This window comes from Numenius arquata, chromosome 13 (assembly GCF_964106895.1).
Source record: "Numenius arquata chromosome 13, bNumArq3.hap1.1, whole genome shotgun sequence".
NCBI classification, from domain to species: domain Eukaryota; kingdom Metazoa; phylum Chordata; class Aves; order Charadriiformes; family Scolopacidae; genus Numenius; species Numenius arquata.
This window is the reverse complement of record NC_133588.1, coordinates 15,258,462-15,330,550: the sequence shown is the minus strand read 5'-3', so window position 1 is coordinate 15,330,550 and position 72,089 is coordinate 15,258,462. Positions and strand designations below refer to the sequence as shown.

The 72,089-nt window shown below is 39.3% G+C and overlaps 1 protein-coding gene across 1 annotated transcript; it reads left to right on the top strand.

The window, feature by feature from the left end:
* Positions 1 to 34,398: 34,398 nt before the first annotated feature.
* DYNLRB2 (dynein light chain roadblock-type 2) lies at positions 34,399 to 64,279 on the top strand. Its single transcript, XM_074158197.1, has 4 exons — positions 34,399 to 34,482; positions 58,263 to 58,338; positions 62,136 to 62,303; positions 64,236 to 64,279. Exons 1-4 carry the CDS (start codon positions 34,399 to 34,401, stop codon positions 64,277 to 64,279), a joined length of 372 nt encoding a protein of 123 aa, XP_074014298.1.
* Positions 64,280 to 72,089: the final 7,810 nt, after the last annotated feature.

The window sequence follows — 72,089 nt, the reverse complement described above, 5'->3', positions numbered from 1 at the left end:
AGAACAACAATGAAATCAAGGGAAAAGACAGAAGGTAACCCCTTGCAACCAGAGGATTAGATGACCATCTCAAGTGTTTTTTCAGATCTCCCCACAATCGCCTAACAGGCTGCCACAACTTAGACTCAATTAGATAAGTATCACCGAAGCTTTAATTTAAGCTCATCTGTGACCCAAGATTAGACCACCAGATAAACAATAAATCAAAGGATACCCTTTCCTTGTGTAACTCAGAAGTATAAAACAAGACACTAACAACAACAAAAAGCAAGGACTAGTGGGAAAGAGCCTATATAGAAAATGAACATAATGGGTTACAAAAAGAAAAAAAGAGAATTATCTTAAACATCATTTACTGTAAGTGTTGTTAAATACTTAAAATATTTTTTAATCCAAAGAAAATTCACCTGAAAAGGGTACGGTATGAATATTACTCTTAGTTTTACACTTGCAAATGAAAAAGAACATGGGGAACAAAGAAATAATAGAAGACATTAAAACAGAAGTATAAAACCTCTTCAACTTAGAGAGTTGTGTTATTTTATGCCACTCATGGTGTTTTCCCCTACAGGGAATACTGCTTTAGAGGACCACAATACACTATATGGCATAACTCTGAGCTTAAGGTTAATGGGGAATTAATCATCTTCCAGTGAAAAGCTCTTTAAAAAAAGAAATACAAGAGAGATTTCTCTTCTTACTCAGTTTGATAATAGGCAAATTGAGTTGCTACTGGATAATTATTAGTAAGCGTATTTTAAAAAGGTTTTTCTAAATTTGTGTCATAGAATATTTAAAGAAAATGAGACATTTTCAAAGGAATTCTCTTGGCCTTGTAACCAACGCAGCCCACACCAACATGAGCTGATACTCAGCTCTACACCTGCCCTGCACACCCTCCCGAGTTACTCATCTCCGCCACAGAAAGGGGCCTTGTAAACACACCACCGAGAGCTGAAGACAAGCATGGATAAACCCAGAAGCCCTGCCCAAGCCCCAGAACACACCCCAGCCAGATCCTACCAGGGAATCACAATGAAGCAATTTCTGCCAGAGGTTCTCGCTGCTTCCCTGTTTTTTTTTAAGGGTTTGTTGGGTTTGTCATAGTCCCCCCTTTCTGATAGGCATCCAAACAAAGCCATCGTCCTACCCAATTACGCAGGCATTTCCATTGCTTCATCAACTGGATGATCTCAGCACCTTCAACCCCAATGTTATTCTCACAGCTCCCAAATAGCAAAAGAATATCATGATGCCATCCCGCAGCTGGGAAACGCAGACCAAAGGGCAGCTCAGCACCCTGAGCACATTTCAAAGCTAACTGTACTTGAATTTTCTAATTAAGTTCAGTTCACAGCCCTTCAACTAAAGTCACGTGGGGCTTCAAATGAGAAGGAGGTGTAACAGGGACATGACTTGAGAGCCCATCAGTAACACCCATCAGAGAAGGGTGCAGGCACTGAGAATTAGCATCTTCAATAGCTGTTCACTGCTCATGACTTAGGAATAGCACCTACAATGAAACAGTGAGAGCAAGGAAATTCATAGTTCAAGAATTTGCCTGGCTGTTTGGCTATCCTGAACATCTCCCAGTGCCATTAACTGGCTTTACTAAAGAATTCAGATGCCACCTTTCACTGAGTTGTTCAGAGATCGGAATTCCTGAAGATTTCACTGGCTACATCTTGTTTCTCGCACACAATGCACAAGTGTACTTAGTGGACATACCCTAACACTGTCCTATACAACTAAGCATCATCCTCATTTATTCTTTCCCCACAAACCTGATCAGACCGTTTTATTTCCATGGGAAACATAGATGCTCTCCATTACACTACTTTGAGAAGCTGGTAAATTCATGGGTGTCAGCAGAATCACAGCTGTTTAACACTTCCATAAAGAATAAGACAATGAGCCCTAGAAGGTGCTCAGCACATTGCAGGATCACTTCTGAGTACGATATTCTAGTGAACATTGAAAAAAAAAAATACTTTTTAATTACAGTAAGCTACATAGGAAAAAATATTTATAGAAGATTTCCTACAAGAGTGAATTTTATCCATGTACAGGAGCTGTACTAACCCCACAGATGGTAGATTTACACAGTGGATAAATTTGGCCTTTCTTGCATATATGCTTGACAGTGAAAGAAAATTGCACCAACTCCAGTAAGTTGCACGGTTTGTCCTAATCTATGTTTTATTCTTTCACATACACCTCAATTTGAGGGGAAAAGAAATAGATATCAGATGTGACAAGTGTATGTTTTTTTCCCCTGATATCTGACTGTTCATTTTGCCTTGGAAGGGCTGGAGCACCTTTCAAAAGTTTTAGCCCTCTGTTTCTGAGGAACTTATCCTTGTGGCATGTCTGTCAGTTTTCACAGCGCTCAAGCAAGTCTTTGCAATTTTCACATAATGGCAGTTGTTGACAGGTTGTTAGGGCTGACAGTGAATATGTTTGAAAAACTGTCAAGCTGGTGAAAAAAAATTAGAGGGAGAGAGAGGGAGCCTCCTTACATTTGTAACAGCATGTTAAACTGTAAATGCATTCTTAGAATGCACAGGCCCACTTCCAGTCGTGTTACCTGCTCCACAATGACAGCATATGGGAATATATGATCCTTAAAAATTAATGTCACATTGTCGCTTTATAGGTCACAGCCACATTACTACAAAACTCTGTTTACCTTTAGAATTTATTTCTGCCCTCACCTGCTGGCTGCTCTGGGCCATATCCAGCACCAGCCTGCGGCTGTCGGCCGCCCAGCACAGCGCCACAGTAGATGCCCGGGAAGGCACCTGTAATGAGAGCAGCGGTGCTCAGCATCCCTCTGTGGCCCCCCCATGCCACTCCCAGGGCTGTACTCACCCGAAGTCTGCTGCAGCACTGCCGCCAGCACCATGCTGGTTTGCTTGGTGTACCAGTCGTACTGTGGGAGATGTGGGATGGGATGAGTTTTGCAGGGTCTCAGCCTGCCCACCCCTTTATTTCACCTTTAATGCTCAATAATAGCTGTTTCAGGCAAAGAAATTGCTAGAAAGATGATGCTACTGCTGCTAGTTTTTAATTAGCTTAACGCTGCTTTTGCCAGAGGTATTATTGGCCCTTGAGAGCCAACGGTGATGCATACCTGCCTTCTGCCCAAATGCCTTCTCCAGAGGTGGGTATGGAAAAAGGAAGAAGGTTGTAGAGAGGTAGGGATTGGTCTCCTCTCCCAAGTAACAAGCAATAGGCAAGAGGAAATGGCCTGAAGTTGCACCAGTGAAGGTTTAGATTGAACATTAGGAAAAATTTCTACACCAAAAGGGTTACTAAGCATCGGAATAGGCTGCCCAAGGAAATGTTTGAGTCACCATCCCCAGAGGTATTTAAAAGCTGGGTAGAAATGGTGCTAAGGGATGTGGCTTAGTGGAAGATTTGGCAGTGCTGGGTTAACAGTTAGACTTTATGATCTTAAAGCTCTCTTCCAACCAAAATGATTCAATGGTCTTCCAAAGCTCCTCAGCTGAAGAAAGGTGAGTGACCAACAGCAGCTGTGGCCAAGGCCCAGCCTTGAATGCTCTTCCACAGACACCAGTATCAGGCTTATCGACAGTCGCTTCATTAAAAACTGTGAGAGTGTCTTCAGAAACAAATCAGTATGGATGGCAACATCTTTATTTACGTTGAACAGCAGTATACTCCAAAATGGTCCCTTCAACAACACAGGCCAACACGTAGAGAAGCATCATCAATGTGACAGAAGATAAATTATTTTGTCTCAATATATTAAGACAGATTCTGCCCATTTTGGTGATCCTGCCATAGTGGTGTCACCATCTGATATTACGGAGGAAGTTCTTCTCTTGAATGTTTGCACTATGCAAAAATGATTTTTCTTCTTTAAGAAACGAGTTTTAGAATTCTACTTATTTCTGTGAAGAATTAACTTATCTTGGTCTGTCATCCAAACCCTCCTTCATATAAGAGATTGCTTAAAATAATTTTTATTCAGATTTTAAAGACTTGTTCTTGCAGTCTTTTTATAGCAATGCTTTGGTTAGCATTTCAAGGGGAAGACTGTGGATCCTGAGTGTCCACAGTATGAGGCAGGTCTACTTTGTCTAATATTAGACACAGACTAAAATAACTGGGAGAAATAAAGGGCAGGTTAGCATAATCACAGCCATGAAGTTATTATATCCATGATAAAAGTACCATATACAATATTCACAACAAGAAAACTGGTCTAAAATTTCTCTTGAGTAGGAATTTGATAAGGTCAACTATGTAGAGGCAGTGTTCCAGTAGACAGTAATTAAGTTAGCAATAACACGTCCAGCAGAAAAATAAAATTGTTAAAAAGAGGGAAAGAACTGGACCGGATATATCAGTGAAGGAAGAGAATTGCAAAGGTGATGTGGAAGAACTCATGGATGATGCATCTTCCGGGGTTACATGCAGCATCGGAAAATAAATACGTTGGGACTTGGAAAGATATAAAAAAAACCAAAAAAGATAAATATAGAAGGCAACCAAAACAGAACATTAAAGAAGATTAAAAACAAATCACGTAAGAACATCTAGACAACGTGACCAGGAAATACCAAGCTCTGTACTACCGAGATGAAGAAGGGTCCATGAGGTTGAGTGTGGGTTGGAATCCCAGATTGAGCTTAAAACTTGATGTGTCACAGAAGACTTCTTTCAGCTCCTGCTGGAGTCAAGAGAAGAACTCCCATTTATTTCAAGAGAAGCAGGATTAGGTCCTAATCCTTCTGCCTCACTATCCAGTAAAGTGAGGATAATAATTGTATTGACAGGTAATTCTGTCTCACAGGAGTATTCTGAGGATTACGTAGCGTCTGCACTGTGCTGTGAAATGCTAAGTGCTAAATATGATTATACAGGGATTTCCATCCAAAGATCTCAAAGCACTTTCCAAACATTAATAATTGAAGCTGTATAATACCCTTAGGACTGCACACGTAAAGAAGGCAAACAAGATTCAGGGCTCAGCAAAGCGGGCAAGGATTATTAGACTTATTTTATAGTGAATAAACCACACCACAGTGAGATTAAGTGACTTGCCCAAAGTAACAGAACAAATCAGTGTCACATCAGAAAATGAGTCTAGGAGGGCAGACTCCTTCACACTTCGCACAGGAAAGAAAAGATGCACATGGAATGAGAGGGTCAATCAGCCTTTGGAGGGAGTTGGATGGATCAGGCCACAGCAGAGAAGTGGAACACTCAGAAGCCTGAAGAGAGCACAAGAAAAACAACAACATGAAACTTCACTTTTTTGGAGAGTGGCAGGTTTTGTTCATTTTTAGGTACACAAGGAAGAACCAACAGAAGACAATGCCTTAAAGCAGCAAAAAGTATAGTTTATTAGCAGGAGGTATAGCCACTGCTAAGAACAACATCAATTCTTTGCCTCACAGATTCAACAAAGAAGATAGAGAACACATGTCAAGACTCAGATTAATTTCCCAGGGGAAGAACAAACACAGAAGGAAATTAAAATCATGTTAGAACAAGGAATCAAGAAATCAGGATGACTGAAGACTGGGTAAAACTTACGGATGGAACAGACTCCTCTCAATTTCTGGAATAAAAGGCTAAGTATTTACAGGATCCTTCAAGATCATTTTGGTATCAGACAGTAACACAACCTAATCTGACACCGAAACAGACCTGAGACTCACGATGGCTCAGACAGGTTCAGCAAATCATGGCAGTCTTGACATATAAAAACATACATGCAATCAAAGACAGCTTTTGAGAACATTTAAGAATTCAACTTTGTACATGCTGACAAAAGAAAGATCTTGTCTAGCAAGCATGACTGAATACCAAAAAATACAACTCCAACCAAAAATATTCTGTGATTCTGTGAAGTGAATTTGCTTTGACTGCATTACAGGAGCGACCAGGGCTGAGCAACCACCTTACAAAGTCTTGATACTTTAGTACATTAAAAGTGACCTTCACCTGACAGCCAGAGAGATGCCGGTACAGCGCTGCAATATTCAGATGAGGCATCGCAACAGATGCTGAACATGAAAGTTCCTTGTCAGGACCAGCATTTGGAGACAAAATTATTTCTCTCACAGCGTGTGTACGTACAAACTTCTCACAGGCTGCTGAGCTGGAGGGAATGCAAGACCAGAACTAAAGGAAGCAATAAACGGAGCTCAGTCAGTGGTTACCTCAACATTGCTAATTCTCATTCCATAGCAAGACCGAAAAGAAAGAAGAATGTTTTCACCTCCTCAGTGCCACAAGAAGTGGTTTGCACAGAGATGAGCACCAGACCAAGATGTGTTTTAGCTACTAGAAAGGCTTAAAGGAAATACTATAAATCTATATAAGCACAGATTGCTTTTATAAACAAAGAGGAAATGAAGAAACAATAATGACAGTAAACTCCAGAGGAATACAGAAGTGTTACATAGTTAGGTATCTACACAGTTGCACACAAAATCATGGAAAAATATTTCAAGCATTTGCTGAAAAAAATTATACTGAATTAAAACTGCTAACTAATGGAAAAGCGGGACTCCACTTCAAAAATATTTTCTTGGCTTTATTTCATTTGTTTTTAGATTTCAGCAACAGAAAAAGCATTTCCTTGGTAGTTTCATTGCAGGAAATGAGCCTTGAATCAAATACAGGAAAGCAGCACCTGAGAAAGCGTAAAGTGTTGTCTTTTACTCTGACTCCAGTCTCTTCTGTGCCTTCAGCTTTGCTTCTGCTAAATCTTTTTCTTCTATGTCATGCCATATAACGCTGGGCACTTCACTTGAAAAGATAATATCTAGTAGTTACTTAAAGAATGCTATGAGTATACACAGTTAATACTGACCAAAAGGATAAACTCCAGAGCAGTACTTTCTCCTCTTTAATGGAATTAAATCAGAGCTGAGCAATAGGATTTGACACAGACAGGAGCTTCACAACCAGATTTCTTACAAATACACTATAAACATTTTTAGTTTAAAATGAATCTGAAATTTAGATGATTTTCTGTTTTCCTGCTTAAAAACCTTTTAGGGTCATTGTGAAAGATACTAGAGACCTATGGAAAACATTTTGAAACTACTCTGAAGACAGTCTCAGATGTTTGAGGATCTGAATCAATTTCCCTTTAAGTCAGTGCGAATGTTCCCATTCATTTTCAAGGAATCATTGTGAAAAACACAGATAGTAGTGAAGTTTATATAAGGATGAAATCTCCTTTTAATCCTGATTTCCTGAATTTCCACAATTCCAACTGAGTTAACTGGAGCTTTGCCACTGACTTCATTAGCAATAGGATCAGGATCAAGATTATCCAATATAAAATTATTATTTATAACTCAGTTCTTTTGTTTCCTAAATAAAATTGAACATCTCCATCACCCAGATTCTTGTTTGAATGCAGTCTGTTTGGTAAGAAGCTGATGACCTCTCCGACATAGAAAGGCTGTTCTTACTCTAAATAGGCTGCTGTAAATTCAGTTTTGATAAAATCTGACTCCCTGCAAGTAAAGAAACACACCAGGTATCAAGCCTTCGTTCTTACACTTCTTACTGCCATGTGAGATTTGCCAGATTAGGGAATTTCACCATCATCAAGACCATGGAATTTTATCCATTATCCTTTCCTATATCTAATGCAAATAACATGTACTATTCTTTTTGTACATTAAAAACACAATGAACCAAACAACCAGAGGAGAATAAATCAAAACAGTCTCTAATTTGTAATGGATTTCTATCTTTGGGAAAAAATTACACAGGATTGGACTTCAGTGTTTTAAAACTTACAGAATTTTCTGTATTTTTTCACGATACTTTGGAAATTACATCATTTAAGCTACAGACTGTATTATCCTCATATTGAAGAAAGTTTAAGTACTACTAGAATAGAACTAGAATATCTGACTTTAGATTGGATAATTCCTGCTATTTAGACTAGAAGCAAGAAATTGGCTCAGTTAACTGTAAATGCTTGTATTAAGAAGTGACTAACAAAAGCAGTGCAGTCACCTTCCCAGTACATTTGTTCCCTGGTATTTATGCAGTGTCATGTTTGGCATAGCTAAGTAGTTTATGTCCCAAGAAGCAGCACAAACATTGTGTTCCACACACAGATCCCTAGCTCTGATAGCCTAAGACAATAGCATTAGGGAAGTTACTAAAAATTATAAATAAGCAGCTTTTTTCCCATTCTAAAATAAGCGAATTTTTTTACTATTCATTGCCATTAACAAGGAACTTGTGATCTAATAAATGTCACAATCAGTTTCATTTAATTAAAATAATAAATATTATACAGTAATGCAGATTGACATTTATATCTTCATTTACGTGAAGTTGGATTTATGGTCAATGCTTTATTTGATGGAGGCCACAAATAATGGCTATTAAACTGCCACAGGATGGACACAAGATCACATTAATGAAATTAGACAAGGCAAGGCACTGATATATGGAGCCCTCCTGCTAGAAAATAAAGTCAGTCATGTCCAAAGCAGATGTTTTCTTTGGCTCCAATTGAAGTTTGCTAAATTTTTAGTGGGCAGTTTAACTTCGCATACACAAAGGTGGAAAGGAACAGAACTCCCATGACAGTGCCTTTCAAGATGTATTGCAATTAATGCAGCACATAAGCTCTGCTTCCCTTGTCAAACACATTCACGCAAGAATGATTCTTAGGTGCAAAGAAATGTCTAATATAATACCAATTATTAAATTTCAGTTAAGAAACGCGAAATAAGGTTTTTGTGCTTATTGGTGGAATAAATGCCTCCTCTCTCAACTTTGATAATTAAACATACATCTAGGAAACTAACTACAGAGATTCAAGTTCTTCTTGATTTTTTTTTTTTTTAAATGCATCAAGAGTTTTGGAATATTGGTGTAAGGTTATTACAGGGCAAGCAGAAGGGATTGGGGGAAAAGACACTTCCACAAGGGAGGACTTTCCTCTTACCTCCACAGCTGCACCCTTAGCAGTTTCTCTAGCCCATCCTGGAACATGATGCACTGGGCGATAGTTCATTGCTTCCCACTCCAAAGTTTTCCATAAAAGACAGTACTGCAGTATCTATCCTCACAGTGCTCACTTAAATCAGGCTGGTCCCTAGCTCTGCTGCAGTGAATAAATAATCTCAAGTAGCAGAACATTGTGAAAAAATGAAACAAACTTGCCTCATGGGCAAATTATCTAACTGGATGCCGTGTGTGAAGTTCAGATAAACATTCAGTTACATGGAACAGCATCTCAGAGTTTGATATTTATCTTTGTGGATTTATTTTCACCTCAGGATCTTCATGTGCCATGCTAATATGATGCCACACAGGTTCAGGAGAGAAAAAAAAAGTAGTAAATCAGGCACGGTCATTTTGGGAGGCAACGCAGACAATAAAGTGCCAAAACAATGAGAGTCATTATATTTTCTGCTTCTGAATTAGACAAATAGCTTTTAAAGCTATGCCTTTAAAGAATGGCTCGGCTTGGTCATTTATGCTAAAACTTAAGCATTACACGCCTAAGGGTCTGGTCTAAATAACAATACCTTCATTAATCAATTTATAACAGCTGAGATCCTATTTCTGGCTCTAGAGAGGAATGCAATATAGTCAGCTGAAATTTGGCCTCACATTCCTCAGGCTCAGGTGAAAACACCACTGCAAATAATTTAGACATCTCTGGACAATTTATTCAATAAATTGTCCAGCTTCTTGATCTATTTATCATAGGGGATGGAGCTCATTTAACTAACATCTTTACCTGCCTTATTCTAGAATAATTTCTGCATTCTGCTTCAAATTCTCCCTTGAAACAAAATTAATTTCCTTATACAGATAAATCTATGCTTACATTTCTTGAGAAACCAGCCACAGATAAATCCAAGGCCTTAGGCACTTCTACTTCCACACCACAATAACCATGCAGTGATGAAATATTGTTGGCTCAACTTGGGACTTTTAGCCCTTGTGGGATGCAATACCAGATCTGAAAACGACAATCCCTTCCCAAGAGTCCTACCCCATGGGCTAAATGTACAGCCTACGCTATGCCCCTTGTCCTGCACAATTTGTACTACCCAAACGAGCTTGAGGTGCCCTCAGTCCCCTTCTCAGATCAAACCTGTATGCAGTGCCCGCTTCAACAGCGGATACAGCATCTTTTCCCTGTTACCAGGACTTTCTAGGGTCGTCTCCCACGTTAGTCCTCCATACTGCAAGGCTGAATTGAACAATTTTCATTGACGTGCACTTCTGCGTTACATACATTGCACTAGAATCCTAGGAACGTGGGGCAAATATGAAAGCCAAAAAGGCCTGGGATCTACATTTGAAAGCAGGAGAAAAGCAGCTGGAAAACCTAGTCATACTGAACTTAACAGCTGAAGGACTGAGCCCTTCATTTTGGTCAGCTTTCTAAGTTAATTTGTGCTGCTACATCTTTCACGTTACAGGTAACCTTCATTAAAAGGAAACAAGTTTCCCCTGATGCACAAAACTGGTATCACATTTCAACAGTAAGCAATGCGTAATCATCAAGTGTAAAGCAGACACCTCACAATATACTGTTACTTTATGCATACAAATAATTTTGATGAAATTAAAAAAAAAAAGCATAGCAGCTTCAGCAAGGGAAGAGCCCCAGACACCTGCAAACGCTGTTCTTTTGTTCCTACCCATCTCTCACCCGACATTCTGCTAAGCCAGCCCTTCAGGAAAGGGCTTCACAACATTAAGTGTTCTATCAGCTCATGCAGATGAGTCATTAAAAAAATCGAAGGTTTCTTGTCAGAAAGCCAAGCATCACTCATCCTTTACAGTTAGTGACTTCTGGAAAAATAATAAAATCCTTGTCTGCACAAGGTTTCTGTACCTGTGACCTTAGTCATAAATATGCATACACAAACCCAAATCACAGCCCTGCTGAAATCAGAAGTTTTGCCATCATCGTGCTGAGTCTACCCAGTTTCTACTCAGTCATATTACAAATCAGGCTACCAAAAAGACAGGGTTGCTTTAAACAAACCCGATTACCTTTACAAGCTACACTGCTTTCCGCTTTCCTCATTTACCATGTGAAAGTTCGGGCAACATTCCTCCTGTCAGACTGCTCAGCATGAATTATAGATACGTCATTTTTTAACTGTCAACAAAGTAACTGTAAGAGGTACACTTGGTGTATATACACTTTTCAATATCTACAGCAAACTGTTTATTTGGCATTACAGAGAGCTCATATTTTCTAACTAGCAAAGAAATTACTGAGACGTACATGTTCAACCATAGAAATAATTTTACTTACACCTTATTATCCTTATGTAATCTTTAATTATCTCCTCTCCTACTCCCTAACTTCAGTGACAATTTGCTCAATGATGTGTCAAGGAGATGGAGAAAACAAAACAAATAAGGTCATATCTGGGCAATAACACCCTGGTGTTTATTTACTGAGGGCCAAAGCCTCAGCGGCTGCAAATGGTGCAACTCCTGTGCAGATCCATGAGCTCTGCTGATTTACACCAGCCGTGAAGCACAACCGCTGAGAAACAGATTACATTTCTGTAATCTTAAATATAAACCAGGCGATATTTCAGATACAAAGAGTAAAGACCTTACGGAAGAGCTGAAACCATATTGATAGGGTGACAAATACTCCCATGCACAGAAGAGGACAAGTTTTTGAGCGGTGTAAATGGCCACATTTCCCCTGGAGCTCAGCTCAGGACCACCCAGTGGTTGTGTTGCTGCGGTCTCTGCTACTTCTTTCGTAACAATTAGTCTCACTTCTCCTATCTTCCCTTTAATAGTCCATTCAGATAGTGCTTCAGCATCGCTCTTCTGTCAGCAGCGCATTTGATGCTTTGGCAGACTCATCCCTCCATTCCACTCTCCACTGCCATTCCCTCTCCACCACCACACACTGGAAGTTCCCATCCTCCCAGTTGTGCCAACCTGACTGTTTCCATGACCACGCTCTACATCTTGGAGAGAATCATTTCACATCCCTGAAGAAAATATAATGACTGTTGCGAGACTTAGAACCCGACCACACAAAAAGCCGAGCAGAAAAGGCAGAGCAGACAGTGGGAACAGAAATCAGGAGTGATGGTGGGAAAGGAGGATCTGAAACCAGATCTGCTGTAAGACGATTATTCAACCACCAGAAACAAATCACCTTATTTCTTTGGGTTATGGATGGGCCTCAAATTTTTGAGGTTTCCATCATGGTTTATTCCAAGAGCTACCTGATACTTAAAGGGTAAACACTTCCTTCTTAGATGAGGATTCACAGTGGACACTTTCAACATTTACAGATAAGTAATTGCTGATTAATTATGTATGTGCCATGGTATAACAATTTGACAGTGGCCAAGAAGCGGCTGGTGGCTGAGCTGGGATCAAGACACCCACGTTCCTAACCAGATGACAGCAAACATGCCGAAAACTATCCCAGCTGCCTGTGCAATGGCCAGCACTTACCCCTCGTGCTCTGGAAAGAGTTCACTTGTGTGTGGTCAGGCTGCCACATCACCCTCCTAGTTTGGAAGGATCTTTTGAGTTCTCTCCAGTGTTACTGGTGATGGGACCACTGGTGGGCACATAGCACAGTGATTTAGGAGATTCATGTATTTGTTCTGAGCAAGGCAAGAGGCCCCTTTAAAAAAACAGCCACTCGCTTCCCACGCATGAGAGTTTTTGTTGTTGATAGCACCACTAGAGTTGAAAAACTGATAGGAGACACTGGAGAAAATTAGGACAGGGTGGGGTGGAAAAAAAAGAGAAAAAAAATGAAGGAATAGACAGCTCTAAGAATGAGGATACCATTACTATAACTTGACAGACCATTAAGTGAAGGTCAGTATCCAATTTAAATATATGAACAAATTAACAGAATACACCATGTTCAGCTCCACGTTAAGAAGCATTAATGAGAATGAGGATAGCTCACAGTTCAGTTTACTTAGCCCTTTAAATAAACACGGGCTATTGGAAATGTTATACAACAGTGCAAGCAGCGTAAGTGTAGCTCCAACTCCTGTCATTCCTGCAGATGAGTTACAAATCTACAAGAACTTGTCTGCTCCATGCTTGCAGCCACTGCTAAACTTAAATTAGTAACTATGTAGGCCTCTTCCAAGGCATATCAGAGACCAGCTGTGCAAGGACCTGTCACCTTCTTGTCAGTGAAAGTTTTCTGTCCAAAGAACTTTCGTCATCCCCCATTCCTCAAGTAGCTGGATGTCACTTGAAGAGACAGCTGAAGTCACTTGCAATGAATGGTCTCAAATCAGAGCTCACTGCCCTTGTCACAGAAAGTCTCACCCCGCAGCTAAAACTGTCACTGATCATGTTTAGATATGTACGCTGAGGTATCAGATTAGAAAAGAGTATGCACGAGATGGGAGTTTAAAAGAGGCCAAGTTGCAAGGAAAATCTTAATAGGGAGAATCGAGGGCTTGAAGGGTTAGCCCTTTTCCAAACCCAATTTATATTTCCCATCAAATCCAATAAAAAATATCTAGCTTCTAAAAACGGCATGCTTCCAACCAACATATTCAAGAAGAAGCTAAAACTTTAAGTACTTTGGCCAGAGAGCATGAAGATTGCTAGGATATTATGGCATCTCTGCAGCAAGTTACTTCATTAATAGGAAAATACCCAAAAGGCATATTCTGACCTCAAGATTAATGCTCAAAATGGTGGATGCATGTGCTATAGTTAAAGAAAGAAATTTATTAAATCGGCATATTCTTAAGAAACTGTTGAGAATATGACAATATTTGCTTTTGTTTCTGAACCTCTCATTTGTATTAGCAATAGGAGCGTTGCCTGCTGGTTATGGCAAGAGATGGAGCAGTCAGGGCTCAACAGTTGCTTTCCCGTCTCGGGTACTGACTTTTAGGTGACTCGTTTAGGCTCTCACTAACTTCTAGGAAATCCAGCTTAACCATTGGCAAACCCAGCTGCCTGGGGCTGCCAAAGAGCACTTGAGGACGCATTTCTAAGACTGACTTCTACACTAAAAATAGCAAAGCACAAGTCGGGTTGCAGCTGCTAGTAGGAAGACAAAGGACATGGAAACATCCAGAAGATGCTCATTATGTTCTACATCATTTCATTTTATGCTTTTCTTCTAAGATGTTGCCATACCAATACATGCTAGAAGCTAGATCCTAGGGAATGCTCTGCAGGTTTGCCCATGCTGCACTGCAACCTCTGGTGCTCCTCAGGACCAGCCCCAGAGCTCTGCTGGAGCAGCAGCAGATCTAAGCGATGACATTTCAAATCCAACAGCTCCAGAACGAGGGTTTCTCTGCTATGCATCTCCTCAGATGGTGAATGTTAGCGGGACAGCTAGCTAAAGGTATGGGGAGTGGCTTCGTCAACAGCTCCAGAAGACATTTAAAAGGGAATGTAGGACTGCTTCCTCCTCTGCCCACAGGCACCTACTGAGAAGCTGGAGATAGTCAAGTAATCCTTAACGCATCTCAAATCCTGCTGCAGCCTGGGAACAGAGAAGATACATTTGAGCTTTTACTCATGCCTGCCCAGTTCTCCTTCACGGCTTTGAAGGACTTGAAGTAATATTTGGGCTTATCTCTGTCTTAGAAGTTGAATTAGCCAGTACCTTATTTACCATATGTAAAAGAAAATGTAATCTTCAGTCAGAAGCATCATAAGCTTCTTTTCTTTTACCCATGCACTGTTGGCTTGAAAGCAAAATAATTTGTTCCAACTACTTATTTGTAAAGACTATTTGCTTTGTTTCTGCTGGAAAACATGGCCAGAGAAATTTTACTCCAAATTTCATACGCCAAAATTCTCTCCACAAATGAAACTTGATAGAATGAAGGGAATTCACTCCAACTTTTTTTTTTTAAGTATATTTGTTTTGTTCTTGCCTGAAAACACAGCAGGGAAATTTTATTCCAAAGAAATATTAAACAGAAAATTGAACAACCAAAGTGAACTCTGAAGAAAGCAACAGGCTTGAGCTGGCTTCAACCCAGATATTCCTCCCCAGAGACTGGGGACGCCCAGCATCCTGATGGTGAGCACATGGAGACCAGCAAAGGGAGTCACATCTGTATCATGATCCAGCTGTAGGGTGCAATCACTACATTGTGTTTGTGTTGGGACTTCAGACTATCACTGTGTCACTCCACTAAATCAAAGTCCCATGCAACACCAAATACCTACAAATAAGGAAATTTTATATGAAACACTAAACCCTACTCCTGTAGAATATCCAAAAACCCTGTCCAGAGAGTACTGGACTTGGACAGGTACAACCAATGACCCCAAACAGGAGCTCCTGGATGCTCAGCCCTTTTGAAAATTAGGCCATTGCTTTAGCAATCTAAACATAGGCTAAAGAATCCTAACTGTAGGCTCCTATTTTTGAAACGCCTCGGTCTTTAATTTTCATAGCATGGTAAACAAAGCATCTTTTTTCTTCCCCACTAGAAAGTGCTCAGGGTTCAGAAGTTTATTGGAAACACAGCTGACATCCAAATCAACACAGACTGCAAAAACAACAGGGCTGACAAGACAGAACACTTTCTAAACATCACACTGATCATTAGAACAGCAGAGCAAAACATTAATATCATAAGCTTTTGCAGTCAAGGACTCTGCTCAAGCTGAGTATAGCTCTTTAAGCAACAGAAACCTGGAAAAATAGACTTTGAAGATAAATAGATGGATTTGCTTTCCAGCAAACAAATACAGGATCAACAAAATTGAACATGATGACTATTCCATAGGCAACAGCGATGCTGCCATGCAGATTTTCAGAAATGTCACTATAGTAAATAAGCCTCTGTTTTGCTCTTGGGAGGAACAGAAAGTGAGAAAGAGTAGATAGCAAAGGATGTTTTGGCAAAAAATAATAGATAGAAATAAAGAAACTCTCTCCATCACTAAGCTTAACTTTCAGTAGACTCGCTCTCAGGTCTGAGGTGGGGAGGGCATTGTGTCTTTAACAAAACAATTTATAAAAAAAATTTCAAAAAGAAACCCCACTATTTTAGCACTGTGGAAGAGAAACAAAACCTCAAAAATAGTAATTCAGCTCTAGTAGAGAAGTTTCCTATTTGCAAAAGATGTTTAGGGGTAAAACCAGCCCTCTACCCCCTAAATTCAAACCTGGTACTGGATGAAAGCCTCATTTCTCTGATCCAGCCTGAAATAAATGACAGCTTTTTACACTGATAAGACTGGAGATACATTTTTTTGAACACTGAAGGGTCTTTCTTTTCAAGTTCCACATGTAAAATAACTCCCTACAAATATGAACTTCAGACACTTTAGTGACATGAGTGCCTGTAGTCCTTTCACAAACAGATCTACTAATGATCTCAATGGGAGTTACATGCACAGAGAATCAATACTGCTGACACCAAATTAATGGTGTGCAGATATATTATGTTTGATACATGAACATAAGAAATAATAATTTGGCAGTTTGGTCTTCAAACTTGATCACTTACTAGAGGTGCTGGTTCCTTTGCTATTTATATTATTTCATTATTGCATTCTTTTACAGAGCAACGACTTTGACCTGGCAAACACCTTTTCCTTGCCAAAGTATGTATATATTTACAACAGGGAAACTAAAAAGTATTATTCCCCTAATATCTACACAAGACAGTTTGGCAGTAAAGCATGTCTTTATTATCGTGTCACACGCTGTGCCGTTATAGTTAAATGTCTGAGTTCATCAGTATTTCCATTATAACCCTGCCCATAAAAGTGTGGTTTGAGTGAGACTTACAAGTCAAAGGCCCTGATTCTCCTCTGAGTTGAAGTGATAGAAATGAGGAGTTAATGCACACATGGCATGCGTGAGAAGGGGGAGACACTCAAGGTCCTGGGGTAAGAAAGAAAGGATGCTTCGCACACACGATGCTCAATTTGCAGACCTCATACACAAGGGTGAGGCCGTTTCAGCCCCATTCAGCTCACTCATTCGTTGCAAAAGCATTTGCATGAGTTTTGTGCACAGTCTTTTACATATTTAACAAATATTAATACGCTGTGCTAACTCCAGGCTTACCTGTCTCTAAAAAAGTATAATATTGATAGGAATGAGGCTATCCTTTAATTGAACAGGTCAAGTTTGAAAAAAAATCATGTTTTTAATGAAAGGCAAATCTGATCCAGCGAAACACAGGACTATAAAGATAGGAATTTCTAGATCTTTATGCCGCTGCTGCCAATGATTTGATGAGTCACTTTATGAGGGTTCACTTACTGTTTAGATTATCGCACATTCACCCATTTTTAACTGAGGATACTCACACTTGCTTACTTTTCATACTGGGGTGTTGTGAAGATTCAATAACATTTCCACGTGTTAAGCATTAGAGAAGTGCTAAGCGGTTATAGTGTCTGATTTAATGCTCCCTTTTCTGGGAGTCAGGATAGAGTTACGATTTTCATTCTAAGCTTACCTCATATCGCTTGTCTTGGTAGAGGAAAGGTCTCTCCTTAGATCCATATCACCCAGCATATATTCCAAAACCAGAACCGGTGAGATTCAGGCCAGTAAAGAAAAGCTTTAGAGAGCCAAGATGTGCACTCTAGTGAACTTTAAAAGAATAAAACCAACCCCATACACCAGTGCATTATTCTTAACTTATTAAAATTCATTCCTTTTTTCCCCACGTATTTTTCCATTTTTGCTGCCTTAGTTATTCTGTCCATCTCTATCCTCACCAAGGTCACACTGCTGATATGACATCACTCTCAATCCCCATGGTAACCTCCGTGTTGTCACAAACAACAGTATCACAGGAGGAGGAAGGGGAATCAAGTTTTAAAAAAAAGTATTTACACACAAATATCTTGGCAATCAAAAAGACTGGGAAAGGAAATGCACAAAAAAAAAGTTTGACAGCTTAATGAGGTTTTGATAACATGTTGTAGTTTTCCAACTGTGCTCCAGTGTGATCCTGGTTCTTAAAATCTGATTTTCCTTACTTCTATGGACTTAAAAGAACTACATCCATTTTGCCCAGCACAGCAATCTGAAAGTTCACATGTCTGATTTTATTATTTAATGTGTAGGAAGAATTGCATTTCAATGCCTGCTGAAGAAACTGCCTTTTATAAAGACAGTCTACAGAGATATGTTTGGAATTTTAAATCCTCGTGTTTTGCTTTTTCTTTAATCTTTTATTAATGGTTTGTGTTCCCATTACTCCAAACTGAGCATTAGGTTGCTGGGGAAAAGCGCCAATCAAATGTGTACAGCCACTGGAACTTATTTGAAAATAAAGGAGGGTTAGCTGATCAAAACCAGTATTTCTGAGATTTAGGCCTGTGATGGACATCTTGCATTGAAGGGAAAAAAGAATAAGAAAAAGGAGAATCATTTTGACAGCAGCAGGTTGGGAAGCAGTGAGAGACTGGAAACCAGCTCCCATCTTGCTTTAATTTTGACTGATCAATCTCAAGAGGTTACAACAGAACCAAATTCAAATGGCATTTACTTTTTTGTGACAGAGATGGGCATAAATTATTTCTGCCACCTGACCTGGCCACAGCTCCTCCTGGGGTCCCTCCCTGCAGCTCACTCCTGCAAAGGATTTGTGTAATTTGAGTCATCAGGGATAATGACCATGATTTGCTTATTTGAACTCAGCCTGTAAGAAAAAGGAAAACAAAACTTTCTGTCCATACTGATAGCTAAACCCCCATTTTCTGTCCTTCCTCTGGAAACCTAAGCAATTGCTTGCCACTGGGCTATAACTATGTTCAAAAATTATAGAAAAAAATAATGAAATAGAACTGTGTGGCAGAAAAAGGCTACTTTCACATACTCACTTTCCCTTCCCCAAGCCCTGGTTAATGGGGTTGCAAAGTAACCAAGTTCCTCACTATACACAAAATCCCAGGACAAGAGGTAGCAACTCATGTACTATTTTCCTGTGAGAAGAGAGCAAATATGATGGCAGGGTAACCTCCCTCTGCAATACACCCTCATATTTTAGTGGGGATGCAGGTCTACCCTATAGGGGTAATATAGTATAGTAGGGCATTCCAGCACTAGGTATATTCAGGTGCTATAACCACTATCAGAGCACACTATCCTTCCTTCTCCACAGATTTACTATTATTAAATCACCTTAAAGCATTTAATGGGAAGTTTTAATCACAGCTAAGGAATTCTGGATTTAAAATTACCTACAAGGGTCATTTTAACCCAGCCAGTGATGATGCGTCTGGACATCAGACACTCCAGACACTGCCAGACACTCACTGTGTCTGGACTCTAAGGCCACTGCTGTTTTAAGTGACATAAGCAAAATATTAACACTTTTCTTTTGTTCACCTGAGGAGTTGTGTGAATACCACAGTGTGCTGCACATGTGAACCATATATAAGCATAACCTTTAGAAAACTAATTCAAACAGAAGGCAGGCAGCAGGAGGCAGCATCACAATATTCCCTTCCTTGGAATTCACATGAAAAAAAGCTTGGTGAGGTATCGGGCAGTGGGCATGGCAGACACTTGAGGGGAGGAGACAGGGTAACAGGTCAGAAAGGTCCTGTGAACTTTTTGTTAACACTATGCACACAAAACTTAACCAAACACTGAAATCTTTATGAATACTTTAGCATTTGAGCACCAAAAAAACCCAACCACCACCAAACATAACACCAAAACAAGCCCAACTTTTCTTTTACTGAGAGCTCTAGAGCACCCAGGAAAAGAGGTACAGCATTACTACAATGCTGGATATTTGGTTTTAATCGAAGCATGGATTATAGATCCAGTATTCACTATTTACCACATCCTACGTATGTATCTTCTCTTAAAACCCATCTTGTGTCTTTGTTTTAAAGATATACATTGTACTGTAAAGCTAAGTATCATCAGCTTGGCCTTCACAGAATTGGGAGCTCCTGAATAGCAACATGTAAAATGCTTTTAAAACATTTTAAATGAAGAAACTGGAGTGCTTCACACACACTGTAAAACTGGAGAGTATAAAACCAAGAGTTTTTCTAATTTCACCTAATTTAACTTATCTCTGTCTGTCTTTCACTGTACATCTAAAACTGCCTGCTTCTAACGCACATGGGTAGCCCAATTGAAAAAACTTACACTAAATATTGCACAGATAAAATATATTTTAAAAGTTAGGAGTTTGGAGATCATATGTCTCCCATTCTCCTAGCTAACATCTTGGTATTTGAGTTGAGAGAGTAATAACAAGTGTCAGAAGTAATACTGTAGCAGTAATGCAGTGTTTCAATACTCAGTTGAAACATGCAACCAACAACTGATTGATTAAACACTAGAAGATAGACACTGACAAAATCTTAAAACTGCAAGGAACGACAAACATACAACATGAGAAAAATCAAAATGATTGATCAAAGACAGCGCATGTTGCAGTAAAAAAAAAAAAATGGCCTTTAGTTGTCTCAGCAAAATGCTACAGGAACCATTTGCAACTCAAAAACAGACCCCTTAAACACAACTGAAATGCATTTCTAGTAAAAGATTATTAAAAGCAGATAAGCTTAAAATATTTTCTTCGCATTTGGTAGTAGGATCAGCTCTCTGTTCTGCAAGTCTTTTCTGCCCATACAAATCGGCTCATTTTTCAGTGGTTTGAAAACGATGCAGACAGTGCTGTAATCACACCCAGAATATATGAAACATAATCCAAGAGCCACAAAAAGGGTAGCGAGTTCCAGCGATATTCCACATTTCACTGCTCTCTCCTTAACCTCTATTTGCCCAAGAGTTGCTGTTTTGCTTTTGAGCCTTCCCAGGATTCAAAAACATTTTAAGTGTTCAGTCCCAAGGGCTAGACTTTGCCTATTTGTGCACATCGCAGGGTGCACATAATCTCATAACACACATTTCTGTTCATCATGTAAAGTATCCAAACATGTCCTTTTAAATCCCCATACATATAGCACACAGACATTGGTTTAAAGCGATATTCAACATCCCAAATGTAGAGTTTAAAGCAAACTCAGCAGCAAGTTTCATGTTCTGTAATTACCAGTACACTTCAAAGGCTGTGGGACAAGACTTTGCAAGCGTACATCGCATTTAAAGCAAACTATTTTGATGCTGTGATACAGACTTTATTCCACATTCACCTCCATAACACTGCACAGGAAAAGCTACACGTTGCAGACCCAGAGCTCAGAAATTACAGTCTATATCCTCACAGGTGCAGAAAGCATTTCCCATGGAAATGCATCTGTCCCTCAGGCAAAAAAAGAAGGATTTTTAGGAACCGTGAGAGTCAATGACACAAGTTAGCTGGGTTAATGGGCAGGGAGGGAATTCCAGCCAGGGGAAGAGCAGGTCAGAGGGGCAGGGGAGGAACTCTGAGCCCAATGGACAAACAGGGACATACTGTGGGTTTTTCCCTGGGGAATTAGGACTGAGACCCTCTGACAACCCGAGCTGTATAGAGTGATATTGTTCTATGAAACTAGTGAATTTTTAAAAACTTCCACTAAAATTGTTAGTTGCACAGTTGAACAGACAATGAGAGAGTGATTTATCCAAAGAAGGGGTGGTTTTCTTGCTCCTTTTCTTTTTTTCCTTCATTTTGGGTAAATCATCTGAAATCCTCTTTTTTTTTTTTCTGCATTTAAAGTCCTTTCCCTTGCCCACACAAAATAATCCTGCAAATACTTTTTTTTTTTAATTTGAAGCTCACTGGTTGAGCAGTTCCCTTTAAAATACCCATCTGAAATTTTTACATCCAGATGTTGAGACAGGTTGGCGTGACAGCCATTTCCCTTGTTCGGAGTGGATGATCGTATCGTACACAGACTCAGACTTCCACTGTAACTCTTTAGGAACAAGAACTGGAAATATCATCTACTAACAGTCAGATATCTTCCCTTAAAAACCCCTTGCAGCCATGAACTTCCCAAAACTGGTATCGTTTGCAAGATTATTCCTACAACACAAGAACAGAGTAAACAGATCTCAGCTAATTAATTTAAAAGACAAGTATTTACTGTAACCTTCTGTAGTATTTCTTCATCGGTTTCTGTCCAGAAACAGACCAAAAACTCCTGTATAAAGCTCTCTGGTCAGACTGCCTTTAAAATCACCTTCTCATACAGGGTGACATTTCACAATTTCCAATTCTGAGGCTGAATGAGGCCTTTCAAAGCATTTAGGCAAACGGACCAAAATATATTCTCCTGGACAGTGAATTAAAGCCGTGTGCAGCTGAAATAATAATACTGTCTTCTTGAGTAATATTTGAGTACACCCAAAGAACATGATAACAGTTATCAGTAATCTTGTCCTCACCTGAAAAAAGGGAACCCTTGGCACACCCTGGTGAGGAGACTTGCCCAAGATCAGACACCACCAGCTAATTTTTGATCTCCTCTGTGCTCTCTCCACTTGCCAAAGTTTTTTTTGCAGAGATACTGAGCATCCCATTTAAACAACAAAATCACATCCAACATTTCTGAAAAGCACTGCAGTTGAACAGTAACTTCTGTTATTGCAAAAGGTGGAACGTTTTCAGGTTGTCTCGTGGCTTATTGCTTTAATCACCTGTGATATAAGCTGCTTGCCTGGAATCGCAGAAGTCTGTAATACACGGGGCACGAGCCTCTGCTCCAATGAGTCCTTTATTGCCTCCCATGGCTGAAGATTACTGATGGGCTTCCCCCCTTCCTTTTTGCTTAGTTAACTAATATTGCTCCTTACTTACAAATCTCAAATTCTGCTATATATTGAGCAGTCCTTGAGTGACCTATGCCAAACAAGAGTAGTCACTTCTAAGAATTTACAGCTCTAATTACAAAGGAAACACTACCATCTGGTGGTGTGTTTGAAAAAACTTTTACATTAAAAACAAAATATAGTATTCTTTCCAGCCTAACACCGTATGAAAATCCAGTTCTTCTCCTAAGACTGAAGAAACCTCAAATACTTGAATGAGAGGAGCATGCATCCACTATGCTGTTCTGCCCTTTCCTTCCCTCACCCCATCATATAAAAAAAATGAATTAAACCCAATCCTGGAATACTGGGATAGCACACACCTCATACAGTTTCATTCAATACGAGTTTTTAGTTGCATGTTGCACTCACTCCACACTGGAGCAAGTTATAAAGATGGGAGAAACTTGCCTGATATGACAGTCTCTCCTGTCCCTCAACATCATGAGCAAAGCAAGGCTTGGGCAAGGCAGAGGTTTGTCTTGGACAGAAGGGACTGAGCTGGGATGCTCCTCCCAGACATACAAGATCGCAGGCTGCATGCTCCAGTCTGAACCTCACTGGTGCTCTTACCACAACAGGTTAGAAAGTGACCCCTGAAACAAGCAGATTTAACACTAGTGTCATTTCCCAGAGGATATACAAGATCCAGTTTGTCCAACTTCGGTTCTGTTTCCCCATTCACATCACAAAGCCCCATTCAGGGGCTGGGAAATTTCACTAACTTTTTCCACTTCAAGAAGCAACCTTTGCTGCATGAGGTTTTATAATTTATTTCCTTCTAAAATTCTTATTCTTTCAAGTACACAAGGTATGCAAAAATTCAACACCACCTGTCAGTACCCAGGGAACAGCTTTACAAAGACAATCTCCTTAGATAATGTAAAACCCTATTGTTTCTTTTCTTTAAGCCATTAACTATTTTCATACCCTTTACATCAGCTGGGAACTATATATCACAGACAATCTCATTTGTTTTAATGGCTAAGTAAATTCAAAATGGAAATGACTAAAGCAATTTGTTCTTCTGCTTTTTTAAATTCTGGTCCCTTCACTCCCCCATCCCCCTCTCCACCACCCTCTACCCTCAAAAGAAATCCTTTCAGTCAAGGAGACTTCTGGCAAACCGATGAATTCAGTATAAAACAGGTTTAAGCAAATCAAGGATTTGGCCTCAAAAGTTCTTTAGCTTCCTAGTACTAGGTTAGGATGCTTTATTACTGCTATTCCTCATTATAAGCCTTCGAAGTCCATCTTTCGAACAGTAATATCTTCTGTAATGGCCAACAGATAAAATAAAAGTGTAATAGGCAAATCAAATAATTGTAGTGGTTGCTGTTAAAGCAATAGCTGTATCAGGGGCTGTGCAGGCAGATATAGGTCAGTCCCCAATGGATGTACTACTTGGCCATTTAACTGGGGCACACTAATCCTTGGCAGGTAATTATCAGTCATCTGCAATTCCTGCACTTGAGTTAATCTTAATCTGCATTCTGCAGCAAGTGACTCCAATTGGATTGCCTTTTGTTTTCAGCACTTCTACATACTTTAGAAGACAATCCAAATAATAGTAAGAAGGAGGATACATTTTTATGTCATTATCTAAAGATTCAAACATTTTGGACACTGATTCACATAATTTTTTTTAGGCTTTGTTTCCTTTTACAGAACCTTCCCAAGGTCTCAGCCACATGATTGCTAACACATCCAAGGCTGTGGAACAGCAGATACTGACTTCATTCTTTCATTATTTTCAGACTACTTGGCACACCTTTAATTTCACCATGCACAACATTTCAATCCTGCACAAAAAAAACTGTTCAGAACATGCCAACAGTAGATTTTAATAAAACAAGTACACAAGTAGTACAGAGTAGCTCAGAAAACTGCTCTTTCATTATGATATAAAACACATGTCAACCAGTTCTCGAGAACAAAGTGGTGGTCCTGCTGCTGACTACCTAGAAGTCAGACAACTTTAACAGAATTTGATGCAATTTAGATTTTGTCTGCCCTAAACCTCTTACCATGAGATGCACAGTTACACAACACTGGCAATATAGTGCTGCCCTGTGTTTCACACAGCATGGACCTAAGCATCCCGGTCCCTCTGATTCATAACCAAACACCATTTATGTACAGCTTGGATCAACTGAAGGAACTCACTTAGGCTTTAATCCAGACAGTATATATGCAGAAGTAACCAGCATTTATTTCAACCTAACACACAACTTGGTATTCTCAATACATTGCCATGCAGCAACCAGTACTATTGACTCTGAAAATTGAAAGAAAACCAACATATTTGGAATTTTGGTTGGATTTTTTTTTTTGTTGGTTTTTTTTTGGGGGGGGGGGGTGGGGGTGGGGAGGGTGGGTTTTTTTGGGTTTGGGTTTGTTTTTTTTTTAAATCAAAATCACTGTATTTCACTGGAGTTCATAGACTTTAAAAGAAAACAACTCATGCCAAAAGCCAAAAGACAGGAAAATGAAGTGTTAAATGACTGGGTAGCACCAGGCAGAATGACCAAGATACAACTGTTTCACCCCAACGTACAAGATGGATAAAATTTATACTTGTTGAGGGAATCTAACAAAGATGAGTTTTTGAACAGATGTACACCACAGACAACAGATAACTGCTAGTGCGCTTAACCAAAGCCATGTGTGAAAAACAAAGGTCTGGACAAACTGCAAAAAAGAGGTCATTTCTAAACTGCAAAATGGATTTATTTTGATTAAGAAATACAAGAAGGTAATACAGAGAGCAGTGACCAGAGTTTCAGATCATACAGCAATAGAAAAGAAACTCATAAGCCCCTTAGGGACACAAGGCTACCCACCCACACACAGCTTATATTTCAAGTCTTCATTTTAAGGCCATGACTTGACCTCTGTTCAGAGACATATTAAGGTCTTGGCACAGTATCAGATGCCTAGAATAGTGAAGTATCGTAAACAGATTTAGTGTATGGAATTTTACACTGGCCAAAATTAATTGGCTAAGAGGTCAGATTACAGTCGTTAATATTTTGCAGTAGGAGCCAAAGCCCTCCAATTGCCCTGAAGTCTATTAACTGTTTCCTTCGTTGATTTTTACATCTCTAGTTACTTTGTTGGAAAAAAATCACAATTCTGAGGTTTTCAAAAAGTGACAACAAATATTAAAATGTAGCTCAACTTTGTGCAAATACTGCTTTCAGCCAGCCCCAGGAGTCACTGATAAAGACATGGCCTGAAAGAAAGTGCAAGGAAGCAAAGTCTGGGGTTTATAATACTAACCTAAAATCCCAGAAAAATCTAAGTTTAAAAGCTGTTCTTGCAGCAGCACCAGTTTCTTGCATTAATTTAGGCAAGTCATTCAGAGACTACCAGCTCACACTGCTGATAGCAAGGGCCAGCATCAAAGGCATCATCGCTCTCATGAGACCAATTATAAACTCCAAAACACAACTCTCTAGTAGTCCAGTCTGACCCTGAAAGGTCTAAAATACTTCCAGAGAGGTCATTCTCTGCTGTGGCCCACTTGCAGTTCAACCATCCCTAAGCATGCTTGGTCCCGACCCCTTCCTTCCTCCTCTCCTTCTCCCTGCAAATATATACAAGGGTTGAAAAAACAGTTGCCTTTTGGCCAATTCCTCAGGCAGCCGAGCCCTCACTACGCACCTGGGATACATCTTAGAACTACTCCAGAGTAACAAGAGCCACATATAAGGGGTTGGCTTTAGTGTAGGGCCCATGGTTCAATACAGATGGAGAACTGACTTCATGGCCAACCCTAATTACCATGTAAAAGGATGAGGAAATACTTTCTGGCTCCACTGAAGTCAGTGGCAGCAGTCCCATTCTCAGGATTTTAGCTTACAGTACTGCAGCTATATCACCAGTTCACTTCCTTGAGTATTTATGTACTATTGCTAGAGTTGGGGTATATTTGAGCCAAATTCCAAAATTTAGGCTTGGATATACAGTGGTGTCAACTGTAAAGTTTATAATCAATGATCCCCTACCTAAACTCTGTGCCCATATTTCATACCCCAGTAAGGAATTGTTGGACCCACTTCAGTAATTGCATCTGTGCCTGGTTTGAGCCCATAAAGTCAGAGATGCTCAGGTTTATAGATCTTGGAAGGCTGTATATTCTAGCAACTCTTAATTGTTTCTGAATTCTAATTTGACTGATATGTTGGTTTGGAGACATCGAGTTCCATTAAGTTTACCAGTGAAATCTACTCCATACCCAGGACAGCTCAGCTGATCTGTACATCTTTTAAAGTGGATAGAAAGTATTTAATACATGAGCTCTTTTAAGATGGGTTACCAAGACAACTGGGCCATTAACAAATACAAGTTTTTCAATTAGCACCTCTAAGTTCTGTTGTGGTCTCTTGTACAGGAATATACATCTATTCCTGTCCATATATCTTTCCCCTTTGGGGATTTTTGAAGAAAAAAAAATTAGGAGCCAAATCCCAAAAGCTATTCAGCAAACTCCCCCCTTTCCTACCAGCTTTGCTAGACATGCAGATACTTCCCAATAATCTTATAGCTGTGCCCATAGTCTTTTCAGATGGTGCTTAATACAGAAATAAGTAATATTTTGCAGGAAAACAAACTACCAAATTTTACCCAAAAAAACCACATCATAAAAATATTTTTGGCCATACATGGGATTCCAAAGAAACTGGAAATACATCTAAAAATAAACCTAGTCCTGAAGCTTAGTTGTTTCTGTTCCTTTTCCCAGGTGCTGAGGGAAGCACTGAGCTGGAAGTATTTGCAATACCAGGCTCTGCCTCCGCTTCTTGGCAAGTGGCAATGACTTGAGCTCCCTTCCCTTCCATCAGGGTATCGCTACTTATAGCTAAGAAGCTGGGTTGTACTAAAAAGCAAACCAACAGCAACCCACCCCAAACCTAATTCTTGATATCTTTATTACTTGGAAAGTCAATAGCAGCATTTTTTCCAAGAAGCCAGGTCTCTGAAAGGAGGCTACCTCGCTTCACCAGCTGTAAGGTAATAAGCAGATTGCATCAGTGCACCACTCCCCTCCAGTTCAGCATTACCCAACCTCATCTCTGCCTCCCAGTTGGCATCACACAATCATCACCCCACAATCACAGAACAGCCATGTGGTAGCCAGAGCATCACTTGCAAGAAGGGTATAATTGGGAAAGTGTCTCTCTACTACTGGTTGTCTTAAAAGCGAGACTAGATACATCCTTTGTGGAAGAAAGGTCAAGACAGTGGTCTTCTGCTTCTGAATTCATCTTTTCCTCCCACAAGCTCAGGGTTTTTTTTCTACCAAAAACCAGGCAGAAAGACTGCCAGATGATCAAGGATATAACCAACACTTGGTTATACCTTGTGACTACCCTCTGAGCACCTGTCACCTGAAACTCTGACTTCTTTAAATACGACTGCATCAATTTGATTGTGTTCTGTAAGAAGACAGAGGTGTGGATGCCTCAAGGTTGGTTTTTTTACAGTTCTCAGTATAAAAGAGGATGAATGCAAAGAAAGTTAGATCCTAAGTAAAAAAATTAAAGTCAAAGCCTTTTCTTTAAAGTGATTTACATATCTTCATACATACATCATTATGCAAAATTGCAGATAACGTATTGACAGGCTAGTCCAGGTCACTGCCAGGCTCAGATTGAAAATGAACACACAAATTCACAACAAAAAACATAACTTCTCATGAGAGGAGTAACTTCTCTTCTGCCCTTGCTGTCAGTGTTCACCAAAAAATGCCTTCTTCCCAAGGCAAGAACGATATACCCTGCCCTAACAACTTACTGCTTTACAAGGCCAGAAGGTGGAGTTGTAACGTAGAGGGCCATTACAAAACATCAAAAAGATAGACATCCAACTGAACACGAGTCCTCCTCTACTAGCAAAATACACTACGATCTTGCAGTCATCAAAAAAGGAACCACTCTGCTGCATTCATACCTCTTGGATGTGAGCGTACAGCACTTCTGCACAAGTGCCTAAGACCCAAAAGCAGAGAATGCACTTAAAGCCAGAAAGTAGCCTAAAAAAAAAGCAAGCAAAACCCATAAATAACTAGAAATATGTTCAGTTTTTACACATTTTTTTTAACTCAGTATTTTAGTAACATCTGCAAGGAAACTTAAGTTACACATTCATTTGAAAATGCATATTAATAATGTGCAAAGGCAATGTTATTTTTTTTATGCAGACCACTGGATAACCATGTATATGCATATATCTGTTGAAACACACAGCCAAGGAAGTCAGCCAGAAAACTAAGCAGTGAATGGAAAATTTGAAACAAAATCATCCTGTGATTACATCTCAACAGTGTCCCTTTAAGCCAAAATAAACATTTAGCACCAGTCCATCAGTAGTTAGGAGGAGGATATATTTAAGCTGACTCCCATATATTGGCACTAGTGTAACTGGGGGTGGGATCTTAAACGTGCCACGCTTTCCAAGCAGCGCTGATTTCCTATCCTGGACAAATGAAAATGAAAGCACATAACATCCCCGAGAAGCCCCAGAGCCCTGCACTCACAAATGAAAACTGAGTCCTCAGTTAAGACTTGGCAGGAAACGAACTCCCTGACATTCATCAGAGCTGATGCCGCCGGTGCAATGACTGGATCGTTTACATTAATACTTTCAGTGCTCAGCTATCCCAGTGGCCTGACTACAGAGCTGGAGGTCCTTGGTTCTAGAATTAAAAAAAATAACTAACACACACACCCCACCCCCCCAAAACCTACTCCGAGGCTGAGGTAAGGACTGAAAAATTAAAGACAGTGAAAAGAGATTTCAAGACCAAAAGAAAGTAAATTCTCAGAATTTATTCACATGAAGATACTCAGTAAAAATTTACCAGAGTTGTTACTACAATGCTCACTTTGGACCAAATAATTTCTGAAAAGGTTTTTTCTAGTTTTTGAAAACCCAAGCAATAGAATTTAAAGAAAAATGTTTTTTGAAGAGGAAACAGGCTTTTTTGGAGGGATCGGATTCTATAACCTTCAAAGCTTACTGTAACTGCAGTTTCAAGCAGGACCCAGAGATGGGGAGGGACTCTTCATCAGAGAGCATAGTGATAGGACAAGGGGAAACGGTTTTAAACTGGAAGAGGGGAGATTTAGATTAGGTATCAGGAAGAAATTCTTTACTGTGAGGGTGGTGAGCCAGTAGAACTGGCTGCCCAGAGAAGTTGTGGATGCTCCATCCCTGGAGGTTGTTCAAGGCCAGGCTGGATGGGGCTTTGAGAAACCTGGTCTAGTGGAAGGTGTCCCTGCCCATGGTGGGGGGTGGGGGGTGTGTGGAACTGGATGGTCTTTAAAGTCCCTTCCAACTCTTACCATTCTATGATTCCAGTAACAAGACCAAAACTTCAGCGTAACACCAGCAGCTGACAACCTGAGAAAAATCTTAAAGAGAATCAATGAAAAATTGTTCAGAAATACTACTTTTGACACAGGAAATGTAAATCTCTGCACCAAGCATTCTGCACTGTATACCCGGCCCATATGTGGCAGTGAATTTTGGAAATGCTAAGGTCGGGATTTTTACAGCACGGTGACGCAGTCAGTTACTGCCCTGTTGGGCAAAACCAAAGCATATTGCCAGTAAAATCACAATTTTAGGGACTACTCGAGTAAGGACTACGACAATGGAAGCTTTGGAATTGGGAAGCTAAAGAGAAGACTTTAGGGAATTATAGGATTTCTTAAAGGAAAATGTGCCATTTGCTTCAAAAAAACTGAATCAAAACAGAATGCAAGAGAAGATGAGACTGAGCAACATAAAAACCATACAGCAAAAACAAAAATCAATGTATACAAATATAAATTATCAGACAATAAAATCAAAGGGGAAAATATGATAGATAACATGGCCAAAGGGGAACCTTACTAAATAAAAGGCAGGCAGTTAAAGTAAAATACAATTCCTCTTGGTGAAAGGGAATAGCTTTATTCAGCGTGAGACTGGATTCTTTTTAAGAATTCTGCAGAACTAGAGTTTGTAAAAAAGTATAATAAAATAAATCCTTCAAGGAAGTATAAGTACAAGGAAGAAAGGTAATATTTTATGTGGGACAGACACCAAATGAAGTTACACGAACAAGTGGACAAATCTTACATGCTCATGAAGATAGGAATGTAGGGAGGAAATAAAAAAAATTTAAAAACAAAAAAGGGATACGAGGAAGATAAAGCAGAAAAGACTTTAAGGACTACGGACTAAGGACAGAACAAGGGGAAAGGAATGAGCCACTGCAACTACAATTTCCTTGCCAGAAACAAGAAACTGGGGAGGAAACAACACCACAAAACTTTTGGGTTTTTGTTAGAGGGAAGGGAACAGGGAAAAGAGGTTAGAGAGGAGAAGCCAGGAGGTGTAGGAAAAGGAAGTTACTTACGAGCTTACTTTTTTGTTAATGACTTAAATACCTACTCATAAAATTTAAATCTCCAGCCAGTTAAATATTCCTTACAAAGAACAGTCTTGATTCACTGTATACTTCTTTCATTAAAAGATACTTAACACATTTGGGCATTAGGGGTTTTTTCTTTAATTTAGATTCAGAGTATTTCAATTCATCAACTACTACATTTAGTGAAGGTCACAAAATACTTCAAATAAAAGGTAGCATATAAAGAAGTGTTACAATTGGGGAAGGTGGGTATTAACAAAGCTCTTCTTGAAGTGATCTGTCAACTCTGAACTGTTAAGCATCTGATAAAACTTGGGCAATCAGACATCTCTATTGTCATATCTTCCAATTATTTTACAGAGAATGCTATGATAAGAATCAACTAGATCAGCACACTTGCAAACTGCTTCTTATTAGGGTATTTCCTACACTTAAAATAACTATTACAATACACATCACAGAACATTTAAGTACCCTAGGCATCACATCTCTTCATTATTCTTTATTTCTGATGGAAATAATGCTAAATGACAAAAATACATTTGAGATTCATTTTGAAATGTGTGGGAGGCAGTCCATCTTTGTCTTTAGGTGACAAATACCTAAGATGTCTGTTGTATTGGCTTAACCACTTACATTGCTTCCAATATTTAGCCCATGTGACTAACTTGTTTCTTTCATTTGTACTTTTTTTTTTTTGCTTTTACCTCTCTTCTTGAATGGCCTACAGCACCAGCACGCTGAGAAACAGGATTGTAGTAACAGAATGAAGCCTTGTAAAGGGCACCACACTGAATCTGTTTGCATCAAATCCACAGCTCTGCCAGAGGTTACCTCTGCAGTTACGAGTTCCTTGCACATATTTGCAAGATGCACAGAGGTCCATCAGTCCAAGTCTTCTTCAAACTGACCTCATGTAAATCACATACAGGAGAACAAAACGCAGAGCACTTGAAAGGAAAGCAACATTTGCTTCTAAGAAACCCTGCAGGGAATTAAGCAGGTGCAAGAGCCTACTGTCTGAGAGAAAGAAAAAATCTGTTAAATATTTAACTCCCAAACAAATGCTGAGATTACTGCGGAAAGGCTTACAATTTATACTGCATTGAATCAAGCAGCTGGTGAAACATTTAAAAGCCTGTAAGGTAATATGGTCATTAGGACTATTTAAACTCCTTTGAAGGAATTTAGAAAAAGGCTGCTTCAAATGAAATACGCAAAGGCTCTCATTGGCAAAGCGTAATGGGACGGACAGGAATGTGGTGGTGTTGATAAGAGAACCTTTAAAGCTGAAACTCGCTAAGGATAAGTTTTGACATCCTGGATGACAGCTCTGAAAGGAGAATATATATGAAGAGGCAAGAGGTTTAGATTTCTATCACCCTTACGAAGAACAGCAAACATCCAGGTTGTGAACAAATCTGTCCAACGATGCTCTGAGCTATAACATAGTTTCACAACCGATCTTACAACGTGTGAGGGGCAGCAGATACTGTCTGTCAGCAGCAGGGCTACTGGATTACAAGGATGGGAAGCTTGTCTTATATTCTAAAGAGAGATATCTATCAAGACCAGCCACCAGCATATGCTACCCTTCTTTTAATCTGTGACAGATCTGGACGCTCATAACCTGAACAGAACTTTCCATCTGTTGTGCTGTTTAACAAGTTTCAGATCGGAAATCGCTAACATTTCAACTTTATCTGATATTCAGTGCCCCACACAAGAACAGAAAGAATCGATCATTCTAGAAGCTGCATATTTTCACCACTCAAAACCAAAATAAATTTTGTAGTGCAGCTTATTAATATGCTAGGAGAAACTAATTATTTAATTAATACTGTTGGGCAGTATAAAACTAACAAGTTTTTCACTCCCTAAATTAGAAGGGAGATCAAAGCAGCAGTCTAACACAGCCCAGTTTCCATGCTGTTGTCTCCTCTAGTTGTAATGCAACCTCTTCAGCTTCTACTTACACTGCCTTCCTCCCCTACCTCTGTACCCTCAGGCTCTGGCACGTCCTGGATCTTTCTCCACTGCAACACCCTAATACTCCTTTTCCTGACCTGTCTCCACAACAGTATCTCCACATGTTTAGTCTAGTTTTGCTCTATCTTCCAGATGGAGAGGAACCACGCTGGCTGTGACTAGACAAGATCTACAGGTGCAGGTTGGCCCAACAGCTCTGCCTCTTGGCCACCAGGCAAACCAAACACAAGAGCAGCCCTTCAGCTTCTGCAGGTCTCACCAGCTCCCAACCTCCCAGGCCAGGCTTGCTGGAAAAACTCAGCGTGCTTGCACTTGTTAATCAGGGGACCCTACTGATACAGAGAAGGAAACACAGAAGGGAGAGTGCTCATTCATAATTCTTGTCTTTTTAAGAAACCAAAATAAATTCAACAGTAGTGATTTAGCAACTATTCTGTCAGTTTGCAGCCCCTTTGTCCAACAGTGATAATGCTTTACCAAGAGCTACAGCACTTACTTGAGTGGAGAGTATCCTGCTACCTGTTGTGGAAAGGGAATAAAGGAAAGAAAGAGGAAAAGACAAGGAAAGCAAGCAAAATCCTCACACCTTACACGTGCACTTTCAAAATTTGAATGGAAAAAGTTATTTTCTGAGAATGCTGCAAAACCAAGGAAAAGCTTCCTAAAAGGGAGTTCAACTGCTAGTACTTGCTACTTTTTTTTTTTTTGGAAACTCAACTTTATAAAGTGTTAAGATGAAGGAGGGAGGGAGGTACCCAATGTTGCACCAAAATAACACATCCACAAACATCTATGTGGTATTTAAACAAGGAAAGAAGGAACTGTGATTTAGTAAGGGCATCACACAACCAAAATAGTGCAAAGCTGTCACCATTTTTGGTCAGCTAAAACCAGAAGGTCAGAATAAGTAGGAGACAGGAGACAAAGTGATCTATTTACTAATGCCATTTGGGAACAACACTGTTGTATGTAATATTAAAAAGGTTTAACGTCCGCTAACTCCTGTAAGGAGTGTGCTATCACTGCATTCCCTCCAGCAAGAGGCAGCTACCAGGGCTTAACACCTCCCACTAACACCCTGGTCAGGAGAACTCGTAGAAACAGAGAACCAGATCCTATCATAACCTTGTTTTATTTCTTCATTTTAGCATTCCTACACCAACAGTACATGGTTAGGTACTCTGCTACAGTATAAAGTGTTAAATGAACAGAAATGTAGGAGTCTCTGAAGCAAGAGCCTTTAAGCAGGATGAGCTTCATTAAAGAAGTTATCACCTGGATGGGAATCCTCGCCAGTGAAGGGGATAAGGCTGCACACATCAAGTCTGCTGAGGCAAGTTTTAGTTTCAGAAATGAGATGAGACCCCAGGACTCAACAAGGGCAGCATCAAACTGACTATACATTTTGGTAGAGAACCTATACAAGGAGCTAATCATAAACCGTGGTGAAATACATATATATGTAAAGATGGAAGTTCCACTAAAAGGCTTTACAATATTAGAGGTTAATATTTTAATGATATCTCTTTAAATAATATATCATCTTTTGAACAAGCTAATACTTTATAAATGAGAATCTTTAAACCAAGTGTAATTGAGCTACAGTGTTTCTACAGTGGTGTCCCCTCATCCTGAATCTCTTTTAACACTCATTGATTTCTGCCAGACACTCATTGGAAGAATTAATTTATTTATGAACTTGTCATTACAAGTAATTGATTAAGATGTCCTTCCTTAAAGATTTAATTATGCCCAAAGATAAAAGATTTGCTAATTATTGTCTTTTATCTAATTGAAGCTTTGTATTACAAATAAAGTTCAAAGGTTTAAGACGGTTGCCCTTTCAACCATTTGGGCAAAGATGAGAATTTAATTAGAGGGGAGCCCATGTTCTCACTAGCATCTTCAGATGTATTCCAGGAGTCGTTCTGGTAACCGAATTGATGACTGTTCAATGTGCAGAGACCCCAGAAAATCTTTTAACCTCTTTATCTTCCACATGTTTTCACAGCATTGCTCTTTGTTTTGGATCCATCAAGCAATTTGACAGTCTGACCCAGCTAGTGAAATATCTTAAAACAAAGATTAAGAACTTCCACATTTCTTTTTCTTCCAACTTTACTTTCTCTTAGATAGCAACAATAAGAACAATTGCTAAAAATGCAGGCTTTCGGGTCTTGAGAAAGAGATAGCAGCAATAAACTCACTTAAGAATTGCTCTTAATTGAGGACTAGAGCTAAGAAACACCAGAGTCCAAATATCAACATTTCTTAATAGTAAACAATTCAGAAAAGAATACTACATAGGAAGTTTCTTTCTGTGTCATTACACAAACACATGAACTTGTTGGCTCGTTTCATAATAGCAAAAATCAAGAAAGAGACACATCCACATAACAGCAAATCCTAACATACAAATACCTTAATTTTCAGGCTTCCTGGGATGAGACCACATTTGCACAAACCTGAAGCACAAAGCTATCCTGTTTGGTACACGCATACATCTATCAGTACCGCATGCAAACACCACCTGCAGGAACTGCACTTGCAAACGATAGCAAAGATATCACACTGTGTTCATAATTACTAGGTTTTGCACACAGCTGCAGATACGCAGCTCTGAAGAGCTGACCCACTGGGAAGCCCTCATCCCCCCAACTGCATTCACTGTTAGCATAGAGAACCCAAGGCTCAGGTGACACTTCTGCCCCACGGAGACCAAGACTTTGTGGCAGAAGGTGGGCAAAGGCCCTGACAGCCCCCATTAGACACATAACGATTGCCCTGAAACTGTAAGCTAGTCCAAGTAGGTATTTGGTCATAATAAATGCCCACTAGGCTACTACCTAATGAAATCGCTTGACATTTATACATGTAATTAAAACAAGTATACTCAATCAATCCATCCATAGATAATCAAACTATAATTTTGAAAGTCTCCTTGATTTATTACGTAGTTTGTAGGAATAGAATACTTAATAGCTCAGTGAGCCAGTGTTTCCTCACTTTTTATTTTGTATTACCTCAAAAAAACACATATTGGACGCTTGAAACTGTGAATGACCTTTGAGTGCCCTTTACCAAAATAACCGCACACCAAAATATTCTTGAATTCAAGTAATTGGCCCAAATTCCTACAATTTCTTATTACTTCTGAGAAGAATTAACCAAGTAAGTTTCCATGCACACAGTGGAGCCACCCAGGCTGAAAGAGGGAAAGATACTCATTAAATTAATTTAAATTTAATTTAATTTAATAAATTACTATTCATTAAATTACTAGTAAAAATACTAGAAGATGCAGGTTTTGTGTGAGCACTGCCATAAACATCAGTCATCTTCTATAGAAAAGAGAGCAAGATATAGGATCAAGGAGTTGCAATTTGGAGTCAATGAGTTCTGTTCAATAGTACAAGTCACACCAAGTGCCAGCCAAAGTGCCTCAAACAGCTCTGGAAAGACGGAACAGATCTGTATAAAGGGAAGCTTATTCTCTTCTCCTTTGACAATTAGCATCCTGGTTATAAAGATCAAAATAGATGTTTTTTCCAGAAGTACTTCGCCCACAGATCATTGAATGTTGGATTACTCAGATCTTGACAAGATCCAAAATTTCACCCTCTCGTCAGAGTAAGCTACTGTGCAAGACCAGTACCAGTGAGCAGAGAATCTGGCGTGACTCAAATATTACAAACCATTTCACATTTGCAGCAGCATAACCAAAAAGCTTACAAGATCCCAAGCTTAAGTACCCTTGCACAGTTCCTTTTTGTCTTTTCTGGGAGGTTTTCCGTTTATCAGGAAAACTCGCACCGCTCCTTGCATTCTGAATGCCATGCACAGGGAAGTTTCTAGTGTGCTGCTCACACTAGAATTGTCAATTCCCATTAATACTACTAATAGTAAAAAGATGCTTCAAAGGCACAGGAGCTGTACTTTTTTTTTTCTTACAGTTGTAGAATTGTAGAAGTGTATCTTCCTACAATTTTTTTTATAATCATTTCCAGATGAAATACCTTCTTGCAAAAGCTATGAACCACTGCTTTGCACCTAAACTTTCCTAAAATTAAAATCACAGTTTTCTATCATCAGTATGATGGGACTGAAGTGGAATTCCAAAACTGCTGAAGATGGTTAAGGTTCAAATCTTACACTTCTGATCTATAGCTTTTGGATGCAAGTTTCAATGCCCATTAACTCACATCATCTTCTGCAGGAATTCAGTAAACTTTGCACCTCACTGACACCCAGATGCTTAAACCAAAGCAAGTTTTGATATTTTCTTTTTTAAAAAAAAAAAAAAAAAATCAGCAAAATAAGCATGGGCAGGCACACATTTCTTCACTTCTTAAGGTTACAGCTCAAATCTCAAGAACATCTAATCAAACACACCTTTTCAAAATCTTACACTGTATCATTCCAGAAAAAATGTTATAGCCCTAATAAACTTGTTCTAGCTACTTGGCAAGCTCAGTTCTTTCCATCTCACTTCAATTTTCACCCAAGTGCAGGAGATGTCACTGGGAAACCAACCAGTATAGGCACCCGGTTCTTTATGCTGCCTAGTGGTGCAACTCCTTCCATTTCTGCTGCGTGTTTAACTATGGGTTAAGCGTTACATCCTGAAGAGCAAACCTGCAGTGAATGTACCACAACCAACAAAATCCCATATATACCTTAAGGTTGTGCCTAGTTTGTTTCCCAGAGAAAGAAAAAAATTAATAATTTTCTCAGCAATTTCTGCCTTCTTCCTCAAAAATCACTGCCTTTGAAGCTGGAAGAGTAAAACCAAGAACTCAGCAGTTTTAAAAATAAAACTGTTATATCTACACAGAATGCGTATGTTCTCAGCACGCTCCAAAGCATTATCTAAGGGGAATCCTACCCCCCCAAGATGCTCCAGAGCTTTGTACAGAATCAAGACCACTACCAAGCCTGGATTTGTGCAGTGGCCATTTCCTTAGATCTTCATTTATGAGCAACGATGTAAAATCAAGTTGACAATATAGAAGAAAGCAAGCTCTCCTCCCCTATTCTAAATGCTGATTAAATATTAATATTTTCTTTAAATGAAACAGTGGATTATCAGAAGAGAGAAATAAAAGCACTTGCTACGACCTGAAAAAAAAAATCTATGGTAATTTACTGTAAAGCATTTGTCTTTGTAAAAAGAGACAGAACTTGCGAGACAGGGATTTGTAAGCGTTCCCCTAGAAACATGCCGTATTGAGCTAGGCAAATACAATCATCTCTGCTCAAATAATATTTAAAGTTTCAATATTATTCTCTTCAGTTTTGTAGTACTTTGCTCTCAAATTGCTGTCCACATTGCAACCAAATTTCACCACTAGTGAGGCTCACCAGCATCGCTGATAACAGAGCAATTAGGTGATCTTACCAGAGTTTCTGAACCTGCTCATCATGCAAATAGTATCAAGAATTACCTGCAGCATATCAGAGAAAAGCAGTATTAACAGCAAAATGTTGGATGAGAAAGTAAAACTAACCAGAATTAGAACAGCTCAAAATTGCCTAGAAAAAAAATTTATATGCAACAAGGAGAAATTCCAACCAATGCATTTTTTTCTTTAGATATTGATCTTACTGAATAAACAGTTCAGCTCTCCAGCAGCTAAGTGGGGTGGTCACCAGCAGCTAATGCATTATTGCTGTGAGCACCTTTGTGAAACCTTTATCTAATGCTCTCACTGAAGTCAGTAGACAATCTGCCTCCTGCTTGTCTCATACCAGAATATGCACTTTCACATTCAAATACTCACAAATTTCAGATTCTACAAGTTTCTGCTCAGCTACATATTTTTTTCCTTTTAGATTCAAAATTTGGAAAGGCTACACAGCTAAGTATGCCTGTAAGAGTTTTCCATCCTTGATGGATGATGCTATCTTACATGGTGATTTACTTCATTGTTTCTCAAGGGACTGCAAGTTCAGGATGAGGACCTAGTCCCTGCATGACAGGTCCCGCTCTCAGAATAGAAATTGGAAAAGGAACATGAAGTGTCCTCATATGGGAGAGAAGCTTGCATCTTGTCAGATTTTTATGTGGTTTATTTATTTTCATAAGTAAGCTGTAGTATCTGGGCATCTCCTGGTATTATTTATAGGCATTTCTATAGAGCTCATAATCACAGTATCTGAGTGCCTCGCACTATTTACGATATGCCATTTATCTCTAGAGGGTAGAGCTCTCCTCCTTTCTGCTTTGAAGACGGCTTCTGATAGAGATAAGGTACACATGATTAACGCCTTCTGCACTTGGCATCTTGTGACATGGCTGCTTGGGGAAATGCGAGTCTTTAATCACACTCTAAAGCAGAGGATTTGAGTTGTTTGATCTTTTCTGGACTGTACCTCTTCCTCCAAATATAGAGTACAGTCAATGTCAAAATATAAGAAGAGAACAGGAAATTCCATAGAAAAATCAGCAACTGCAGTTTTCTTCTTCTTCTCCTGAAAAGCCTGAAATGACAAAGTATCTCCCTTAAAGGAATACAAACTTCAACAATGTCCCCATGTTAGGTAGATTCTGCTCCAGTGGGACTTCATTTCAAACATGTCTCAGGGCTTTCCAGTATTCCAGGGAACATTTTTTTCCCCGGTCTGAGAAGATCAGGATGTTTCCTGAGAGGCTGAGAGATGGAGAAATGAAGCATCTTCCGTACTGACTGACACTAAACAGTATTTTTCCTTACTGGCATAATCTTGCATATCCAGTGAGAGGATTCCAAATCACCTTGATGAATGATCTGTTTCTTCAGCCCCACTGAAAGGGCTGAGCTTTGTTCTTTTATACAAAACATACAGAAAAATGCAATCAGCTGATAAACAGCAAGTCTTTGATGCTGTCGCCTCTTCAAAAATATATTTAGGAAAAAGAGTAAACAGAAGCCATGTCAAAGAGATTATTTAAGAGGATGAGGTTTCTCATAGCTCAGGACTATTTTATCAAAGCCAATAGGTTTCAATCTCTGAAGAAATATAAGGTTTTAAACAGAAAAATTGTAAATATAAACAATATATTTTGGTCTCTAAGGAAAAGTTTTCTAATCCTAATTCACACCCCTAAGGATATTACTCATCCTTAGAAGACCTCGTTAGAAAAGACTAGAGAAAGATCAAAGAAGAAAACCCATCAACAAAGGTAACTTAGATTATAAGCTCTTTGGCTTTCCTTGGTTATGTATCTTCAGTACCTGACACATTGACCATAAGCAGAACTGGAATATAAACCAACAAACAGCATTTCCTCACTGGAGTAACTACTGAAAAAAAAATTCTATCGACATTCCCTTCATTGATTAAATTAATTTGCATGGACTTTGCTGACACACAAATTTCACAAACATTTCCATTATTAAGATTTCTGAAAGAAGGGCAACTGCCAGAGGACAAAATTTGTGAGAACATAATTTAATTCTAAAGATATCCCCTAAATAGCTCCAAAAGGCACACTATGAACATGCATCTCCAGAAGCTTAGCGCATATAGCTTCAGGAAGCGTCACCAGAAGTATATTCTGAGTGAGGTGGTGTCAGCTTAGACAGATAGACGTTATTTCTATAAGATGACTCATTTACTAGTTGCCAGATACTTCCCCATCCACATCTTCTATCCCATTAGAAACAGCAATATGATTTTTCACATGACAGATACAGAAACGCTGGTTATAGAAGAGCTGAATTCTCAGATGTGTTGAGCACTCAAGAAAAGTCTGGCTAACTAATCCTTCCGGTGTCAAAATAGGAACAAAGCTCTTTTGACAAATTACTTCCATAATGATGAATGAGGGATCCTTTGGAAATCAGCCCCAGGGTTAGGGTTCTTTATGCTTCTTACTTTGGAAAGTCCTCAGAGGTACTGCTCATTCTAAACATATCAGGAATGTAAAACATATTCCAAAAGAAAAATAGAAGACAGCAAGCAACTATGATGGTATGCCCAAGAAATCCTAATATTTTCACCACCTAGCAAATTTCAAGTCTGGAGATACTCAAACTCTGAAGACATTCAAAACCTGCCTGGATGCATTCCTGTCCAGCCTGCTCTGGGTGAACCCGCTTTGGCAGGAGGTTGGACTGGATTATTTCTGCAGGTCCCTTCCAACTACTAGCTAGAGCTACTCTCACTAAGAGCTTCTCATTATCATAAAATTTACATGATCTATAGGCTGAACGACACTCTTCAATGCAATAATCAAAGGCATATTAATTTGACAAAAATGATCAAAAGATCATACAGCATTCAGGGACATTGCAAATAATCTTTCCCAAGGTCCTGAAAAAAATAATAGCAAAACAAAACACTTTTTTCCACTATGTTCTTAAGATAATCCCTTAAAAACAACAATACTGTACACAGCATGTCACACATTTCAAGCACAATAAGGACACTAACTGGTGTTCTGGAGCAGACCTGTAAAATGGTGTATGAATTCTTTGCTGAGAACACATGAAGCATCCTTTGATTAGCGCATTATCATGGACACTTTCAGTAACACTTGAGCAGTGAAGGTCATGTACACTGAATAACGTCAGATCGTTTCAATAACAGGTCACAGAATCTCTTTTAAATGTTCCAACAAGCCATGGTATTTTAGGTTAGGATACCTGAAACGCTGTGTCCTAGAGATGCAGTTCAAAGCATACACTGTGGAAAACAAGTGCTAAGACATCTCCCTGACACCAACAGGTAACTCTCTCTGACAAGTTTATTTCCAGATATTTCACCAAAGCCTGGCTCAAGGCCAAGTGCAGGTCTACACTTACCTTAATATAGCAAAGGCACAATTGCAAACTGCAAAAGCCCTCAGTCCTGTTAAACATTTCAAGCCAAAAAAACCCAAAAGATAGATATGTTTATTTACTCAGACCTAAAGACAAAAGTTAAATTCAGGAAATCCCTTGTAAACTCACAGGATAAAGTGTGGTTTCTCCATGAATGACCTCAACATTTTATCATTCCGGATTTTGGCTGCGTAGCATCATCTTCTGATCTCAAGACATTGATATTTGAGATTAAGTCTTTTTATGGGTTTTCTCCAAGTGTCTAAAGAAGCTTCCCAAGGTAGTATACATTAAACCTAACCACTAACTACACAGAACGACTTAATTTTATGTACAACCATGTAAATGAACCATGTCTACTTTTTCCAGAACTGGTATTTCTGAAAACATTTTAATATTAAATTTGAGTTTCAGGAAAGTTCTTGTAACCATGTGACAGGAAAACATACCATCTTTTTATTACACTGATTTACCAGATTACCAAAACCAAGACATGTCCGCACGCTGGAGCTGTTAAACACTCAGATACTACAGATTCAAGGAGGACATGCCAGATTTATACCAGCTTTCAAGAATGACACCGTGACACACTGTGGTTTGAGATGCTGCAGTTATTCCCATGTTAAGTATAGAAGATAACTGATAGCTCAAATAGCATTGCACAGTAATGACTGAGATTTTAATGATAACTTTATTAATAATGTAGCAAACTAATGCTGATGAAATCTCTAACATTCTTTTTAACTGCTCTGAGTAATAAGAAATTGATCCATTTAAGCTCGTTTTCCTGTAAGTTAAAAGAACACCATAAAAGCTACCATTCCTCCTTCAAGCTGGCTCTCGCCTCTCGTGAGAGAGTGGGACAGTAGTGAAACAACTGTACACAGAGTACCCCAATAAGCAGAGAGTTCTCCAAAGGTTTTGCTGAAGCATTTTACTATGACAGACTTATGTTGGTGCTCTGAGTCAGTATTTCTTCCATTTTCATGAGACAGTTTTCCTTTATATGCTTTGTTTCTTTAAAACAGAAGGGAGGATTCCTGTAACCGTCCTGGTCCTTTTAATGACTTTTCTAAGGCTAAAGTAGAGTTTATTTTGAAGAACTCATGGCAACATGTGCCAGCTTCCAAACCTAAATCAAGACATACACGCCATTATTAAGATCTATTGTAGTATGGGTTTCTGGAGGTCACAGTACAACCTCTATTCCTTCTTGCTGAAGAAGATACCATTAACTTCAACAGAATTCCAGTGTTGCTAAATATTTCCTTTAAAGACCATACAATTTATCATGACCAGTAATACCTTCTTGACAGCTGTCAAGATTTTTAAATCTTCTGACGGATAAAAAAAAACACTACCGAAAACTGATGTTCATTAACAACAGCTTTCTCTTCCATAGCGTTTCACCATCTTTTATCTATTACATGTTAACCTGATAATCCTAAGTATCTGTCAAAGTTTAGCCCTGAGGAAACCATTTGGCACTTAAAAGAATTAAGGTTCTTTAAATTATCTAGAAATAGAATTTTCATTAAAGGAAAAAAAATAATCCATATTTTAGAAGCTAATTTTCATCTTTTGTAAATGGTGTAACTTACAGCTAAATCATTGGAAATTATAACTAGCTCTACAAGTTGAAACACCAAAAAGCTGAGTTCTGCCAAGTTACTGGCCTATTAATCCAATATAATCCACATCCTTAAAATAACATCTTCAGAAGGATTGTGGCTATATCCATCTGTTCAAGCGCTGAATATTTTATTATGTCTTACAGAAACACCAACGCATTATAGAAGTGTCATCTAGTGATGTTTTAATTCTTTTTATATCTGACTAGCTAAAGACATCTCTGTTCCAGAGCACCGGAGTTAGCAAGTAAACTAACATCCCACCACCGTTCAACAAGAGTAAGCCAGTGGGGAACATGTTTAAAACAGCATAAGATACAAGAAATCAAAGCCAACACAACTTAGCAGAAGACACTTTTATATCTTAAGTTCATTTAAACAAATAGCCAAGCTATTGATCTCAGTGGAACAACACTGGTGTTAGAGTCTCTAACAGAGTCTTACCACTTCAAAAGGTGCATGTCTGGACCCAAGAAAACACTTCTGAATTTCAGAAATATCTTGGAATTTGAGTGGTACCTGATTCTCACTAATGAAACCTCATTCCTTGAGGAGCTATCACAGACACGGGCATTTAATTCCACTCAAAAGGACCCAGAATTCTAATGGACTTGCATATTGGGGTGTCTCTTTTTATATGCCTCAGTTTTCATCTTAGGATTAATGGCAGACAGAACCAAGTAGGGTCTGATACTCATTTACACTCCAATAGCAAAAAATGGTCTTATAACAGGCACCAGCATAATTGCAGTGTAACCAGACAAACTCAAGGATAAGAGAGGTCAATTCCCAAAGATTTACATCCACGTTATCAGCTCACTCTGCTCTTAGAAACTACAAAAATTCAAGTAACAGTGATGAAAAACTTTTTTTATGTAAATGCTACTAAAAACATACAGAAATCAGTAGAAAATTATAACTACTTTAAACCAAGCTGTAGAATTTTATGGTAAGGATATAATTTTCTGCTAAGTTTTACAGACGTGCCCAGAAATAAAACACCAGGCCTCTATTGAGTTTTATAGGGCTTTTCTGTAAGAATTACAAACAGTGGTATTCAAACAATACTTGTGGATCAGTGTGCCAGCAGCCCTGAAGCTAAACCAGGCATTGAATAATTTGGGATAATGAACAAATTCATAAAAAGTCAGTGGCTGTTTGTCAGTAATCTGTGAACAGACAAAGTGGTAAATTCATTAAATAAAAAACTCCTGGCTGTGAATAGTTCACCCAACTTTACTGCTTTGCCTTTAAGGGACTGCCTGAAGGGCTTATAACTCCACAGCATTCTTGCCAGGTAATTTGTGCAGCATTTTTTAGCAACAGTTAAATTAAAAAGCCCTTATGGGAAAACTCAATGAATTTAATAGAGATGAAATCAATATGGTTCTGCAGAAATTACTCTACAATGTTCAGTTAGATCCTCTCCCCCAGACTCAGCCCCTTCACAGTGCATAGTATGGTCAAAGCAGCATAAGAGAATCCTAAACCGGTGATTACAACTGCAGGGAAAATCTCCAGGGAAAGCACTGAGACCCTACCAGAGCTTGTTCTGCACCTGGAAGAAGAGGACAGCATGAAACCAAGGAGTGAGGCAGTTCTTAGAACCACCCAAGGATGTTGATGCAGCTTAGCTAGGAAAGAACTTCTGCCAAGAACCTCTCAAGTAGCTTAGTACGAGGAAAGCTTAAATGCCTTTCAACTTAGAATTTGAGACAGTGTCCTTTCTCTGGAGTCAAGTAGCCCATAGAATTAATATGGGAATTCCATCTCAACTAGGGGACCACAGCAAAGCTGGGTAAATCTGGTGAAATACCATCTTTTGCCACTCCCTTATGCTTACACCTTCTTCACTTAATAGGAAACTAAATGTGGAGAAGTCAACAATACGGGAAGCACAACAAAGCCCACTCTTTCCCAGATGAATAAACATGTCCTGAAAAGCCCAAGTGAGGCCCATGAAATGAAAGTAACCACAGGGGGTACAGCCAACATTGATGGAGCCTCATTAATACAGGGAGATCCTAACAAAATTCCCTTTAGGATCAAAAGCCTCACAATAAAGGTGTCTGGGGTGGTGAGAATAACATCAGTAGCAAATTTTACCACACTTTGCACTGGTATTAGTTCAGGTTATAAGACAATATACACCCACCACCATCCCCCATATTCAGTTTCCACAGGGCTGAAAAGTCAGACAGTAAATCCAACAGATGGAAAGATGGTTCTGCACCTAAGAACTCCCAATTTTAGGTGTAACTCTGCTTTCCTCTCTTCCTGGGACACCATGTGGAAAAATATACACTGCAAGATACACTGGTTAGCATGGAAAGTATAGCAGCACTTTAGACACAGGGGTGGGAGACAAGATCAGAAGACTCCATCTGCCAACAGTTGTTTAAATTCAAGGGAAAGTATTTAAATCTTGTCCCTTTGCTTTTACGCTTTCTCCTGGCTAGCTTTCTAAAGCTTAGTTTTAGTACCCAAGCTCACCTAAGAGGATGACCAAGGGAAAAAGCGTAGCTGAAATCAACACACTCTGAGACCTGTTTAGATTTTATAGCTTTGTTTAGTACTGAATACATCCATTAAAGTGCAGTTACCACAATAATAGATGTAGATATCACTAATTACAATACTAGATTTTAAATGCAACTTGAGTGTCTCCAGTGGCTTTTAAAGTGGTGTAATACCACAGCCAATTCCAATTTAATTAAAACTATCAGTTTAATTTAGTTTACATTTACAGCTAAAAAACTTTTAAAAATCCAAACTTTACAGCCATTCTATACCTCTATTCCAAATATTCATATTAGGTACAGGGAAAGTCTGAATATTTCTTTTGATAAGTAACTTTATTTATCTTTTTGCCCATCCATACTTACATGTCATCTTATTCTTTACTTACCTCAGAGCGGAAAAATGCACACAATTCCCTTTCCTTTACTTAAGGGATGTACGTGCATTTTTTCCACTCAGTGCTTAAAGAATTGGACAAATAAATCCCACTGGTAATTACAATACGTAATCTTATCTGAGGTTCAATCTGTTGCACTAAAAATCTCCCTTGTGACATCTAAAAGAGTAGACAGATATAATGGAAGATTTCTGGAGTCTGTTCTGCTGTCCTACATCACTGAAGCCAACAGCAACAGGACTGGGCTCAGAAAATTGCCTCAAGCCTCTAAGCATAAAACTTTGACTTTTAAAGGAGTCCATGAAAACTGACTCATTCTTCTGCCCTTTGGAAATTCCCAGCTTGCATCCCTATTTGTGAGAAGGATTATTTTTATTTTTATATAGTGGTAGTATTTAGAGGCCCCAACAGAGATCAGGGCCCCATTGTACTAGGCACTGAGCAAGCCCACAGCAGAGCCCGTGCTCTGGAAAACTGACAGAGAAGTGAGAGGGGAAGCAGAGGCACAAGGAAGTTTGCTCAAGATCACACGACACATCATTAACAGGCCAAGACCTTCTGGCTCTCTATAAGGTTAAGGAACTAAAGATCTCCAACAAGATGAACTCTTAGAACAGAAGAAACGATACTGTCTTTTTAACGTTTATGTAGCAAAACGTCCCTTACTCACCTGTAAAAACACAATATAATGAATATTGTCAGACACAAGATACTGGTCTACAATACTCACAGCTCTGATCCACCATGGAAGCGCTGATACTCCATCCAGCCTTCAAAATGAAGGCAGATTTCAGGATCAGGGACACCAAAGAACTTCTGCATTCATTAGCAAACAGTGCCTGACTTTGGTTCATCTTCACTATATCATGCTCAGTCCTCTTCAGAAATTATAAATACTACTACTAATTTGCTATTTTTCTGGAAGCAACACTTGCACCGACTCTCAAAAAACAGACATGTCCCCATTAAAATTACACTGCTGCCATTGATTTGAGAGGAATCAGAACCAAGACACTGCAAAGAAAGGAGACTAGGAGTTCAGCCCCCCGGTACTGTATGACTTGACAGCCTCCAGTTGCTATCTTCCTCTGCTCAGTACAGCATCAAACCCCCCAAAAAAGTACTTTTTTTTTTTTTTCCAAAAGAAGTAGGCTGGGTAGCTCCAAAGAAATACTGTTCTCTAAAATTTGAGCAGGGAAAAAAAACTACAAGGGGCAGCAGTTGTACTTAATCTGCCAAGTGAATTATTATAGCTTTTCCCAAAAGATTTTGAAGTTCCAAATGCTGGAGCAGTGGAGGATCTGTAGCCTTTGTTGGCTTTTTGTTCAAGACCATTCAGTGCCAGCTGGGATTTTAAAAGCTGCACAGGAAAGCCCAGGTTGGCTTCAGAGCTCTTATCTTTACCAAAGAGTGGTCAACTGACTAGAGGTTTATGAATAGTTTACAATTTTAGTTCTTAAGTATGCTTTCTAGAAAATCTAGCATGTGGTTCAAGTTGTTAAGATATTTATGCCTTAATGCAGTGTTTGTTCTAGCACAGAACTAGGCCAGAAAGAGCTACATTGTTGTGGCACAACCAGCTGATTAAATCCAAACTACAAGGTACTTTTGAACGAAGATGAACATTAATCAAGCGTATCATTCATGAAGTAGCAAGTGTCCTAAAAGTTTCCCTTTCTAATGCACTTTCTAAATCACTTTCACTCCCTTTCTAAAGCACTTTACCCAACTGCAAGAACTACTGCATGACTTAGTTCTTTCCCAGAAATTGTAAAATTTCCAGTAAGAAATGTTCAGGAAATTCTTCAAAGTATTGATTTTTCTCAGAACCATGTATCTGTTCCACCTTCATCATGTTATCAGTCAAGAAGTCAAGCGCACTGAAGGCACAAGAGGTGCAGTGGTAGTTGTGTCACAGAAAATCTACCGGGACTAAGCGTAATCCGGGATGAGAGGGGTAAGGTACAGAAACTCGCTTTAAAAATTACACAAGAGGAAAAAAACTTTGATCAGGAGGGCAGAGTACATGTATCATAACAAGGAAGTGAGTGACTGCTGGCACACACCCAGCGCCTGGGGGTCAAACTACAACCTCACCTGCTCGCTTATCTTCTTTAGGCATGGAATTCAGGCTCACCTTCTCATGGCTTCACTTTATGTCAATCTTTCTTGACCAATAGTTGCTATTTAAACATCATCCTTAATGCATCAGTGCCACCACTCAGCAGTTAAGGGACTTGTCATTGTCACACTTCTCAGTAATATGCTGCCATGGACAATGATTGCTGCATCACCATGAGCAGAGAGATGAAAAGCCTCACAGGAAGACTCACACTCAATGTACAGCATTAAACTTTTTAAATAACCTGAGCTACACAGGTTTCAGCTGGCACTCTGGGCACATCCCAGGATCAGTACCTGAGATGATATTCTAGCATTCTCCTGGCAGCCCCGGAAGCTAATTCCCATCTCCCACTCACAATTACAGCCAGTGAAGTCAGCACAGCTCAACCATCTTAAGACCAACAACTGAAAAGAAAATAAAAGTTCCCTGGATTAAGACATAGAAGCAGATTGGAATAAACATTAGAATAGTAGCTTCTCAGCATAAAGAGTTAAAAGCTGACTTTCTAAAGTAAATCACATCCATCTGATACAACTTAAGAACAAGATTATATATTTTTTTTGTAAATTTATATTTTTTTTAAAAACTATGCTAGTGGTGACTAATGGCTACATCCCACTTGCCTGAATTGCATGCTACCCACAGAGTGAACAAGATGAAACCAAAACTTCACTTACATCCAGCGAGCTTAGTCTAGTGTCAGAAATCAAATTTTATTGAAATTTGGATGTGAAAGAAAGATCCTCTCAGATATCCTTTTAACATTCGTTTGGCAACTTTCACTCGCATTTAAGGGGATTTGAAGTCTAGAACCAAAGCTGTTTATTATACTGACACGAGAGTCTCCAAGCAGAGTTTATTCAATATAAACCCTTGGGCTGCGCAAGCCAAAAAGGCTTCCATTCACTTGTCAGAGAGGAGGAAGACGACACGATGACAAATGCTGTCACACAACAGACTCATACCACAGCAGAGATCTTTTTTTGATCAAGAGAATTGCATCCTGAAAACCTGTAAATACCAGCACTCTGCACTGTCACTTACAAATTGCGATAACAGTTTTAACACTGCATCGCTACTGAACTTATTTTCTTATAATAGCTGCTGTACATAAGGAAGCTGGCAACAGCTTTGAGTTTTCATTCATGTGCAATTTCAGTGGATGAGATGAGAAAACCTTTCTGAAAAAATACTTAAATATTTAATAGGTCAAAGTATAACAGCAGCAAACGGAGAGACTGGGAAAAAGGCACAGAAAACATAGGGTGCGATATAGGTTTAAAACACCTGCTTAGAAGACAGGAAACCTGCCTCAAATATGGAGAAGAGTTGAACCTGGATATTACACAAAATCCAGGGGATATTAGGATGTCAGGAAAAAAGGAAGGACATCATTACCGTCTGGAACTGCAGTTTCCCATTTCACTTTTTTCCCCTGAGCTCAAGGGGATATTGGGATATACTATCCCTGGCTGTGATCTCTTCAGGCATTCTGGTAATTGGCACCTTCCAACAGGCCAACTATAAATCCCTCTACTCAGTAAGCTTTTATGAAAACTTACATTCAAGAAATGGGGTATTTGATTTTGAGAAAATATTGCTAAGATACATAAAGGAGGGCGAAAGGAGCTGGATTAGACTGAAAAGTGCCTTCAACATTTGGCACTTGGCAGTAGTTCCTGCCCTCACATCACGGATCACTGCTATTAATGATGCATTGAGGTGTCCACTTGAAAGAGAACACAGAATCCCACGAGTCATGATTGATGGTGTAATGCAAGTTGTGTTTAGAGAGCATGTACCCATGTTTATACGTCAGTTACTTGGAAACCATGTGCCAATAGCTATTTTTTAATTTACATGTACAACCTAACAGAAACATTTCCACCACATTAAAGACAGTGTACAGTATTTCACTGTGGCTTCTGGTTCCACTCTAATGATGTCAAAGTCATATATTTACATTTACTTGAGAGCCTGCCAGTTCCAGGAGCACTACAGAAATGTGTCACAGGATGCTGCTTTGACGCCATTCCAGTGTACCTTTAGAACTATCATTCTGTCAGCTTTTTTTTCCTAAGCTTTCTAGCTGTAGAAACACTGAACTGAATAATGCATTTTGTTAGTTAGCTGACATGGAGCTAAAGGTGACTAAAGCATTTAAAGGTTCACTAAGTTACAGTGACACACACAGGAAGAATGCAACTGGTGAGGCTGCGATACTGGGCTGTAAAACAACTCTATCTAGCACAAATCCTTACTCTTTCCAAGAAGTTTCACAATGGCTACATATCATCTCTAAAAGCTTTCTGGTTTACTACTGAATTATTTCTGGTTGTGGACCCAGATATGCAATCTTGAGATGCCTACAAAAAAGGGTTAAAAACAATACAAGATTAACATCAGTACCAAAAGAACAAGTTTCTAATTGCATTAACTCTGATTATTAAAATAACTACAAAAAAACCCACCCAGTTTTCACACCAGACAAAGTTCACAGCAACTTGTCTTCTGTCAGATGAGTAATGGATGTGAATATCAGAACAAGTGTATCTACCAAGAGCTCCCCTTCTCTTGGCTTTTGGGTAATCCAGTCCAGGAGTTACTGGTAACAGCATTCTCCTGCCATGCACAAGGGGCAGCATTCAGGGAAAAAAAAAAAAACAGTGCCATCTATAAACACAGGTGTTTTTCAAACAGATTAGTGACGTAAAAATAAATTCTACATTTCCATTTGCTTTTCTTTAAAACCAGGAATTCTGACCTTTCCAGAATAACCACAAATGCAATTAAAATTGAATCTACCTCATATTCAGTTCTAACTGCTTTCCTCATCCCTGTTCTATAAGCAATGGTCCCAATAACTCCAACGATCAACATTGCAAACTTTCTTTATATTTACAAAAGCCTTCAGGATACACTCCTAACAGCAAAAGTGCTCCAAGCAGTCTTACCCTAGTAAACGAGCTGGTGTCACTAGTGATGGAGAAATCTCATTTTATCTAATTATGCATGAATGCTTGCAGTGGTGTTTTCAGATTTCTTTGGTTTACAAACATTGACTCTTTATAACATTTTGGAACTCTCACTTCTGGACCAAATTGAGATGAAGAAATAACAAATAAGAATACTGTATCACCGAACTACAGGTTGCATTTCTGGACAGTAGTTTAATTGGGACTTTCAAAGATCACCCAGAACACTCAAGTAACGGGAAACATAGCTCTTGTCCAAAAAATGTCAATATCAGATTTCCCCCTAACTCTCCACTAGTTTCCTATCAATTGGCAGTTGTAGTCCAGGCTTTTGATGATCATAAAGACAAATTGCCAGGAGCCCAGTTGCATCCACTCTTTCTCCCAGGACAGCAACTACAGCCAGCCAGGACAGTTTAACACTGTATCTTGCACTTGAACACCACAGGGTGGGGAAAAAGGTTGTTGCTGAAGAGCCCCAAGCGCACCTTTCACTAGCACCTACAGCCTGCTGCATCCCAAGGTTAGCCACTCTGCTGCAGACACACAAGGTATTAAAATAGGCATTTTAACTTTAACTGGTGGTTGGCAAGGAACCATCTAGTTTCTGGTTATCTCTGTTGAACTTTTGAAAGTAGATATGCACACTTCATACCCAGAGCAGGTCACAGAAGACTGTGGTTCTTGCAAACCGAAATGCCTCAGCAATATGAAGAATACACACACAGACTACAGATGCTATGGTCATTCACTTATCTTCTGAACCAAAGACAGCTGCATTTTAAAGAGGGAAAATAACACTAAATAGATATCTCAGAAAGTAAAAATACCAACCCTTAGCTGCTGTCACTAGTCACCTCAGAATCGCTATTGCAGCATTTAAAGGAAACTATAGCCAGACTTTAGACAGACTGCTGCTGCCCAAAGTGAAATATAGCCAGTAAGGAAACTCTCTACTCTATGAAGAAGATTATAGACGTTTTAATAGTGTAAGTAAAGAGGGCACCACTATTTCATATCATAAAACAGAAGTTTTATGATTTCATATCATAAAAGAAGTAGTACAAAAAAGCACCTTAAAATATTTATTTGGAAAATGCTGACCAAATTTTGTCCAGCTTCGCAAAGAATCTAAAATGCAAGGTGTCAGCTTACATGAGAAAAGATGCAATTAACCAAGTGAAATGAAGTTTTAAAATGCAGTTCCATGGCTTGGGCTACTCCTTTGATTATTGTCTGAAAACACCTTTTACAGACAGATGTCTTAGAAAGATCGTCAAGTTTGTTCTTATTCTTACAGAGAAGAATGGGCTTCTGGAGCCCAGTGTTTCCATACAAGTTAATCACAAGCACAGCCTTCACTGTTAGCAATGGCACTAACCTCAGTATGATTCAGCCATCAGTCATCACTCTCTAAACTCTTACTGCATCAGTGGGTATTTCCTATCAAGGCAGGACCATGGAACAGTAGCATATATGGCACAGCATCCTCCTCGGTGATGCACAACCCTTTTTACTGCATATCCACAACAGACCACACAAAGCATCATCCTAAGTCACCAAAAGCTCAGGAATACTACTGATAAGCTGATGAGCCTGTTCTGACTAAAATTTACCCACTGAAGTAACTGGGGTAGCAGAGGAGTGGCTACCTTAAGAACAGTGATGATAAGGCAAATGTAGTAGAGCAAGTCCACATGCCAGCCTGAAAGCCTCTGAGTGGATGGTTTAAAAGCCCAGGTAGCCATGTGCTCAGAACTCAGATTTTGCTTAACTACTTCAGTACAAGAAAAGTTAGCAGAATATAAAAAATTAATTTTGATGAAGTTCTGCATAAGCTTTCTGCAATTACCAAATAAAGTGCCTCTACAGCTTCTGCCTTACAACTGAACCATGGTTATTATCAATTTGCTCTTGATATAAGAAAGTGATTCTCATGTACTTACACCTGCTCTCTGAAGGCAGAGAAAATGGTTCATGAAGTTCCCATTAGCATACAAAAGCAGCAACATCTGCTGGGAGTTTTAAGAGGCTTATTGCTGTCACTTCATCAGCACCACAGGCTACAGTGGGCCACCCCTGCCCTCATCAGCACTCAAGGTATGGCTTCAAGAGATGAGGGGATAACTTGACCACACAACAGCTCCTGCAAAACTTCTGTATCTATAAAAAGAAAAAAGCTCTACTCTTGCTTGCTGAGGACAGGTAATCCACCTATACTGATTCCTCCTTGCATAAACCTTTAAACAGGATCGTACCTGAAGTCATTAATCCTCTCGTACGACATGCGTCTTAAGTGAAGTAGCATTTTTAACAAGCAAGATACAAAACCTAATGGCGAGTTCCCTTCCATGTGCTGTAGCTGTAGCACCATCTAGAGGATTTAAGATAGAAATGCCTCACACAATGGGCAAAAAAAACTGGGAAGCTGCTCTCAAGTTGTGGTAAAATATATTTACACAAAAAATATTCTGAGTGCATTTTCATTCTAACATTTGTCCACAGAGTATCTTTAAAATCGTTTCATACATGCCTACATGACATACAGTTTTTCTTACATACTTTCTTTGTTTATGATATATGGATTCGTGGAGGTAACAGAAGATTAAAACTATCAACAGTCAGATTGGGAAAGACCTTGATCTCATCCACTCTAGCTCACGCACTTGCTACAAGACCTTTTTCAGGTGAAGAAAGGCAGGACCTTCCCTATAGTCTTGCTCATAACCTCTCAGGATGAGTAACTCTGTTTTCCTTAATTTTCACGTTTTAAAGGAGGTCTTTTAATAAAACCAAAGCCAAATTTCAATCAGGAAAAAGGGAAGACATTTTTAATTAAAAAATAGAGACTATGTATATTTATTATATATTTTATTATATTTCACACATAGGAGGTCCCAGAAACAACTGACTGTTCATTGCAGAATTACTAAAAGAGGAGGCGACAGATAGGTACCACCCTGGAGCCCTACTGATTGTTTTCTCCATCCAGAGACACCCCAAACCTCTCTTTGACTATTTCAGGCACCATCTCCCCCATAACTTAACTCTGCTACCTCCACAAAATAACATTTTTGCTCTTGAAGCCTTCTGGGAGTAGCAAAGTCTGATCCTTCATTACTTCTACAAAACTCTGAGCCAGCTCCTCACAAACTGGAAGGCCAAGAATTAATTGAGAATATTCAGTGTGATTGCTCCACAGAGTTTGCGGGCAATAAATCCAAACTCCCATTCATTGATGTGTGACTGACCAGCAGCAGGATCTACAGTAACACATCTGCATTAAAAATTCAAAATTTCATACACCTCAACATAATTTGTATTTTTCTTTCTCTCAGTACTTTGTCAAAATAATAATGTAGAACCAAATAATGTAATTTATTTTAGGTACTTGTAAGGGCTGTGTGCTAAAAATGGACTCTAAGCTTTCAGCTGCTGTGCCACATTATCTGCTTCTACCAAGTTTGCTTGGAGGCTACTTTTTAGAAATAAAAAGCCATAGAGGAAAAAATTGAAAGAACTAACTGTATGATCATCAACAGCATCACTACTGGTCATGCATGAGTTCATTCCACTTTATAGGCCAACAAAACTTCTGGAGATCTCCTACAGCATGGGCAAGGGAGCTATCAGAATAGCTGGCATACTTTTACAGTCACTTGTAATCACAATTACTGGTTACAAAAAGTTAAGTTCTTCCTGAACTTAATCGATTTATGCTATTTCATAATGGCTGTCAGCAAATCAAGATTGTTTACGGCACTTCAGTGTAGCCCAAGTCCCTCAGTGTGTCTAAACAACATGACGCTTCACTCCCTCCCTCCCTCTTCCTGGTCTCCAAGTTGAAGCAGCAAGGAAGGAATGAAATTCTCATGTACTTACCAGCAAAATCCTCTTCATACTTTCCATGTGGAGAATCACATCTTCTGTCATAGCTTGGAAAAAAAAATTAGAAAAGTTTTAAGTATTTTCCATCTTTCAGTTGATTTTTTTTTCCCCTCAATCTTAACTATAAATGCCAAAATTAGTCCAAACACCAGACTACAAGTGCAAGCATCTGAAGTTTAGGCTTCTCACTTGCTACTTTTACCAGTACATATTTGAACTTATTCACACGAGAAGCACTTGCAAGATTCCAATCCTAGATTATGAGGAGTTTCTGGTTCTCAAGCAGTATCACTCTGTTCCTAATACCGCATTCACTCCTGTACATCAAAAGAATAATTATGTTGCTTGGAATCTGAATTCTCAGTTAAATTTCAAGTAACCAAGAAAATATTTTCATCTGTTGTTATGTGTCTAAGTCGGCAACAAAGCCTATCTGAGCGTCTATAAAGTCGGCATGTTTCAGTCTCTCATGCTGGGCATAAATAATGCTTCCAAGAAGAATCCTGCATCATGCTAGCTGTCATTTTGGCTCCAGTTCAGCATTATTTTTTTTTTTGCAAAGCTAAGCTGATACTTTTATTTGTTTTAGAAAGACACATAGGCACCTTGCATCCATGAAGGACGGTCTTGAAAGAAGCCTTGAAAATTAGAAAACAGCAGCAGAGTAAGTAGAAAAATTCCTCTTTTTCATTTTTCTAAATCGCTGGAATTGCCAGTCCAGTTTCTGGGGGTAGGATTATCACTATCCCTTACAACATGTTATCTTTTAATTTAATTGGGCTGTAATAGCAAAGATCATTCCTGTGACCAACACCAACAGTAGGACCAGGTTTATATTGTATAATCTCTAAGTTTTCATTTAAAAGCATCTACTGGCTGCATTAAGACGAAATTGCCCAGCAGATGTTCCAGTCAGATTCAATAACCATGCACCAGTGCTTCCAATTGTTCAAAAAAATGAAAAAACACATCTGCAAGGATACCTAATTTCCAAAGATTCAGAACACCATACTTCCTATTTTAACAAAACTGCACAGGTGTATCAATGCAAATTTCACTGCTGGCTAAACTGTTCACAGGTGAAAACTCAACACAGCTGATACAATCACCAACCAGTATCAGCCATAGCTTTGTTGATTGCCTTCTATACCATGTCATAGGATGTTGGGTTAGTTCCTAAAATAGTAGCTTTTAAAATAAATATACTGGTATTTCAGATGATTTCTCCCTTCCCTCATAAGCTAGATTTTTGTTTCAGTTACACACTTATCTGAATACACAGCAACTTCAACACTTCTGATTTATGCTTGTCCCTGCCAGTTTGAAACTTAATAAATGCCTAGAATAATATTGTCACAATAGATAAGGCAATCCCACACACTGAAATTATTTTCTCTCCAACATAGGGACATAAACTGCATTAAATTATGTGCTGATATACTGTTGCAAGTTTCAGATACAAGTGGGTCCTTAAAAAAAAGGTTGAAGATTACTAACTAGCTTATTAAGACCTGTTTAAAAAAAAAAAAACAAGTGAGGCTGCTGGTTTCTCAAAACACCAAACGTTCTTAACTTGTCAACTCTCTAGAGCAGAGCAGCTAGAAGTCACTCTAATGACAAAACTCCAAAAAGCTGTGTAAACAAGAGAGAATACTCAGTGAGCCCACCCCTAAGAAGAGATGTAGGAGTCTTTAGAACATTTTAATACTGTGTGCATGAAGATGGCTCTTCAAATGTTTCACACATTAAATTTATTTCCCTACTATTTCAGTAAAAGAAAATAGAAACATGGGTAACTATTTACACTACAGCATCAGAAAAATAGCCTACACCAATTTGAAAAGTGTAGTAAACTATAGCAACATACGATACTTCTTATGAAGGTGCTTTATCTATCTACTGTAGAATTGCTAGACTAGAATGCTTCTACTAGTGAAAGCTAAGCTCTGCACACCACACGGTATGTAACACTTGTGGGAAAACAGAGAGCAGACAAGACAATGCTTGTATGCACAGAGAGGAAAAATACTTATTTCTAAGAAAAGTAACTACACTAGTATCTTTGGGATTTGGTCACTACGAGTCTCAGCTTTAAAATACACTAACACAAAACTCCCTGTACTACAATTTAGACAACTTGAGTTCATTTCACTTCACCTACCAGCCAGAGTCCATCAACACAGCTCAGCCACACAACTGTTCAAAGCAGAAGCCATACTAATGGCTGTAGGCCCCCCTGAAAGCGCTAATAAGCCCTCACCGCCCTCACTAGCTCCACCTGGGGCCTCCCCTCACGTCCTCTGGGCTCCATTTAAGGCCGGGCCTGGGCCCTTACGGCCCTTAAGGCAGGTGTTCTTGTCCTTAGTCTTCTCAGGGTAGCTCTTCTGGTCACCCCTCAGGTCACAGAACTAAACCTCAGCCCTACATGGGGCTACTAGCCCCAGCCCGCCGGGTACTGCCAGGCGGCACCGCCACCTTCCCCTCAGTGGCTGCGCTCGGCCCGCGCTGCCGCCCCCGGCGTCACTTCCGCCGCTCCATAGCAACGGCGGCAGCCAGGCCATGGTAATGGCGCTGCTCCCGCCCGGCCATGGGAGGGGAACAGGGCGGCCGGGGAACCACCGGGGGCGGCGGGAGGCTGTGGGGGGATAGAGGGTAGAGCCCCCGGGCTGCTTCTGGGCACGGCGGCCCCGCGGGCTCCTCACAGGGGCCGGCGCTCGCCGTCGGGCCGAGGCGTGGTGGGTGCGGGGTGCTGTGGTGTCCTCTCTCCTCACAGGCTGAAGTGGAGGAAACCCTCAAGAGGATTCAAGCCCACAAAGGGGTTATCGCAACTATGGTTATAAACGCCGAAGGTAATGTCCTCAGCTTCCTCCAAGTAACAAACTGGGTAGCAGCAATGAGTGTAGGAACTCTTAAGCACAAAATTGCACATTATGAGGTATTAACGTAATCCACTTGTGGTATCTTATGAAGGTGTCGTGATTTCCAATACCATGTTTCATCTTAAGACATGAACATTTGGGTTTTGGCCATTTCTTGAAGCTCTCCATATGATGTTGCTTTTCATTCAACTTAATGGAAAGCAGAAAAATTAAAAGCAGAGCCTTGACTTAAGTCTTCTCTGAAAAAGTAACCTCATTTAACTTAAGGAGTCCCACATTGTTACTTATCCCCCTTGTTTAACCTTTATTTTTCAGAACCAGGTCTTGAACCTTTTTTGGTAGGTTACAGAAAGGCAGAATGCATGGCGCTAAACTGTTACTTTTGCAGGGATTTTTTAATCCAAAATTATTTGTATATGCAAGGAAATTCACTAGCACTTCACTCCCCCCCCCCCTTCCTCTGAATAGTTACAGTAGAACAAAAGCTCCAGGAGAAAAGTATCTATTAAATAAAGTTGGGTTTAAATAAAGTTGGGCTTCTACTGTGGGAGCCATTCCTTGGCCCTGTTAAATATTCACAAGTTCTTCAAATTATGTTACGGTGTGTTGTCATAGGAGGAAGGGCAAATTTCATGTCAGGTCAGCTTTAACTGTGATCCTGAAGACTGCAAGACAAAAGCCAAACTGGTCACAGAAATCACTCTCCAGAAGCCAGGCTTCTCAGGTTAATCTGTTTTAATCCTTCCTTTACAAAAAAAAGACAACTCACTCAATTTACCTTGCCCATAATTTAGTTGACCTCCTTCACTTCTACAATCCCCTAAAAAATCTGTTGCACTAACAGTAGTTTAGCAAAAGGAGAAAAGAACACTACAAAAGAAGCCTAAATGTTATTTAGTCTTTAGAAAATATGGACAATTTAATTTGTGTGCCTGGTTACGTTATGTAAAATGTGCCTTTGCTCACAGAGTAGTTGATGCAGGTCAAGAGAAGTGCGTAGCCTGGCAAATAGAAACTGAAAAGCTGCTTTGCGCCTGCACGTGCTCACATCTAGCTACGGCAGGTCACTAAGCTGAAATGCAGCCTGGTTTCAGAACAAGTACTGTTTCAGCCATTTCTGTGCCCTGTTTCAGTAAATAGAATGTGATTTGATCCAATAAGCACTTAGGCTAAGCAGCAGATGAGAAGAGAAAAAAATCAAACACTTAAGATAACACAAATGATCCTTTTTGAGCTCAGACTATTGCATTTCCCAAGGCAAAAATGTCAATGTAATCCAATAGAAAAATAACCCTGTTTTCTTACGTTCTTTTACTTGGAACAGCTGACTTCTTGGCGCAATATCGGTGAAGCATGCTTTCCCACTCAGGTGTTCCCCCACAGTCCATCTTTACCTGTGGTTGTTCTACAGTATTGAGGGACAGCTCAGCTATAGCTGCACAGAATTAGGGCAATAGCATGCTTTTTAAAAGGCAGGTTTGGATTCTAAAATCCAAATTCCATCTGACGCCAGCCACCTCCAGGAGGTGGTGCATGCACATGTGTGGAATCCTTCTCTATCAATTTTGATTTGCAAAGAAGGAAGAACATTCCAGTTTCCTTTTTTGCACGTTAGACAAGGTACATCCATGGCAAGGTATAAAGTCCCCCCATGTCCTGTTCAGACTTCCTCATCCTCACAAACCTGTAGAACACATGTAGGAGCTGACGGACAAGACTACTGCAGGAATTTTGGTTCCAATTTATTATTTAGAAATGTTTTGACACCAGATGCCAGATGTGAACGCAAGAGTCTTGCTCTGTGAGGATGTATTCAAGCTACCAAGAAGTTGGATTCCACAGACTAAACCTCAAAGCAGATGTGTAGTTGCAAGTTTCTGTAACATCTCCGAATACCCGTAATTAGCACTGGTCAATCTAATTACTTCAAATCTTTCTGTAGAAAATTAGATTTAATTTCTCTCTATCCTGAAACATTTAAAACAAGTGTACAGCTTAAATTAATCACAGTAAAAACACTCAAACCACTGGTCAGCAGCGAGGTTTCTTAGACTGTTCAGGTGCCCTAAAAAGACAAAACCCTCTGGTCTTCCCTAACATAAACAGTTGTCTTTTACTAAGATTTTTGTAATAGTGTAGGTACACTTGGGTATAATAGCATGTAGGTGAAATAGCCAATTAAAGATTCCTGATACAAACATTGCCTGTCACTTATTTTAATGCTGAAAGTTGATTTGTTCATGGAAACACTGTACATTGTTTATCTGTAAAATTTCATAAACTCTTTTTATCCTTCACAGTTGAGAAGGATCACACTACAGCATTTCTAATGAAGGATTTATTTGCCTTTCTCTAATTTGGGTGGCAGAGGCAAAGAGAATTTGTCCTAAAGTAAGCATAGCTCAGCTTTAATCTAAGGATGGCACTCGTGTCAACTCATTTTCATGTTATTATTAGACCTTGGAGGATCATTTAACATTTACCATTTTCATTAAAAGTACTGTATTTGTCGAAGCAATCATTTAGATGCAAGGTCATATAAACTTGACACTAATTCATTGCTGCTTTTAAGTGACTTCCTATTTAATGCTGTGATTACATAGGTATTCTCATGCTAATGCAGTGCTTGGGAACACCTGTTTGTTTCCATTAAAACATCAGTTTCAATCTCTGTGTAATAAACATTAAACACAAAGGATGTACTGGGCCATTCTGTGTGCTTCTCCACACTACACATCCTACCAATGCACAGCTATTTCCTGAGTGACAAAACAGATTTCAAGTGATTCAAATAACGCTTTCCCAGGAAAATTATGGAATAGCTGATATCTGTAGTGGTTCTATTATTTCTTTACTCCTTTGCTTCTAATTATTTACCTAGCATTAAGTGTTTTTGCTTGTTAATCCTTCTTTCATAATCAAACTCTTTGACTTAAGTCATTTTACTCTGTTTTTAATTCCTGTCCACACAATGCAAATGTATGCAAAGAGAAAATTGCCTTGCCAGCTTGTAATCTATTGTCTTTGTTAGTAGGTCAGATAAATTTTTTATTAGTGAAGCAAGCTTATTAAAGCCAAACAGTTTCACACTTGCATGATTACTGTGAACCCTGTTTTTAGTTTCACCTGGTAGCCTATTAATATCAAAAGCATGATTTGACAAATCACCGATAAGCAATGATTCATTAAATCATCAAAAATTAATCTTGACTTATGAGGTCATATCTTTAATAGTTGCGATCAATACAGTATGTACTACCAATTGTCAATATTTTGCTGCTAATTGAAAGGGATTTTTCCAAGGGTGGTTTTCCTTGCCAAATGCAGACATCCTGCTTCTGCCCTTGGATTGCTCTTGGTGTTTCACTGGGAACGTGTAGTTTCTCTCACTGCACAGGCCAAATGCTGCAGTTAAAGTGTGGGTTAGATCCTTGCAGCCAAGATGCAAACTCGATGACGCTGCTTAAACTGATGAAGCACCATAAGTGCTTAAGTACTACAGAAAGGAATTTGATAGGTATTTGTTTAACAGCTTTAAATGGCAATTAGGCTCTTTCATAAGTTTCATAAGGCAACTCAATGTTTAATTGCCACTGATTAATATAAATTATACTTTAAAAAGCACATATATACCTGAAATCAACATAACTCCTTTCTGCTACAAACCAGAAAAAACTATGAAATGCTTGTTTTTTCTCTTACAATCTGCTGTATGTGAAGAATATGCAATTTAACTGAATGATTATTAGAATATTATTTGTTTGCAGGAATTCCAATAAGAACAACTCTTGATAACTCTACAACAGTGCAGTACGCAGGCCTTCTTCATCAGCTCACCACGAAAGCCAGGAGCTCAGTGAGAGATATCGATCCTCAGAATGATCTAACCTTTCTTAGGATCAGATCAAAGAAACACGAGATTATGATAGCTCCAGGTAATATTTCTATTAAAATAACAATAGAATTGTATGTCCTTTTTAAGTTTCATTTAATTCTTCACAAATAAGGCTACTGTAGAAAATGCGTTTGAAAATAAGCATGTGAAAGTATAACCATATATTCACCACATAACCAGATGTGTTAGGATTTTAATGTACAGAGTTTATGGCATTTATGAACTTGGAGACAACCAACAAATTTAGATCTGATTAATGTTCTGTTTTCTGTGGGTTTTCACAAAGGAAAACCGGACAAACATATATATCAAGTAGAGTGTGTGTATGTATAGAACTAAAGGCAGCAAATCCATTTCAGCTCCAAACAGATGCGAACAATCTTGTTTTTCTAAAACTGATATTTTAGTTGGTATGTTATTATGACTTCCTAGCCATAGGTGGGATTTGTGTCACAGATATTATCACCAACATAGTAAATGGGATATAATAATTTTCCTTAAAAGAACCAAGGGATATAGCAACCCATTTCTCACTCACAGTAAATACAAATCTATGTTAATTTGTTAGTTGTGTCTCTGAAATAGATAACAATAGATGAGCTGTGGTGAAGCTGTGGTCAATTACCAGTACCAGGTGAATCAGGCAAAGTGGAAGCAGCTGGTTGGGGCTGAGATCCTGATCTGTGCACCAGCTAATTGAGAGACTAACAGTGTGCAGGATTTGACAGAAATCTCCAGTGAAGGCTGGCAGAACTGAAGGGAACCTTCCGGGATGTCCTCAGCATGGCCATGGGGAGGAGGTGGGCTCTGAGCCCATAGCAATGGGACAGCCTTCACTGGGGTAGTCCTCTGATGCTGGTTTCATAGCAAATGCAGAGCAGAGGTACCGCACCAGGTACCTCGCCTCGCTGGAATTATTTATAACGCTGCTATGAAACCAGTATGTGTGAAAGAAATCTGGCACTGTCATTAAGTGCTAACATTAGTCATCAGCTGATACTAAGATTAAAATTTTAGTTTAGTTTCTATTTTGGAGTATAAACCTAATGCATTTTTTAAATCATGTGTTTTGCTCATTGATTTAAACTGATGCACTTGATTCATATTTTGCATTTGCCCTTCACTTATTTTTTTAGAGGTGACTTTTTGACTAGTAACCACTAAAGCATGTTGACCTGGAAATAAGTGGTATGAAATGTGAAGGTTTTTTGCTAACAGGGAGATTAGTTGTTCAAAGGTTTGATTATATTTTACTATAATAGAAGGTGGCAAATGAACCACCTGTGATTTACATTAAGTCGCTTTTTGGATGAAAGTGACAATGCAGGAGTGCAGCTTCTTAACTCTCCAAAGCAGATATGACTCTAGTAAATTCACCGGGTACTTTCACAAAATGTTTCATTTCAAATAGATAATGTTAAATAGATACCCAGCTGAATTGTTTCCAGAACCTCCCCGGGCTTTTAGAATTAGTAGGCGAAGTCTGGCATGTTTAGAATTCATTCATAGTAGAAGTCTATTCAAATCTTTTCTGCTTTTTCTGTCTAAATGGGGTTCTCAATTTTGAATAAATAGTTTGTGAACTGAAAGAAGTTCTCTGCACCTGCAGAAGAGGCTGCAGATGTCAAAAGTTTTTTATTATAACAAGTGCTAGCTTCCAGGTGCTTATCTTGTGACTTTTTTCATATTGTTTAAATATCTTTACAGCTTCTTGAAAGCAAATCTACTGCTTATTAAAGTAGTTTTAATATGGTATAGTTAAGCTTTATGACACGGATATTTTTTATATCTGTAATGTTAGATTTTTTTAACAAAGTGCTTACATTTTCCAAATGTTTTTTATATAAATGTCATTGCTTTTGCTTATGTTTTATAAATAAATAAGAAGTTGGAGAGGAATAGATGAGTAAAGAGTATTTATCAGGAAATAAGATAAAATATCTTAACTAAACATTTTTATATCTTTTTGCAGATAAGGAGTATCTCCTGATCGTTATTCAGAACCCATGCGAATAGTCCTACTATGGCAATATTTTCACAGACAGTGATGTAGTTCTACTTGTTAACCTATATATTACTTGTTGATATTTAATAGCAGACATAGCACTAAGTAATTTTACATAAAGTGTAACTGTCATGACTAAACTGTTGCCAATTTAAAGTTCTCAGTTGTAGCTGTATCAATTTGTGTTTGAGTAAATTACAATGCATATATCAAAATATTGTATTTTTATCTTGATACTCAGAAGAGCAATAATAAAGCAAAATGCTTAAAACTCTCTTTAATGGATGTTCAAGCTATTCTTGCAATTAAATTGTTCTCTTTACGCTTCTAACATTAAATTGGAGGAGAAATCATACCTCACGGGAAGCTGTAGATCATGTGTACACGTACATTTATAAATTGTACAATCACAGAATGGTTTGGGTTGGAAGGGACCTTAAAGATCATCAAGTTCCAGCCCCCCTGCCATGGGCAGGGACACCTCCCACTAGAGCAGGTTGCTCAAAGCCCCATCCAGCCTGGCCTTGAACTCCTCCAGGGATGGGGCATCCACAGCTTCTCTGGGCAACCTGGGCCAGTGTCTCAGCACCCTCATTGTAAAACATTTCTTCCTTCTGTCTAGTCTGAATCTATCCCGTTTTAGTTTAAAACCATTGGCCCTTGTCCTGTCACTACAAACCCTATTAAAATGTCCATCTTTCTTATAAGCCCCTTTTAGGTACTGAAAAGGTCTCCCCGGAGCCTTCTGTTCTCCAAGCTGAACAAGCCCAGCTCTCTCAGCCTGGCCCCACAGGAGAGATGCTCCATCAGATGCACTGATGGAGCTGCCGTCGGGTTAAGCCACCTACAAATCCATTCTGCTTGGAAGACGTGTCAGTGCCTGAGGCTGCGGCTGGTGGCTGATGTTCCCCCCTGGCTGGGGGAGGGCAGGACAGAGCTGGGGGCAGCTCCCCTCTTCTGCCCCCACTGTACGCCTTGGGTGCGGGTAAGTGCGGCTACGACCTGTCCTCCCTCGTGATCCCAAAGTCGTGCCAAGTTTGGCACTTGTGTATAGGCTGAGACGGTGTGAAAGTGAAAAAATATCCAGTCATACTCGTACCACAGATATCTCAGGTTACGTGGTTTGTGTAAATATTTTACCAATTGATTATTTAAAGTTAAAAATTTCAGATTGTCTTCGATTGGTCACAAGGTTTTTTTCTAGATACAGGAAGGAAGAACAACAAATATGTGGGGCGGCTATGAGGATGAAAGGAAAAATGAATCTGTTGAATACTGCTCAGGGATCTTTGCAGTACATCATCCGAATTGCGGTGGAGGTTATGAAACTGATAAATCATGGAATGTCTCTGTGGATACGGAGTCAGCAATTTGCCATTAGGGCTATGGTTCTGTATCACTCAAAACTTACACAAAGCCTGGTGGTGTTTATTTCAAATCTGAGTGTTTGCTCTGACTTCACTGAATAATAGACTGTATCTCACTGAAAAACCTGGGAGGGCTGGTCCTGCTCCCTGGAGCAGAAGGTATCCGGGCAGTGAGATCTCAAAGGCAGGCAGATTCCACGCCTGAGCAGTGGGGACCACGGAAGATTCAGTGCCGCTGCCTGTTGAGAGGAAGCGAACCCAAAGGCACAGAGGCCCAGTAGGATGGAAATTAAACACAGCAATCCAGCTGGGCAGGGCTATTCAACATTTTAAGGATATGTAAATCAAGGGGACACTACTGGTGGCACTTACTATAGGCAGTGCCGTGCCAGAACAGTTTCCTTACTGCTGGAAGGGTTTTCAATTGTGTGTTGGAAAACAACCATTTTAAGTTGTTTGTAATGAACAACAATTGACATGTGGCAATGCTTTAAAAAACCCAAAGTTTTTATTTGTTATCTTCTCTGCTTCTGTTGTGATAATTTTAAAACCCAACCTATTTATTGCTATGCATTAGCGAACATTTATTCCACCAATATCCTGGCCTGTCAAATGCCTACCAATTCAAAGCTCAGACTTTTCATTTCAGCACGTACCCAAAGCGATTGCTGAATTCCAACTACTCTTCATGTGTATTTGGGGCCAATAGTTTTGTTTCCATCGTTTTCTCTAACAGCATTAAATTCCATGGAGGTTTTGCTGTGTAAGTCCAGAAAACGGCCAGAATTACAGTCCCTGATACACTTTTCTATTGTCAAAAATACTATTGCTGTTGCAATTTCCAGCATCGTTGAAAAACGTCCTTCAGCCCAAAGAACACAGAAGTGCGTCACAAAGAGAAAAGCTTCGTGTCTGGCAACGTTCTTTCATTTTGTCTTCCTGATACATGTGTTAGTTCCCTTTGCAGACTTTAATCCAATATTTATTAAGCAGCTGATGATTGCTGTAGCTTGATAAAGCACTCAAAGAGACACTTAAGCCAAATCATTAAAATTAAACACATGCTAAATCATTTTGCTGAACAGTTTTTTTTTTTTTTTTATGTGGAAAAACGGCCTTAAGCAGATGCGCGTAGTTTTCCACGGGTCAAACGCCGCTCGCAAATGGGTTTCTTTCCCTGTTCCTGTGAGAGGCGTAGATGCAGATAAGAGAGCAAAGTTTGGTCCGTTGATAACGATGTGCCATGCAAACACGTGGGCCGAGCTCTGCTGCCTCCAGCTGCTCCCACCAGAGCAGGCTCCAGTCGGGGATCCCCAAAAGCGTGGCCAGAATTACACGATTTTGGCAACCTCTTCACCAGGGAGCGTAAACTGAAACACTCCATTTCACTCCCTGGTAATTTGTTCCTATTTTCTGTCAGCGAAAGCAAGCTGAACACGTGTAAACTTCTCATTTAGGTCTTTCAGTAGGAAATGGAAGTAACAATAGCGGAGTCTCCAACACAGTCCTAGTGGAAAAGCCTCCTCAGCACATTCATCTGAACAAAGGTGGGCCACGGAAAAGGAATGGAATCGTCCAGACAAAAGACAGGGAAATAAATTTTTGAAGTTATTTGAGCACCACAAAAGTGTTACACAAAGTCATTTAAGCTGTTATTCACGTGAACCAGCAGAGATTTTACGAGTTAACAACTAACTGGGGGAGGCTGAGGAAAAAAAGTAGCATGAAAGAGACTAATTTCGTAGATGATCATTTTGTCAAGGGAATGTTGAGAATGTCAAGAATGGCTGTTGTTCATTCAAAGGCAGTGCTTGGTTTGAATCATAACATGCTAGTTAGGCACTCAGCCAAGGAATAAATTATGTCAGTATCAAGCATTTGGGGTCCTCAAAATAAACTAAAATAGAAAGTTCTCAGAGAGCCTCCCACTTTCAAAATAAAGTACCTTGGATTTTCCTTAACATATAATTTTTCAGAATGTGTGGTCCCTCATGGGACAACAGGTTTTGCCAGCAGATTCAATCAAGGCAGTTGTTCATTTTGCTCATCTGCTAATTAAATACTTTAAATATTTCATTTAATGCACATTCAGTGCATTTGTTAGTCTGGCTTTCTATAAGTTACTTGGTTTTTTAGACATAGAATTATCTTTTAGTCCCCACTACATAATGCATATAGAAGTATCAAATGGTTTATTTTTCAGTTATACTTTCAGCTTAACTCAAGATGTATCTAGATGTGTGGTCTTATGTTTGTACGTTGATTGAATATAACTATGGGATACAAAGAGAGTGATCCACAAACTCTGCAAGTGAGAAAGCATTTGTAAGAGAACAAACTGCTGACTATTTCTCCCTTGCGCAGACTCGCACAGGAATTAATGCATTTGTGTTTTGCCAGGTCTGGTAAGGGCATTCTCATGACAGGATTCTTAGAAGATGAGGAAGGTGGGATTAAATATTAAGTCAAAATGGTCTGAAGTGTGGAGCATTCATTAAGGATGTTCACAGTTCATGGAGGAAGCACTGAGATGTTAAATGTGAAATTCTCCTACTGCCAATGAATGAATTATCAGGCTGTGTATTTTGTCATATATTAATTGTAGTTGCCAACATAATTTCAGTGAGAAGTTCCTCAGACTTACTGATGACACAAGGCTTCATATACAGCAGTATTGTATCTATGATGGGCATATATACCTGCATATATGTATATAAAGCATGTATATACAATTACTGTTAACTTCCTGAGAGGTGTTTGTTGGACCACACTAGACTCTCCAAAGAAACTGACCATAAGTACTAATAATAGTGAACCTGAAAAGGCAGAGTAGTGAAATATCACAATCATCTGAAAATGCAGTTAGGAATTAATATTATTTTCAAGAGTTATTTCATTAGTACTCGACAGTGACAGCAGCACTTTCAATAACAGAGGGTTTCCTTAGCAAGGAGAATCAATTCCAGCTCCACTGTCTTAACTCAGCAGGACACGAGTTCTGGGGTGGACCCACAGAAAAAGCCACAGTTATCCTAAATAAACCAATGTCTTCCTTTTAATTATGTTTTAATTATTAAGTTACCATCTGGAGACAGCAAGATAATTCCCCTATTGATTTTTCAAATCTCAGGCAGCTAAATTAGAGTAGCCAGGAGAATTCCAAGTTTGTGTTCCCTTCGCCTGGCACCTGAACAAATTAAACCTCTCAGTTTGTAGAAAAATTAGGTCATAACAACAAGGTTCACTGCGGGACTTCACAGTATCCGTGGGAGAAAGGAAGACTGATGCTTGGAGAGAAAGCCTAGAATGTCCTAAGTTAATTAAGCATATCAGCAGCGGCACCTCATAGAGCTGTTCAGACCGTGGCGCTGATTTGAATCTCTCTGAATTGCAGGACGTTCACATTTGGGGACACAGTGGGACTAGAAACAGACCCCTGGAGGAAATGCAGTGACTAAGCAGGAAGGCCACAGGGAGATCTGAACCGATTCCTTGAGCCTCGCGGACAGTTTGAGAGAGAAAAGGTTAATTCTCCCTCAGGATGCAACCAAGCAGAAAACCAGCTAGTCCAAAAGTAAGGAGTTTTCAGCCATCTCTGCAAATTATCCTTAAATAATAATGAAAGCACTCGGAATTTATTTCTGAAGAATCTTCAATAGTGACATTGAACAGGGTACACTATTTTTAAAAGCAACACTGATTTAAGTCAAAATTCTTCAAAGTGGATGCATGAGAAGAGGGCATGAGCTGTAAGTGCCCACATCCTGCTTTGGGCAGCCGGGGCTCAGCTCTGCACATTGGTTTGGGCGGTGCTGTGGTAAGGAATATTCTTCCTCTTTTCCAAAAATACCTAAAAGTCTGCCTTTGACCCGAGCATCCCTCTAGTTGCTCTGGCTCTGCACCATTGATTTCTGTGAAATTGCTTCTATCTAAAGCAGTTAAAATAATACCCAAAAAGATACCATCACCTTCGGTCTATGCCAATTGGGTCAGAAAGAAATCTGGACGTGCTTTCACTGCTCTGTTTTTAAAGACACTGAGCAAGAAGACAACTGTGCTAGACTTTTCTTGGGTGATGATAGAAATCAGCATTAGCTACCAGCTGGCAATAGGTTTACAAAGTATTGTTCAAAGGCCACGATTGCAAAGGCAAAATAGCCAAATAGAGGTTCAGGCTAAGAAAGTTTACTATAATACGGCTCATTATTAAAAAAATAGCCCTCAATGGCACTTTGCATTTTCAAAGCCCTATAGGAAGGCAGAGAAGGATGTTGTACCGCAGTACTTCCGATATCACAAGATAGGAGAGGAAAAGATTCAGCTTTCTTTGGTATTTATATATACAAACTCCACAGTTAAATCAATGAAGATGACTACAAAGTATGACAACGAGGGATGCATTCATTAGCACTATTCAAATAATTTAAAGTGACTTTTCAAGCCTGGAAGGAAACCTCAAGGATCCAGTAAATTATTCCTTCCCCCTCTTGCCCCTTGTCCTTAGGGGAGCACGCGTTTTTGGATGGAGGCCACCTCAGAACCTGGTTTTGGGAGCAGCATCTGCTTCTTACACACCAAACCCCAGTGCCCACCGTACAACTGGTGCTGCTGAACTAAGCACTTAAAACACATTCTTCTGCAAAAATCAGCTGGATTTCCGAGCTGTGGGTGGCTTGCAGTATCTCACTATGTCTGGTTCAGGCTCAAACCCAGAACAGTATCGTCAAATAGAGATAATAAATAATGATAAGATACTTAAATTAGTAATGAAGCCGTAGCACTTCTGGAAGGAATTCTTACTGTCAGTTGTGAAAAGCTGCCCGTTTCCTTCTAATTTACTAATTAGTGATTTATAAGAGAGAGCGCCCGTCGCTAGAATTACCCTTTCGTCTGCAAAAAAATCACGGCTGTAAGTCTAGAGCTCAATATTGGCCAACTGTGTGAGTGCCAGCACGTGTCCCAGGATTGTGGAGAAGAAACTGGAAATGCCCTTATCTCTAAGCAAGTGAAAGAGTGGAACTAGATGGAAAAGTGAGAATGTTCCTGGTTAAGCAAAGATTTTATTTGCTGTGATACTCTGCTAAAGGGTTATAAATTATAGCTAAACCATAATCCAGATAAAAAAAGAGACTGACTAATCCACAATCTGCACAATTCCAGATTATTGTTAACTGTAGAATATTCTAAGGGGACGTTCCCAGGGTATTATTCCAGAAGCATTCATGATATCCTCCCCATAGTCCCTCTCATGAGAAAGCCATCCTTGGCCTAAAGGGCACACAGTCTGCAGGACCAGTTTCCTTCTTCCTACCAGTGTTTCAGCAGAATAACTTCACTGACTTCAATGAAATTATTCTGCATTCATACAAGCTTTACCTTCCCCTCGTGTGTTTCACTTTGGGAGAATCTCAGAAATAAAAGAAAGGCTCACAGTTCAGCAAACTGCAGAACAGGAGAAGTTACAGTCCAGAAAATTTAGTACCCGCACGATATCACTGCTTTATTTTTTTTTCAACCAGTTTTATTCCTTCCCTTTAGGGAAACAGAGGAACCACAGATGATTTCTACTTATTTACCCTACTGCAATCCATTACTAAGGCCAGTGGAACTCTCCCTTGGCTACCAGCAGTATTATGCAGAGATGCCCGTGGTACACGGGTACAACACACTCCTGCGTCGCTGTAGGAACACTGCAAAGACAGGATATGAAATAGGTTGTGGTTTTTAGAAAGAACAGCTATGAAGTCACTAGGCTATGGAAAAGAGCAGGCACTACTGATATATACCAATTATTGGCAAAATTTCATTTATTGCAACCTCAGTGAAGTCAGCACTACGGTAGGTGCCTAACTGATAGGTTGCTCTTTGCAAAATGGGGATGTTTTACTGGGTTTTCACGTAGTTCACACCTACAGTATCTGACTTAAAGTAACGCATTTCACCTTCTGCTCTGGATTAGAACATTAGAACATTATAGACTTCAGATCTTGTTTTCAGCAACTCATAGATAAGCTTATGTTCTATAAGATAAGGTATGAAATTTTTCCTATTGTCACAGTTTTATTACTCAGAAACTTATTTTAAGTGTTCCATTGATCACCATTTCCTGTTGAAGGAGGTAATGTCTACTTGCACCATTTGCATTCAAAACGAGCAGAGCTACAAGGAGAGAGGAATTTATTCACACACACCATCACTTCAGCCAGATGCCATATTAGAAATTGCTCTAATTTGCAGTATTTAAATTGAAAGTATCAACCCACCAAAAAAATTTACAAGCTCCTTGGGTGAGGAAGTAGGTTCCCTGAATTTCCAGGGAAGGGTAGAGGAAAAAGGAGACGCGTATTTAGCAAGAGGAATTCCATTTTACAGTGTCTTTTTTGACTTCTGCTGCAGATCACACTCAAAGACAGTATTTACTCAGTGCCTGTGGATCAGATAAGCACAGCGAATA

What these genes read in the sequence shown, in the direction of transcription:
- DYNLRB2 (XM_074158197.1), top strand. Translation starts at nt 34,399, where the DNA reads ATGAGCTTCATTAAAGAAGTTATCACCTGGATGGGAATCCTCGCCAGT. An exon ending in CACACATCAAGTCTGCTGAG is followed by an intron (nt 34,483 to 58,262) that starts GCAAGTTTTAGT and finishes CTCTCCTCACAG; the next exon opens with GCTGAAGTGGAGGAAACCCT. An exon ending in CGAGATTATGATAGCTCCAG is followed by an intron (nt 62,304 to 64,235) that starts GTAATATTTCTA and finishes ATCTTTTTGCAG; the next exon opens with ATAAGGAGTATCTCCTGATC.